This window comes from Oncorhynchus keta, chromosome 37 (assembly GCF_023373465.1).
Source record: "Oncorhynchus keta strain PuntledgeMale-10-30-2019 chromosome 37, Oket_V2, whole genome shotgun sequence".
NCBI classification, from domain to species: Eukaryota; Metazoa; Chordata; class Actinopteri; order Salmoniformes; family Salmonidae; genus Oncorhynchus; species Oncorhynchus keta.
In genome coordinates, this window is record NC_068457.1 from 17,081,302 (window position 1) to 17,142,249 (window position 60,948).

The 60,948-nt window shown below is 42.2% G+C and overlaps 5 protein-coding genes and 1 long non-coding RNA gene across 14 annotated transcripts in view; 2 read left to right on the plus strand and 4 right to left on the minus strand.

The window, feature by feature from the left end:
- The window catches only part of LOC118375675 (uncharacterized), a 5,806-nt gene extending 5,049 nt beyond the window's left edge, over positions 1–757 (plus strand). For both annotated transcript variants that reach the window (XM_052499347.1, XM_035762264.1), the window contains one exon: positions 1–757. This exon is cut by the window's left edge and continues 1,951 nt beyond it. In XM_052499347.1, the coding sequence (XP_052355307.1) occupies positions 1–105 (105 nt within the window). In that variant the 3' untranslated portion in view covers positions 106–757.
- Positions 758–5,778: 5,021 nt separating this feature from the next.
- Positions 5,779–13,988, minus strand: LOC118375682 (transformer-2 protein homolog alpha-like). 2 transcript variants are annotated; one of them, XM_052499349.1, is made up of 9 exons: positions 13,765–13,988; positions 8,625–8,935; positions 7,843–7,988; positions 6,956–7,115; positions 6,676–6,864; positions 6,420–6,535; positions 6,138–6,335; positions 5,971–6,044; positions 5,779–5,860 (listed from the first exon to the last, which is right to left on the minus strand). In XM_052499349.1, the coding sequence occupies exons 4-9, from the start codon at positions 6,986–6,988 to the stop codon at positions 5,850–5,852; spliced, it is 621 nt and encodes a 206-aa protein (XP_052355309.1). In that variant the 5' UTR covers positions 6,989–7,115; positions 7,843–7,988; positions 8,625–8,935; positions 13,765–13,988; the 3' UTR covers positions 5,779–5,849. The 2 variants fall into 2 exon arrangements, with proteins under 2 accessions (XP_052355309.1, XP_052355308.1); XM_052499348.1 differs by lacking the exon at positions 8,625–8,935 and having other exon boundaries at positions 13,765–13,983.
- Positions 13,989–14,765: 777 nt separating this feature from the next.
- Positions 14,766–22,121, minus strand: LOC118375683 (uncharacterized). Its single transcript, XR_004823874.1, has 2 exons — positions 21,668–22,121; positions 14,766–15,351 (listed from the first exon to the last, which is right to left on the minus strand). It is a non-coding gene; the product is annotated as an uncharacterized LOC118375683 (long non-coding RNA).
- Positions 22,122–23,178: 1,057 nt separating this feature from the next.
- LOC118375686 (transcription factor Sp3-like) lies at positions 23,179–30,982 on the minus strand. 2 transcript variants are annotated; one of them, XM_052499359.1, is made up of 9 exons: positions 30,835–30,982; positions 30,477–30,574; positions 28,698–28,931; positions 26,907–27,473; positions 26,477–26,638; positions 26,177–26,378; positions 25,873–26,062; positions 25,462–25,658; positions 23,179–25,349 (listed from the first exon to the last, which is right to left on the minus strand). In XM_052499359.1, the coding sequence occupies exons 2-9, from the start codon at positions 30,543–30,545 to the stop codon at positions 25,093–25,095; spliced, it is 1,878 nt and encodes a 625-aa protein (XP_052355319.1). In that variant the 5' UTR covers positions 30,546–30,574; positions 30,835–30,982; the 3' UTR covers positions 23,179–25,092. The 2 variants fall into 2 exon arrangements, with proteins under 2 accessions (XP_052355319.1, XP_052355318.1); XM_052499358.1 differs by having other exon boundaries at positions 26,477–26,671.
- Positions 30,983–31,664: 682 nt separating this feature from the next.
- On the minus strand, positions 31,665–41,334 carry LOC118375687 (obg-like ATPase 1). The gene is made up of 11 exons (XM_035762281.2): positions 41,058–41,334; positions 40,210–40,307; positions 37,452–37,595; positions 37,174–37,301; positions 36,733–36,908; positions 36,393–36,473; positions 36,187–36,284; positions 35,725–35,865; positions 35,534–35,630; positions 35,319–35,441; positions 31,665–32,787 (listed from the first exon to the last, which is right to left on the minus strand). Exons 2-11 carry the CDS (start codon positions 40,305–40,307, stop codon positions 32,680–32,682), a joined length of 1,194 nt encoding a protein of 397 aa, XP_035618174.1. The 5' UTR covers positions 41,058–41,334; the 3' UTR covers positions 31,665–32,679.
- LOC118375685 (oocyte zinc finger protein XlCOF6-like) lies at positions 40,340–59,965 on the plus strand. 6 transcript variants are annotated; one of them, XM_052499355.1, is made up of 4 exons: positions 52,724–52,819; positions 52,986–53,071; positions 55,463–55,651; positions 56,666–59,965. In XM_052499355.1, exon 4 carries the CDS (start codon positions 56,675–56,677, stop codon positions 59,126–59,128), a length of 2,454 nt encoding a protein of 817 aa, XP_052355315.1. In that variant the 5' UTR covers positions 52,724–52,819; positions 52,986–53,071; positions 55,463–55,651; positions 56,666–56,674; the 3' UTR covers positions 59,129–59,965. The 6 variants fall into 6 exon arrangements, with proteins under 6 accessions (XP_035618170.1, XP_052355315.1, XP_035618168.1 ...); XM_035762275.2 differs by lacking the exon at positions 55,463–55,651; XM_035762274.2 differs by lacking the exon at positions 55,463–55,651 and having other exon boundaries at positions 52,726–52,819; positions 52,938–53,071.
- Positions 59,966–60,948: the final 983 nt, after the last annotated feature.

Consider the following 60,948-nt stretch of genomic DNA (forward strand, 5'->3'; position numbering starts at 1 on the left):
CCGGCAGACATATGTAGTCACACCCGGAAAAGCCTGGAGTGCCTGGCTGAGGTAGCAGCCAAATGTGCTCCATTAGATGTTAAATCTGCCGAAGAAGATGGATAGGTTGGTAAGACGCATGTTACTTATCATTATAACAAACTTCACAACATGACGTCTCAGGAAAGAAAATACAAATTGTGGAAGGGTATAACCCTAACCTGAGGGGTGGGGAATAGTCTGCCTCGTCTTCTTCTGTATTCGTTTTACTGTAATTGTACATACCAGGCCTTTGTTTTAGCAATTGTCTTCTCCACCTTGTTCATTTAATATGTACATAATCCCAGAAACCTTCGTGTTTTTGTCAGTGTCCACTGTGGATTTAGTGTTAATCTTATCCCATTTTGTATTTAGTTGCTCGGATTGTACTTCTGTGGTTGTTGACAATGTAATAAAAATATGTATTTTGTACAAAGGGAATTACTGTAGTCTTAGTATCCATGCTCATTTCAGGGTATTTGTTTTCATTACAAATGTCATTTGACTAAAAGCAGAGACTGTAAACCGAAACAGATTTGCCCACCAATCTTTAAGATAGAAAATAAATTGTTATAAAACAACCACAGCGTTTATCTTGACTCAAGGCTTTTCCTTTCATACAGTTTTTGATGTATACATTCATGCAATAATATCCTGTGGTAATACTTGTGATCATTTTGTGTATATTACTGTTGTCTCGTGTAAAAATGAAGCTCACAGAATAAACAGTACAATTGTATACATGGATACCAATGCTTCATAATAAAACATATTTGAAACTAGAAAAACAACCACAGTGAGATTCAAGCCTCAGGCATAAACGACATTAAAACCAGTGGCCTGGTCCGTATCCCTGGAGCTAGTCCACGGCACCATCAAGGGTAGGGGCAACTTTGTTTTTTTTCACATATTTAAAGCTGTTCAATCAGTTATTAATTTCAAATTTTGTTAGGTTAGAAAGTGATAAGTGAAGTGTATATTGGGTAAGGTTGGAAAACAACAGTTGAAATCCAGAAGATAAATGTTGACCTTTTGGTTGCACACATCCAGATGATGCTTCGTACCATTTTGGGCAATGACGCTGTAGGTGTGATCTAGGTGTAAAAGCCTTTCCTAATATTTGACTCAGACCCTCGATCACACCTACAGCAGCATCAATCAATCCAATGTATTTATAAAGCCCTTTTTACGTCGGCCAATGTCACAAAACCCAGACTAAAACACCAAACAGCAAGCACCGTGGCTAGCAAAAACTCACTAGAAAGGCAGGAACTTAGGAAAAAACCTAGAGAGGAACCAGGCTCTGAGTGGTGGCCAGTCCTCTTCTGGCTGTGCCGGGTAGAGATTATAACAGTACGTGGCCAAGGTGTTCAAACGTTCATATATGACCAGTAGGGTCAAATAATAATAATTACAGTGGTTGTAGAGGGTACAACTGGTCAGCACCTCGGGAGTAAATGTCAGTTGGCTTTTCATAGCCGATAATTCAGAGTTTGAGACAGCAGGTGAGGTAGAGAGAGAGAGTGTCAAAAACAGCAGGTCCGGAACAAGGTAGCACATCCGGTGAACAGGTCAGGGTTTCATAGCCACAGGCAGAACAGTTGAAACTGGAGCAGCAGCACGACTAGGTGGACTGGGGACAGCAAGGAGTCATCAGGCCAGGTAGTCCAAGGGCTCAGATCCTCAGAGAGAATTAGAGGGACCATACTTAAATTCACACAGGACACCGGATAAGACAGTAGAAATACTCCAGATATAACAGACTGACCTTAGCCCCCCGACATATAAACTAATGCAGCATAAATACTGGAGGCTGAGACAGGAGGGGTTGGGAGACACTGTGGCCTGTCAAACGATACCCCCGGACAGGGCCAACGAGGCAGGATATAACCCCACCCACTTTGCCAAGGCACAGCCCCCACACCACTGAAGGGATATCAACAAACCACCAATTTACTATTCTGAGACAAGGCCGAGTACAGCTCACGAAGATCTCCCTCACAGCACGAACCTGAGGGTGGCGCCAACCCAGACAGGAAGATCACGTCAGATCTCACACCTCGTATGGACAGCATGGAAGAGCACCAGTAAACCAGTGACTCAGCCCCCATAATAGGGTTAGAGGCAGAGAATTCCAGTGGAGAGAGGGGAACCGGCCAGGCAGAGAGACTCACATGGGTAGGCAGACCATTCCATTCAAATGTAGCTCTATAGGAGAAAGCCCTGCCTCCAGCTGATGGTTTAGACATTCTAGGGACATTAAGGAGGCCTGCGTCTTGTGACCGTAGCGTACGTGTAGGTATGTACGGCATGACCAAATCGGAAAGATAGGTCAAGGAGCAAGCCCACGTAATGCTTTGTAGGTTAGTAGTAAAACCTTGAAATCTCTTGTTCAGATATCGGTAAGTGGGCTGGAGGTAGTGCATGAAAGGGATAACGAATCCAGTTGTTTGTGTCATCCGTTTCGGGAAAGTACCTACGTAATTGCGCACCCAACTCACTCATGTGCTTCACTATATGACATTTGACATTGTCCGTAAGCTTGAGTTAATTTACACACAAAAAAAGTCATACAATGATGGAAAGACCTGTGTGTTGTCCTTGTTAATGCAGACAGAGAAGAGCTCCAACTTCTTAATCAAAGCCTGAATTTTGTCCCGCACATTGAATATAGTTGCGAAAAGTCGCTGTAATTCAGATCATTCAAGGGAGGAAAAGCATCACCCAGAACCCAGACAGGAGAGTCGTGTGAGAAACTCGTCATCACGCAAGCGGCCAGACAAGTGAAAACTTTAAACTAGTCTCTCAATTTAAAAAAAAAAAACTGTCAATACTTCTCCCCTTGATAACCTGCACACTTCTGTAAGATGTAAAAGCGTTACATGGTTGCTGCACATATCATTGCATATAGTGCAGAAAATACAAAAGAGTTCAGGGGCCTTGCAAAGTTAACCCTTTACACTATAGTGTCCAAAACGTCTTTCAAGCTGTCAGGCAGCAAGAGCCTCTCCGTGGATGCTGCAGTGTGCCCAAAGTGGCGTCGGGAGCAACTGCTTGCACGTGCGCTTACCACTCCACTATGTCTCCCTGTCGTGGCTTTTGCGCCATCAGTACAGATACCAACATGAGCAGCAGCTACGTTTAGCTACATACGGACTGTTAGTGGAATTCCCGTGAGAGTAACGGTTAATGTGATTGGATGTTAATTATTTGACTAGGCTACCTGTATTTGACATTGTGTTATTTCGCTGAAGACTAGATGGTTTAATTTTATTTTTGGCAGTGAAACAAGGCTACTCAGGCGGGAGAAAAAAAAACTCACCCAAATGTATAGCCCCGTTAGAAAATATTAAATGGACTGTTTGAAAATGTGAATCACATTTTTACTTGGCGTACCCTCGACAGCATTGGGGGTACGTGTACCCCAGTTGGGAATACCTCATCTATGTTAAATTGAGTTCCTCAGCTAGGTGGTTAGGTGGAGGGTGTCTGGAAGGGCATCTAGGAATCTTTGGGTTGTCCGAGAATTTCTAGCACGGCGTTTGATGATCCTTGGTTGGAGTCTGAGCAGATTATTTGTTTCGATTGCAAACGTAATAAAATGGTGGTCCGATAGTCCAGGATTATGAGGAAAAACATTTAAGATCCACAATATTTATTCCACGGGACAAAATGTCCAGAGTATGACTGTGGCAGTGAGTAGGTCCGGAGACATGTTGGACAAAACCCAGAGTTGATGATGGCTCTGAAAGCCCTTTGGAGTGGGTCTGTGGACTTTTCCATGTGAATATTAAAGTCACCAAAAACTATAATATTATCTGCCATGATTACAAGGTCCGATAGGAATTCAGGGAACTCAGTGAGGAACGCGGTATACGGTCCAGGACGCCTGTAAACAGTAGCTATGACTAGAAGCTCAAAAGATGAAAACGCAGTCATTTTTTTGGTATTGTAAATGTCAGCAACACCTCCACCTTTGCGGGATGCACAGGGGAAATGGTCACTAGTGTAACAAGGAGGGCCTCATTTAACACAGTAAATGAATCAGGCTTAAATCATGTTTCAGTCAGGCCAATCACATCAAGATTATGATTAGTTCATTAACTATAACTGCCTTGGAAGTGAGGGATCTAACATTAAGTAGCCCTATTTTGAGATGTGATATCACAAGCTCTTTCTATAATGACAGGAATGGAGGTCTTTATTCCAGTGAGATTTTGCCCAACCTAAATCGAGGCACAGACAGTCTCAATAGGGATAGCTGAACGGACCACACTGACTGTGCTTGTGGCAGACTCCACTAAGCTGGCAGGCTGGCTAACAGCCTGCTGCCTGGCCTGCACTCTATCTCATTGTGGAGCAAGAGGAGTTCGAGCCCTCTCTATGTTCATAGATAAGATGAGAGCACCCCTCCAGGTAGGATGGAGTTTGTCACTCCTCAACAGGCCAGGCTTGATCCTGGCTTGGGCCAATTATCTACAAATTATATATTTTGGGAGGGGTAGAAAACAGTTTTCAACCAGCGATTGAGTGTGTGATCTGTTGGTATGATCGAGGCATAAGCTCCACTCCACTGATAATTGTGCTAGAAAACAGATAGGCCGGTATTCAAGGCGTTACACAGAAAAGCAGTAAGGTTTACCAATTCCTATAGCCTTACACATTCTTCACAGAATGTTCACCAGTTTGCAACACACTAAAGTACAGGAGACATGAAGAAAGTATTGACGGACAAAAAAATTGAAAAGATGCAGTTTTATTGCTTGGAATACTGCAGACTTAAAATCATGGTACACCCATACACACAGCACTGAACTAGGGTAGAGTTTCTAGCTCTTGGCTCTTCTCCCGAACATACAGCAGGAAGAAGTTACCCCCTAACCACTGATAAAGGGTGAGATATTTTTTAATCAACCTAAAGGTTAAGGTTAGAATTGGGGGTAAGGTAATCAGATCCTAGAGCTGCATTTACCTTGGGCCCTCTCCCCTAGAACCTATCGTGCACTAAATATCACTGTACTTCAACACATCTACCCATTAAAAAGGAGCCTGGTGATACAAAATACAGATCCGATGGATTAAACAGGGTTCTCCCTAAAGAATGTAAGAGGGAGCGCTGCGCCACCTTGTGGTCTGGCACCGCCACTATATAAAAAAAACAACCCCACCAAAATTTGCTAAAGATGGCAGGAAATGGGAATTACAGGTGTTTGCTGTACTCAGCAGCAGCACCGTCTTTAAAAATCCTGGGGAGAACCCTGGATTAACGAATCGACAGCTTCTCTCAACACAACTGCAAGATTGACAGAAAGAACAGAAATCCACCAACTGAACATATTTAACTAAAATAAACAAAAAAATGACTGTTTATCAACTTCACAATTACATCCTTTACCATTTCCCTAACTTCTTCAAATATGCACCCCACATCCACCCCCCTGGCCCTAAACCCCACATCCACCCCCCTGGCCCTAAACCCCACATCCACCCCCCCTGGCCCTAAACCCCACATCCACCCCCTGGCCCTAAACCCCACATCCACCCCCTGGCCCTAAACCCCACATCCACCCCCTGGCCCTAACTCCACATCCACCCCCTGGCCCTAAACCCCACATCCAACCCCCTGGCCCTAACTCCACATCCACCCCCTGGCCCTAAACCCCACATCCACCCCCTGGCCCTAAACCCCACATCCACCCCCTGGCCCTAAACCCCACATCCACCCCCTGGCCCTAAACCCCACATCCACCCCCCCTGGCCCTAAACCCCACATCCACCCCCTGGCCCTAAACCCCACAAAAAGTATAATCTTGCTCCTCTTCTCCCTCTGCTCAGTAGTGGCCTGTGGAGACAGGAGGGAGACATTTAGACATTGAGGCCCAACCACTGAGTCACTAGAATATTAGCCGTCAAGTTAACCATGTTAAGCGGTGCTAAGTCTGGTTGACTTACGTGGGGAGTAAGACCGCGAGCGGGAGCGAGACCGGTAGGCCCCTCGGCTGTAGTACGGGGACGGAGACCTGCGTCTGGAGAGACAACACACAATAAGCATCCACCAACGAACTGCCCCAGTCCTGCTTAGCAACCACTAACTATAAGATCCAGGCCAGGTGTCTCACCTGTAGGACCTGTAGCACTCTCGGTCGTCATAGCGATCGTAGCCACGGTCGTAGCCTCTGTCATAACCACGGTCACCGCCGCGGTCGTAATCCTTAGAGCTACGGCGAGATGAGCTTGAGCTTGGGCCGCCACTTCCTCCTCCTCCTCCACCACCACCACCGCCGCCTCCGCTGCTGCTGCTGCCACCGCCGCCACCACTGGAAAACACACACGGTTAGAGGATTCACTGAATATACGTGGGCCATCCCAGATGCGTGAGTCTAAGAGAGCCGGTTACTCACTATGTGGGCCGTCCCATGTATATCCCAGGAGTGGGAGTGTGTGGTCGTTTAGTGATGGAGAAATCGACCCTGATCCTCCGTCCATCCAACTCCATTCCGTTAGCTCTCTCCTTAGCCTGAAACAGAGAGGGAGGGTGGAGGAGTGGGACAAAGATGTTTAGAGAAGAGTATTCCCCTTCAACACCATGCTCACTCAAACGTTCTGATTCTTCTCTGTTCTTCCCCTGCAATAACCCCTCCCTCCCTGACTTCCTACCTCATTGGCGTCCTCTCGGACTTCGAAGTAGACGAAGGCGAAGCCGCGGGAGCGTCGTGATTGCTGGTCGTAGACGATGCTGACGTCAGCCAGGGGGCCGTACTTGGAGAACACGTCTCTCAGGTCTCTCTCTGTGGTGTACAGGCTCAGACCAAACACACCCAGGCAGCAGTTCGGGTCCGGGTTGGCCTATAGAGGAGGATTGTGAGAAGGATAGAGATTGTGTGTGGGGTTTGCCGAAGAGAGTCTCGTCTCCAGAGGTGTGTGTGTATATACGTACCCGGTTGCCAATGTGCCTGCGGCGGTTGGACATGGGGGAGTGGCTGTGGCTCCGACGACGGCGGTATTCCCCGCTTCGGGAACGGCTACGGGAACGGCGGCGGTGGGAACGGGAGCGAGAGCGGGAATAATGCCTGCGGGAGCTCCTATGGGAACGAGACCTGAGGAAAATAAAATAAAGGACACGTTAAGAACATTTAAAGCAGGGTTTCCAACTGGTGGCTAATTTTTTTTGATTTTCCCATGAAATACATGCAGTTACACCTCCAGTTGACTCAAATGATGCCAATTAGCCTATCAGAAGCTTCTAAAGCCATGCCACCATTTTCTGGAATTTTCCACGCTGTTTAAAGGCACAGTCAACTTAGTGTATGTGAACTTCTGACCCACTGGAATTGTGATACAGTGAATTATAAGTTAAATAATCTGTCTAAACAATTGTTGGAAAAACTACTTGTGTCGTGCACAAAGTAGATGTCCTAACCGACTTGCCAAAACTATAGTTTGTTAACATGAAATTTGTGGAGTGGTTGAAAAATGAGTTTTAATGACTCAAACCTAAGTGTATGTAAACTTCTGACTTCAACTGTATACTTGATCTTATAGAAATGTATCATCTGTTTGGACTGCTTGCGGTCAATTTGCAGTCTACAAATGACTTGTAATTATGTTCCGGCCCCCTGACCATCCGCTAAAAGAAAGAAATCAGCCCACAGCAGAATCTAGTTGATGGTCCCTGACTTAAAGAGTTTAGATACAAAAACAACATGAATAAAGCCATAACACAAAACAAGCTCTTTATGTGGACCTGAACAAAAATACACGCTACACTAGCCAGCAGCTCCCAAAAGAGTCACCACAAAACCTCCTTGGAGCTGGGGTTCTTACCTGGACTTGGAGCGGGATCGGGAGTGGGACTTAGACCTGGAGTGTCTGGAGCCACCTTTGGAGCGGGCTGGGGAATGGGCCGGGGAACGGCTGGCAGACTTCCCAGAACCCCTTGGGCTCACACTCCTGGAAGCGGACCGCGAATCCTGATCGGGCCAGATACACATAAATACAGGTCAGAATCAAAAACAGAAACAGTCAGGATAGAGAGAGAGAGGAGGTACAGAAGGAACCTCGCTCAAACCTGCTACAGGCCCCTCTTATATTTCAGCTCCAGTAGTTTGAGAAAAAAAATCATAGCATTTCATTAACGACAGGTATTTGTTGTAACTAGATCTGCCTGTTACAGGCGACCAAAGGAAATCATATAGGCTTAAAGTAGGTGTTAATCTAGTTAATCTTAACACAGTTCTATGATGAGCGGATTGTTCTCTTACACTCTAGGCAGCGTAGCAGAGTTTAACCTTGCGTGTTGAGGACTAGGTAATGTGTCTGAGATGGAGGAACAGTTGGCATGCATGCTTAAGAAGTGTTTCTCACGCCATCCCTCAGGGGGATCCCACTGTTGCACATTTCCATTTTAGTACACCTGATTCAATTTGAGAAAGAGCTTGAGATTTAGTTGAATCAGGTGTACCAGTGGTGGAATAGAACAAACAGGTGTAAGGACTGGGGGTCCTTGAGAGATGGCTTGGGAAACACTGCTTTAGAAAACAGAAGGAGAGGGAGAGAGAAATAGGATTGTAGTAATAACATAGCAGGCTATAGGGAATTAACCATACCCCCGAACACTTCTCATAACTTCATCACTTCTTTAACTTCATAACTTCAAAACAACCATCTCTTTTCTTCTTTCTTCCGTTTCACACCATTTCTGACTTCATTTTTCTCTCCTCTTCCCCCACTTCCTTCCTCCCATTTGATTTCTGCCATTACATCACTCTACCAGTGGACAGAGTGGCCGCTCGCTTCTGCCAGCTTCATTTTACATTAGCATGCATCAACACCATCAGCTTCATCAAATATGCCCTTTAACAACTTCAAACTTCATATCTGAAACTTCTTCCGCCATTTTGCTTCTTCCCAACTCAACCTTAACGAAAAACAGACAAGGATGATAAAAAGGGTTGATTTTTTTTATAAGAGCTACAGAGGTCAAAATGTGCAAAAACCAGACTCGTAAACACTCAAATCAGACTAAATAAGTTGTCTCACCTGAAAAGCATTAAATCAAAGCAATGTTAAGGAAATATGTATATTGATTTTTACTGAAATGCACAACATCAGAATATGATGAATGAAGACAAGAAATGTTATAAAATCACGGTGTTCTTTAATCCTAGTCCGAGGGTCACACAAGGTGTGCAGGCTTTTGTTCCAGCCCAGTACTAGCACATCTGGTTCGTCAAGCCCTTGGACCAAGATTGAAGAACTGCTATGGTACATCTGAGCAAGGGTTTAAAGTAAATTAGCTACTCCTTTCAATGCCCCACTCAGTATAACATTTGTTCATGTGCGACTTTAAAGAAAAATGGCTTTTGCAGAAGGACCATTACAGTGCAACTAAATATAGAACTAACAACTTTAGAAAAGAGACAGTACTCTCACATGGGTGGTGCCATGTTGAAGAACTTGATACATTATAACTGGCAAATGAATGGCTACATAGTTTACGCCGGATAATGTGATATAACCAAAGATTGTTGGTGTCCATTACTGGGCCTATTGAAGAGGCCCTATACAAACCGCCGCCATAGATTTTTCAACTAACCTGTCCTCTGTGATTCTTTTCCCCTGAATCGAGAACAAAGAAGTATCTTTAGAAAGCCTGTTTTGAATTGCCGGCAGCTCTACAAAAACCATCAAAAACTCAAAAGATAATAAATCCATGTTCTATACTGTGCAAGATGGTTCCTCGCCAGCTTAGCTGGCGCACATCTAGGATTTCCCAGCATCTTTGCAGAAACTAGTAGTTTCTATGCAACGCGGCCATGTGTAGAAGTAGATGACAGCGCATTATATAGCACGACCAAAACAAAGAACTACACACATGCTAAAAGCATATGTCATTCCATACAAAACATGGATTTATAATTTTTCTGAATGTGTGTTTTTTGTATAACCACCTGCAACTGACATTTCTAAGATACTTTCTTTGTTCTCAATACGGTGGGAAAAGTATTGCCAAGAACAGGTCAGTTGAAAAATCTACGGTGGCGGTTTGTATGCACAGGGGCGGCAGGTAACCTAGTGGTTAAAACGCTGGACTTGTAACCCGAAAGGTTGCAAGATCGAATCCCCGAGCTGACAAGGTAAAAATCTGTCTTTCTGTCCCTGAACAAGGCAGTTAACCCTACTGTTCCTATGCCGTCATTGTAAATAAGAATTTGTTCTTAACTGACTTGCCTAGTTAAATAAAGGTCAAAATAAATAAATCACGCTCCAATAGGGCAGACGTCCATGTGTTGTTGAAATTCTGGATGGCCATTGGTCAGATTGCTAGCAACAATAAAAAGATGCTGCCATGTGGGGAATCGTAGGTTGTTATTGCTACCATGTCTTGTTTTGACTCATGTCACATCTATGCTAATATGGATAAAATTCCCTAGCTAACCAACAACTGTAATGATGCATGAGAGACAAGTGCTCATTGTGCAAATATATTTATGTTTTCAATAAACAGTGGAGATGAAATATAGTTTAGATGTCAACAATCTATAGCCTGATTTATATTTTGTCTATCAACAATCTATAGGCTGGTTTATACTTTGTCTATCAACAATCTATAGGCTGGTTTATATTTTGTCTATCAACAATCTATAGGCTGGTTTATATTTTGTCTATCAACAATCTATAGGCTGGTTTATATTTTGTCTATCAACAATCTATAGGCTGGTTTATATTTTGTCTATCAACAATCTATAGGCTGGTTTATATTTTGACTATCAACAATCTATAGGCTGGTTTATATTTTGACTATCAACAATCTATAGGCTGATTTATATTTTGTCTATCAACAATCTATAGGCTGATTTATATTTTGTCTATCAACAATCTATAGGCTGATTTATATTTTGTCTATCAACAATCTATAGGCTGATTTATATTTTGTCTATCAACAATCTATAAGCTGGTTTATACTTTGTCTATCAACATGTCTTTAGACAATTTGAATACGAGTGTCGCTAGTCAAAACACTTAATTTATACTCTGTGGACATAGCAGCGGGAAGATGTGTGTGTGTGTGTGTGTATATATATATATATATATATTTTAAAATATATACAATTTGCCCTCCCTACAGCGGTCCGCTAATACAGTACTAGTAAAGGCCAGTGTACTACTTTTGTGGAAAAAAATCTCTACATATAAAAAGTCAAAACGTTTCCATGGTGATGTAATGGGAAATACTTAGAAATAACTATGAAAACTGCCACAGATTGTCTCCGGGGAAGGTAGATATTAGAATGAAGTCTTAGCTTTGTATATTAATAAATATATAGAACCAATTTAGTCTTGTATTCCACAGATTTCCTTTCAGAAAACCCCATGTTATCACACAGGAACCTGCAGCGACTAGCTAGCTTGTCCGTTGACGTTTGAGAGAGTTCTATTGAGCAGTGACCACTTTTTGACCATGGCCATAATAACATTCTATTCTCTCTAATCATTCAGATTTCTCAGAGTAAATAGTCTACCTTGTGAATGATATGGTAAAAACAGAGTTTGGACTATTGATGCAATTCTCTATTGAATGCATATCTATTTTATAAACATTGAATAAAACAATTATGGATGTACACCCTAAATAATGAATAAAAATGTGCTTTATTTAAGACATTGACAGCTATGATGTGGTCATTATTTGAACTGGCTAGCCAGCTAGCTAGCTAACAAGCTAGAAACTAACAAAAACATTGTTTAGAAAGTTACTTTTAGTTGCTTGGTTTGCTAGATTGAAATATACTGCATTCCATTTTTAAAGAGATGGGTTTATGATTGAGTGTAGTCTGGCCCAGGAGTGTGAAGGTGAACGGAAAGGCTCTGGAGCAACGAACTGCCCTTGGTCTCTGCCTGGCCGGTTCCCCTCTTTCCACTGGGATTCTCTGCCTCTAACCCTATTACAGGGGCTGAGTCACTGACTTACTAGGGTTCTTTCATACCGTCCCTAGGAGGGGTGCGTCACTGATGTGATCTTCCTGTCTGGGTTGGCGCCCCCCCCTTGGGTTGTGCCGTGGCAGAGATCTTTGTGGGCTATACTCAGCCTTGTCTCAGGATGGTAAGTTGGTGGTTGAAGATATCCCTCTAGTGGTGTGGGGGCTGTGCTTTGACAAAGTGGGTGGGGTTATATCCTTCCTGTTTGGCCCTGTCCGGGGGTGTCATCGGCTGGGGCCACAGTGTCTCCTGACCCCTCCTGTCTCAGCCTCCAGTATTTATGCTGCAGTAGTTTGTGTCAGGGGGCTAGTGTCAGTTTGTTATATCTGGAGTACTTCTCCTGTCCTATCCGGTGTCCTGTGCGAATTTAAGTATGCTCTCTCTAATTCTCTCTTTTTTTCTCTCTCTCGGAGGACCTGAGCCCTAGGACCATGCCTCAGGACTACCTGACATGATGACTCCTTGCTGTCTCCAGTCCACCTGGCCGTGAATATTATTATTTGACCATGCTGGTCATTTATGAACATTTGAACATCTTGGCCATGTTCTTTTATAATCTCCACCCGGCACAGCCAGTAGAGGACTGGCCACCCACATAGCCTGGTTTCTCTCTAGGTTTCTTCCTAGGGTTTGGCCTTTCTAGGGAGTTTTTCCGAGCCACCGTGCTTCTACACCTGCATTGCTTGCTGTTTGGGGTTTTAGGCTGGGTTTCTGTACAGCACTTTGAGATATCAGCTGATGTACAAAGAGCTATATAAATACATTTGCTTTGTTTATTGGTGTTAAAATACAGCAGTTATGCTATTTTGGACCACCAGGCAGCTATTGTCTTGCAGCTGGTCATTATTGTGATTGCTGTCAAAGCAGCCTGTTATTTTGCATTTATACTTTTTCATAATGACAAGTTTGATGTCAGACAACAATCGGATGTTAATGATGTCACTGCAACAACTGTCTCCATACATGTCGATAGACATTGTTGGTTGTTTTTGCGACAAAACTGACGCGTGCGCAGCTATGTCGAGAGACCAACTGTGAACCAGCCTGAAAATTAAGCCAACCCCTTCTATTTCGCTCCACAGCTGCGCACGCGTCAGTTTTGTCGCAAAAACAACCAACCCGTCTATTGGTGTCTTATGGGAGACACCCAGTCAAATCGACCAGCACTGACTTTTTCCCCCTCTTATGGTAAACGGCCTGGGTGAACCATCTTCATTTATCCACCATTTTTTGTTATGTCACATTATCTGGCGTACAATCTGTAATTAGCTAAGTGACTGCAGCAGTAAGTGAGGACGAAGTTAAACATTCTAGCCGTAAACCACTTCGCTAGTTAGCTACTAATCTATAGTTAGTTATATATTCCATTCACCTGCAATGATGAGTAAATGTACATTGGTAACTGTTTCTCGACAGCAGTCTCAGTAGACTCGTTATTTCAAAATGTAACGTTACTTGATGTGAATTAGCTAACGTTAAAACAGCTGCAAACCACTTGGCCTGATTGGGCTAACATATGCTAGCTTTAAATTACAAAATGCACTGAAAATACATTAAAATGTTAACATAAATGAGTAGCTACTGGACATTAAATTAGAAAATATAAACGGTACAAAATCCATACAGTCGATGCAAATCAATGCTATTAACTACATCATGGTTGTGCTAACTAACGTTAGCCGCCTAGCTAGGCAAAATGGCGTCGTTGGGACTGCTCATTTTAGGGCAAGAATAGATCTTCAGTAGTTCGTGGTTGATAATACGCACCCGCTCGCCAAAATCCTTTTCGTTGTCGCTCATTTCTCGTCGATAGAAACTTAAATGATAGATAATTAACTGGTTTATTTAGTTAGCTAATAATGTTATCAAGTGAAGCGAAACACTGCTACTCGCCTCCGTTTCGTTAGAACCGTATTCAATGAGTCAAAAGCGGATGTGACGCTTGTACAACCACAATGAGTAGACGGGAAAGTCTAAACCAGATAGGAAGAGTGGCCCAATTTGGCGGAAAAACAGTCTCCCTCCAATAGGTGGAGTTTTTTCCTTGTTTCGCCCACCAAACAATGAGTTTTTGTATGGAGGGCAATGAATGGCTCATTTAAGTTGCTACGAGTGTACGGATATAAGCAGGCCACGTGACAGCCCAGCAACTTTGAGAAAAAAACACTTTATATCGGATATGGCTATGCATATTCATGTTATAAGGCTAGTAGCATAGAGTGTCCCGACATTGAATACCCGAGATTTACATCAACAACCCTCATCAAATACTCAAAAACGGATTACAATAATGAGATGTCTCCTCTCCACCAATCCAAAGAAAGGCGGGAGCAAGACAGCCCACGTTGCCGCTTTGTGGACAACGACATTGTTAGGGTAGAGAGACGTAATATCAGTATATTCATAATCTTTGGTAGGGACGTCCCAAGGATCCCAGATAGCACTAAATGTGTTGATCCAGAGATAAACTACACAAAAATATGTACAATGTTTTTATACAAAATGTTAGTTTTTCCAGCTGGATTAACATTATTGACCCTTCATTAAACGACAAGTGCAATGTTCAGGATGCAATAATGTAAAGTGAACTGATAATCACATTCTTCGGGTTTTCTGAATGTTCAACTTTAGTGCAGGCACTTTGAACAGTCCCAAGTCGTTGCATTTACCAGGGAGTCAAACTAAGAAAATACGTTTGAATACATTTTAAACTGATACCAAGGTACCACAACTGACCATGGTCTTAACCAGTAGAGAACAACCTCTGCTTGAGATACTTTTTTAATAGAAATCAACTGTAGACATACAGTATCTATGTACAACTCTTGGTTCTGAAATCTAACATTGTTTTATGAAATATTATTTACCAACATAATTTTACAAAAGAAACACAACAAATAAAGAGAAACCATTTCTTCAGCAAAACGTCTGGTAAAAAAAATATTGAAACAGGAGTCTTTGTGTACTGTGCACTGATGTGTGTGTGTAAGTATCCATAGGATGTCCGAATCTGGTAGGTCAGAATGTCCGCTGCGTCCCATGTTTCAGTAGCCTCCATGTCCACTTCCCTTATTGGGGGCATTTGAGAGACTTATTTGTTTCTGTCTGGGGTTTGAGGAAAATCTTTGTTTGTGGCTGCTATTTGAGCAAATTCTTTGGTTGTGTCTGTATTCTGGCAGCTTTGTTTATCCTCCTCTTCTTGGGCTTGCAACTACAGTGTGATTTCTTTGCCTGTTGTGTTTTGTGCTTCTGAGGTTTGTTATTTTTTGGGATATTTGAGCAAGTTTCTTTATTGTCTTTCCTTTTGGAGGCTTTGGTTCTTCAGTGGGTGTTTTCCAATGGGCCAGCAAAGTCCTGAGGAGACATGGGGGAACAGTGAGTCATGGGCAGATGTTTTTCCTGGTCAAGTCATGTGGTCAAGGAAAGACTTTGGCCACTACTCATGAGCAGGAACAACTCTGGGCCCTGCGCATGAGGAGGAGAGCAAGATGTATTTTTTAGTTTATGAGCAGATGTCCAAAGACATCTGGAGGACTACAGGATTATTAAACACTAATGTCTGTCCTCTGGAGTAGACTCTGTCTTTGCACGTTGTGGTTGGTCAGATGCAGAACGTCATACAATACCATGCAAAAGTATGGACACCTACTCATTCAAGTTTTTATTTATTTATTGTACTATTTTCTACATTGTATAATAACAGTAAAGACATCAAAACTATGAAATAACACATGGAATCATGTAGTAACCTTGCTTCCACAGCATTCTGCAGCGATACGCCATCCCATCTGGTTTGCGCTTAGTGGGACTCTCATTTGTTTTTCAACAGGACAATGACCCAAAACAAACCTCCAGGCTGTGTAAGTGCTATTTGACCAAGGAGGAGAGTGATGGTGCTGCATCAGATGACCTGGCCTCCACAATCACCCGACCTCAACCCAATTCAGATGGCTTAGGATGAGTTGGACCGCAGAGTGAAGGAAAATCAGCCAACAAGTGCTCAGAATATTTGGGAACTCCTTCAAGATGGTTGGAAAAGCATTCCTCATGAAGCTGGTTGAGAGAATGCCAAGAGTGTGCAAAGCTGTCATCAAGGCAAAGGGTGGCTACTTTGAATAACATAAAATTGAAAATATATTTTGATTTGTTTAACAGTTGTTTGATTACAACATGATTCTATTTGTGTTATTTCATAGTTTAAAAAAATATATATTCTACAATGTAGAAAATAGTTAAAATAAAGAAAAACCCTTGAATGGGTAGGTGTGTCCAAACTTTTGATTGGTACTGTATGTCTTAGGGCCTTTTCTGCTAAACGGACACATGAGGGATTAGGGAAGGGATATCAATGGAACTAAATTTTTAAAAGCATATTCATTGTTAAAAGCAGAACCAACGCATGAGGCTTTTATACATTTCATGAGAGATTAGGAACATTTCGGGTAATTCTGATCTCATATACACTTAAATTGGAGTCATTAAAACTCGTTTTTCAACCACTCCACAAATTTCTTGTTAACAAACTATAGTTTTGGCTAGTCAGTTCGGACATTCACTTTGTGTATGACACAAGTAATTTTTCCAACAATTGTTTACAGACAGATTATTTCACTTATAATTCACTGGGTCAGAAGTTTACATACACTAAGTTGACTGTGCCTTTATACAGCTTGGAAAATTCCAGAAAATGATGTCATGGCTTTAGAAGCTTCTGATAGGCTAATTGACATAATTTGAGTCAGTTGGAGGTGTAACTGTGGATGTATTTCAAGGAATACCTTCAAACGCAGTGCCTCTTTGCTTGACATCATGGGAAAATCAAAATAAATCAGCCAAGACCCCAGAAAAAAAATTGTAGACCTCCACAAGTCTGGTTCATCCTTGGGAGCAACTTACAAATGCCTGAAGGTACCATGTTCATCTGTACAAACAATAGTACTTAAGTATAAATACCATGGGACCACGCAGCCATCATACCACTCAGGAAGGAGACGCGTTCTGTCTTCTAGAGATGAACGTACTTTGGTGTGAAAAGTGCAAATCAATCCCAGAACAACAGCCAAGGACCTTGTGAAGATACTGGAGGAAGCGGGTACAAAAGTATCTATATTCACAGTAAAACAAGTCCTAAATCGACATAACCTGAAAGGCCGCTCAGCAAGGAAGAAGCCACTGCTCCAAAACCGCCATAAAAAAGCCAGACTAAGGTTTGCAACTGCACATGGGGACAAAGATTGTACTTTTTGGAGAAAAGTCCTCTGGTCTGATGAAACAAAAAAAGAACTGTTTGGCCATAATGACCATTGTTATGTTTGGAGAAAAAAGGGGGAGGCTTGCAAGCAAAAGAACAACATCCCAACCGTGAACACAGGGATGGCAGCATCATGTTGTGGGGGTGCTTTGCTGCAGGAGGGACTGGTGCACTTCACAAAATAGATGGCATCATGAGGGAGGACAAGTATGTGGATATATTGAAGCAACATCTTAAGACATCAGTCAGGAAGTTAAAGCTTGGTCGCAAATGTGTCTTCCAAATGGACAATGACCCCAAGCCTACTTCCAAAGTTGTGGCAAAATGGCTTAAGGACAACAAAGTCAAGGTATTGGAGTGGCCATTACAAAGCCCTGACCTCAATCCTATAGAAAACGTGGGCAGAACTGAAAAAGCGTGTACGAGCAAGGAGGCCTACAAACCTGACTCAGTTACACCAGCTCTGTCAGGAGGAATGGGCCATAATTCACCCAACTTATTGTGGGAAGCTTGTGGAAGGCTACCTGACATGTTTGACCCAAGTTAAACAATTTAAAGGCAATGCTACCAAATACTAATTGACTGTATGTGAACTTCTGACCCACTGGGAATGTGATGAAAGAAATAAAAGCTGAAATAAATCTTTCTCTCTAGTATTATTCTAACATTTCACATTCTTAAAATAAAGTCGTGATCCTAACTGACCTAAGAAAGGGATTTTTTTTAATGATTAAATGTCAGGAATTCTGAAACTTGAGTTTAAATGTATTTGGTTAGGGTGTATGTAAACTTCCGACTTCAACTGTAGCACATTTTTGCATTATAAAGGCAAGCTTTAACGTTGTTTAAAAGACACTAACGGCTTCAGTTGGTCAAAGGAGGTCCCAGGGGTGGGGTCTGTGTCTGGCTGAGGGGGTTGTGGACTGGAGGTGTCAGAGCCAGGAGCTGGTGTCTGGTCTGTGTCTGGCTGAGGGGGTCTTCGAAAGCCAAGTTAACAAACAGATTACCGACCATTTCGAATCCCACAGTACCTTCTCCGCTATGCAATATGGTTTCAGAGCTGGTCATGGGTGCACTTCAGCCACACTCAAGGTCCTAAACGGTATCATAACCCCCATCGATAAGAGACTGTGCAGCCGTATTCATCGACCTGGCAAAGGCTTTCGACTCTGTCAATCACCACATTCTTATTGGCAGACTCGACAGCCTTGGTTTCTCAAATGATTGCCTCGCCTGGTTTACCAACTACTTCTCTGATAGAGTTCAGTGTGTCAAATCGGAGGGCCTGTTGTCCAGACCTCTGGCAGTCTCTATGGGGGTGCCACAGGGTTCAATCCTCAGGCCGACTTTGTTCTCTGTATATCAATGATGTCGCTCTTGCTGCTGGTGATTCTCTGATCCACCTTTACGCAGGCGACACCATTCTGTATACTTCTAGCCCTTCTTTGGACACTGTGTTAACTAACCTCCAGACGAGCTTCAATGCCATGCAACTTTCCTTCCGTGGCCTCCAACTGCTCTTAAATGCAAGTAAAACTAAATGCATGCTCTTCAACCGATTGCTGCCCACATCTGCCCGCCCGTCCAGCATCACTACTCTGGACAGTTCTGACTTAGAATATGTGGACAACTACAAATAACTAGGTGTCTGGTTAGACTGTAAACTCTCCTCCCAGACTCACATTAAGATGCTCCAATTCAAAATTAAATCTAGAATCGGCTTCCTATTTCGCAACAAAGCATCCTTCAATCATGCTGCCAAACATAACTTTGTAAAACTGACCATCCTACCGATCCTTGACTTCGGCGATGTAATTTACAAAATAGCCTCCAACACTACTCAGCAAATTGGATGCAGTCTATCACAGTGCCATCCGTTTTGTCACCAAAGCCCCATATACTACCCACCACTGCGACCTGTATGCTCTCGTTGGCTGTCCATTGCTTTATATTTGTCGCCAAACCCAATGGCTCCAGGTCATCTATAAGTCTTTGCTAGGTAAAGCCCCGCCTTATCTCAGCTCACTGGTCACCATAGCAGCACCCACCCGTAGCACACGCTCCAGCAGGTATATTTCACTGGTCACCCCCAAAGCCAATTCCTCCTTCGGCCGGCTTTCCTTCCAGTTCCTTCCTGCCAATGACTGGAACGAACTGCAAAAATCTCTGAAGCTGGAAACTCATATCTCCCTCACGAGCTGTCAGCGCAGCTCACAGATCACTGCACCTGTACATAGCCCATCTGTAAATAGCCCATCCAACTACCTCATCCCCATACTGTTATTTATTTTGCTCTTTTGCACACCAGTATGTCTACTTGCACACTCATCTTCTGCACATCTATCACTCCAGTGTTAAATTGCTATATTTTAATTATTTCGCCACTATGGCTTATTTATTGCCTTACCTACCTGATTTGCCCACACTGTATATAGACTTTTTATATTTTAATATTGACTGTATGTTTGTTTATTCCATGTGTAACTCTGTGTTGTTGTTTGTGTTGCACTGCTTTGCTTTATCTTGACCAGGTCGCAGTTGTAAATGAGAACTTGTTCTCAACTAGCCTACCTGGTTAAATAAAGGTTAAATAAAAAATTGGTTTAGTTATAAAAAAAACTTAACGAAAGGTGGTACGCCTCGCAACACCTAGCTCACTCTCAGGGAGAACTGCAAGCCCACGGTAGTGAAACACTCCAGATCTTGCGTGGTAGTCGCGGTCCCTGGACCCGAAGGCTAAAACCGTGAGGGTTCCGGTGGACAGACAAGTAACACAAACAACGAAGACAAACCCTCAACGCCGCAATACTGGTAGACCAGAGTATCGCCCAGGTTGGTACACGGTCACAAGTAATAAAAACAAGGACGAACTTCAAACAATATGACACAAACCAAACCGAATGGGGTGACAGCAGAGCACCCTGATGGAGAGGCTAGTTAGCTGCTTCAAACCATTGGAAAGATACCATTATTGGAGCGATCCTGTATAGTGCTGCATAACACACTATAGGGACACCTATAGGCCTGCATTTGGCAGCAGAGCATGAGTTGTAGTAGCCTATTATCGTCTAGACATGACGTTGAAATATATCCACGCCCACAATAAAAACATTCAGGCTTCCATCATAAATCAATTCAATTAAAAATATATAAATAAATTAGAATTACAGGGAGCAGATTGTGTGAATCGACCACTGGAACAAGGCACATGTTTGGAATATAATGACGAAACCAACGTTTCTAGTAATACCCGTCCGAATAGGGCAAAAGCATGCCAAATAATAGGCTCAAGGCTCCCGAGTGGCGCAGCGGTCTAAGGCACGGCATCTCAGTGTTACAGACATCGGATCCAGGCTGTATCACAACCGGCCGTGATTGGGAGTCCCATAGAGCTGCACAATTGGCCCAGCGTCATCCGGGTTTGGCCGTCATTTTAAATAAGAATTTGTTCTTAAAACCGACTTGCCTAGTTAAATCAAAGTTCAAATAAAAATATATACAAAATACTTCATATAAAATATAATCCCATGGGATCCGTCAAGTCTGAACACATCACGTGTGACACATCACTATATTCAAACAAAATAGGCCTTTTATAGGTTAAATTGATCAGCAAATGGGCAGCATCATGCTCATGTCAGTCCTCTAGAACGCAAATGTCGTCTTCCTAGTAGTGTGAGGTTCTGTGTTATACACTATAGCCCTTACCATATCATATGTGATGGAATATTATTTGCTGTTGGCTTGTGTGGGTATATGTGTTTTGCAACATAGCTGATTTGAGACATTGTCAACAGTTTCAGGGCCATGGGCCTTTCTCGTGATGGAAAAATACAGAATAACATGAAGACAGGACCTGTGCAATGAGTTGTGAGGGCACATTCAGAACGTAGTGTTGCGGGAACAAACTGTATTTTGTTAGATAACAGGAGCCAGGTGTGAGATAACTGTATTGAGTGTGTGAGCACATAGATATTCTACACAACTACAACGACTGACCGATAGCGCTTAGGGGGCTGGGACCAGCCTGTGCGCCAACAATCAACGATAGGCTGAGTGAGTTTAAACCACGCCCAGTCTCTATTCTGACAGGCCGGCTCAGAAGCAGGAACTACTTCTGTCAAGAGTATATTATTATATCTTTGTCAGGAACAAGTCAGTTCTCTGTTTTGCCCTGCGAGGTGTAACAGAGAGCCCGTATATACGAAAATTGCATTTACCACTTATTGCTGAGCTAATAAAAAATACATAGCATACAATCGGTGACTCAATGTCATATTTATCCTGATACCAGATTTGAATTGACGCAACCCTAACAGTAGGACTGTAATAATGAAGTGGTATGTACGTATCTGACGGTAGGCTGTCATTGTAATAAGAATTTGTTCTTAACTAAATAAAGGTTCAATAAAATACTACCTGTTTCAGTGTTTTGAGAGTAGAGCAAGAGTCGACTCCAAACACAAGAGTACACAAGAGTCAGAGTTGAGTCCGGAGTCCGATATTGCGCCAGATCTGCATTATCGGCTGCCTCAGCTATTGAAATGAGAACTGAGCGATTTTCAGCCCAGTCTTGAAATCAATCATTTGATTTTCGCCAACTCTGGTAAAAAATAAGACTACACTACTACTAGCTAGCAACTTTTTTTTTACTTTAGTAAAAGATTAAGATAACTAAACCCCTTTCATCTGTTGTTGAGTCACAGATAGAACAATGAGACAGACATTTCACCGGATGTATAAATGTGAAACCCAGAGGCCAACAGCAGGAGAAGGTGGAGCAAGACGGATTTTGGTCGACATTCTGCTAATTATGTCATTGGTCTCCATACAGTTTTCTGTTTCCGAAACTATCATCTCTAACAGAGTGGAGTTTTTGTCAACTTTGCCCTTTGCCTACTTTTTTTTATGGCATTGTTTAGAACGAGTGTAAAGGCAAATTGAGTTATTGCACACGAGCACTTCAGAGTAGGTGTTCTCTAACAGAAATATGCAAATAAATGTGACATGAGCACACTAGCTTGTGCTTGGCTCTGCCCTCCATCTTGCCTGTTCTGCCCACTATGATTAATTTGCTACCATTGGAAACGACAGGCTCTGGTCTATTTTGGGTTAGTTATAAAATGATTTGTTTTAGTCATAAACATGGCTAGAATACTTACGAGCTCTTACTATTGCAATGAAGTGAGTCAGATAACGTTTCAGTTCTCTAAATGTACTGTCTTTGCCTCTTATTTAAATTACCTATCAAAATCAAATCAAACGTATTTACAAAACCCTTCTTACATCAGCTGATATCTCAATGTGCTGTACAAAAACCCAGCCTGAAACCACAAACAGCAAGCAATGCAGGTGTAGAAGCACAGTGTACAAATAAAACTCCCTAGAAAGGCCAGAACCTAGGAAGAAACCTAGAGAGGAACCAGGCTGAGGGGTGGCCAGTCCTCTTCTAGCTGTGCCTGGTGGAGATAACAGAACATGGCCAAGATGTTCAAATGTTCATAGATGACCAGCAGGGTCAAATAATAATAATCACAGTGGTTGTCAAGAGTGCCACAGGTCAGAACCTCAGGAGTACATGTCAGTTGGTTTATCATAGCTGATCATTCAGAGTATCTCTACCGCTCCTGCTGTCTCTAGAGTTGAAAACAGCAGGTCAGACAGGTAGCACGTCCGGTGAACAGGTCAGGGTTCTATCAAGAACATAATGCAACCAACAGCTAAAGATACCAGAACATAATTATTACAACAAATCTGCAGTTTCTTCTTCATAAAAGCCATTGTTGAAGGCAAACTGTTCTTCATGGATGTCAATTGACGTAATCCTGCCACAAATGGCTTTGCTGCCACCTACTGTTTTCAGGAGAACTACAACCTGTAACCAGAGAGGAATAATCTTATAGAATAACTAGTGACACACACATGCAGTCTGTCATTGGAAGGAATCAGACTTTAATTATGATCCATTTGAAAAAAGGTTTTACAAAAAGTAACATTCAAATTTGACACTTTCTTTAAAAAAAAACAATTAAAATAAGCTTTTGATACAACAAAAGTATTTATCTAAAGAAAATGGCTTCTATTAACAATGTGAATAGAAGATAATATACAGGTAAGTGGACGCTAAGACATGCACATACTGACAGGAAAGATTACAATAACATTTAGAAATAATAATGGCATGATTGTTTCCTTTACAATGAGAAGCAACTAGCCTGAGAGCAGTGGAAACATAATAGAATTAGAATGAGTAGAACAGAATATTGCGATTCAGATTCTACCCCTCAACCAAATGTGTGCATTGGATTGGTAGAAAAATGTCTGGAGGAAGTTTCCACCATAATCCACTCCATTTAAATCCATGCAGGTGAGTGAACGAGTACACACTTCAGAAGGGTAGAAAATTGGACTGCACTAAATGTCTTGCAGTCGGTGCATACTCTGGCGGCCATATTTGATGTACCATTTGAAATGTTAAATATACTGGTCAGTGAACCTCAACTGTTCCAGAAATGCAAAAATGGCAAGTTCAAAATGTTTTCACCATTTTGGGTGGGCAATTGAGAAATCAAGTCGATTTTCAGACCTGTGTCCTTTAACTCATTTTAATTTAATTAATCTGACAAGTCCCAAACTAAGCTAGTCATAGAAACAGAATATAAATTGTAACTATACAACAAAAAGTAAAAAAACAAAGAAAAAAAATAGTTAACTGAAGACACATTTGACTTGAGTAAGCACTGCAAGTGTGCTCATGTTGGCTAGAGTGATGACCCAAACATTCTGCTGTGGGGCAATGTTTCCTTCAGGCAGATCTCGGATCAGCTTACCCCCCCCAAATCCTAACCTCAAACATTAAGGGGGGACAAATCCCAAACTGACCCTAGAGCAGCATGTATGGCCAACTTTTATCACCAAATCAATCCAACCGCTAATAACGCTTCACCTGAAACCACAGGGCATGTCACATGACACAAGCTTTAATAGCATGAGGTCACATCACTTTCATGGGGTACAGGGCTGGGAAAAAAAATCTACATGGAAATAAAAGTGTCCACACAGACATACCTTTATTGGTTAGCAAAGTTTCAATCAATCCAAACATGAATTGATCAGAACATTGTTAACAAATCAAAGGTATGTGTTGGAGAATCAGTGTGCAAGCCCAACTCTACCACTACATTACAAAGGTCTGACATTATGCAGATATTGGTTGTTATAAACGCTGTCATAGTGTTCTATAATAAAAATGTTTAAAAAAAATAAAAAAAAGTGTTATATCATGGCTATGACAGTGTTCACAAGGTCTTAAAAGGGTGTTATGCTTGTCGCTTCAGGTGAAGAGTTAATGAAGCCACCTGTAGTCTCTCTCAATACACAGACACCCACACTCTCTAGAGAAAGCGACCGATGATTCAATATAATCAATTATTCAATCAATCGCTCTAGAGAGAGCTACTACACTTTTCCTATTCCCTGCATCCTAACACAATTACATGATCTGCAAAAGCTTAAAAAACACATGCATCTCCAGCATTTTATACAACAGTATGATACAAAATAAGGCATTTCGTAGTGAGTATTCATGTTTGCGAGAGTGTGTGTGTCTGTGTGTGTACATACTGACAACATTGAATGTAATTTGTTTGCCTGCCTATAAAAAGACTGCAAATAACAAACATAAAGTCATGATAACTCTTACTTAAAATATATATATATATATTTGTCATATATATTTACGTATATATATATTCATATATAAAAAAACAATAAAAAACAAAAAACAAAGGGGGGAGAAAAAAGCCCACGGTCCCTGTTTATTGGCCAGTCTATAAGCCACGTCCTCATTCCATGACCTCACCGGGCGCCACGGTGACCAGCTGCAGAGGGATCTCCTGATTGCCCAGGAGGTCGTGGCCGCCAGCAGCTGATTGAAGGATAAGGGTGGTTCCGTCTGCGGTGATGATGGTGTCGCTGGGGGGCGGAGACAATGAGGAGGAAGCCACACCTTTTTTATTCTGGTGAGTCTTTATATGTTTGGCCAGATGGTCGCTACGCATGAACCTCTTTGAACACTGTGCGCACACAAACTTCTTCTCTCCTGGACAGAGAAATGAAAGGGATAAAAAGAGGTAGAGAGTGATGAAGGAATAATTGTGGTGAGCGTTAAGCTGGTGTTATGAAGTGAAGATGGTGTTTGTGTGTATTCCTACCCGTGTGTGTCCGTCTGTGTCTCTGTAGCTCGTCACTCCTGGTAAACCGCTTGCCACAGAACATCCAGTTGCAGACGAAGGGCCGTTCTCCGCTGTGCCATCTGAGGTGAGCCCTGAGGTGAGAAGTCTTACCGTACACCTTCCCACAGCCCACGATGTGACAGATATGCTGCTTCTTCTTACCAAGACTCGACCCTCTGGGAGGAAGGGTTGACAAGAGAGAGGGTTGGGGTCAACACACAAAGTCAACTTCATGCAGTCACTGGAGTTTCAATTGTCGTGGTTGAAAGTGACCCTACTGAGTATAGACCCCGGCTCAACCACATTAACCCACTGAGCTAAAGCCTAGGATCCAACATTTTTATATACATTTGTGTTAATATATTGTTTATGTGTGTCTTTCCAACCCACCTCCCTCCAGCCTCTTTACAGTTGGGACAGGTGCAGGCGACTCTCCTCAACCTCTTGCCCTCCCCGGTGGACATGTCCATGTCTTCGTCATCCATCTGGACACGCAGGTTGTTGATGTCACTGGGGTTGAGGGTGGAGTCACCACTCAGCTGCCACTCTTCAGAGTCTGGCTCCTCCTTTATCTGGATGCCTGTGGGGAGAGATAGTTGTGTGTGTGTGTGTGTGAGAGAGAGACAAAGTAAGAAATAGAAAGATGGGGTTTGTGTGTATGCATGTGTGTGTGTATACGTATGCATGTTCCTACATGCAGGACTGCCGGCCTCCTCTCCCTGTGTGTATTGAATCCCTGGCTGTCCTATAGAGTTGACTGTAACAGTCTGGAGGTTAGGCAGGGTGATGGATCCTCCCTGACCCATAGAGAGGCCCTGGACTGGGGCCAGAGTCAGCTGCTGGCCCCCCTGGGCCTGGGGGAGCTGGAGGCCCTGCAGAGACTGGACCCCTTGGACCTGAGAGGGAGTGCGTTTAGAAAGAGTTACACACATGCATGATCCCACACACCTACGTACGGTAGTGAAACAGATAAACACACACCCACACAACCTACCTGGAAGGTCTGCCACTGTATCTGTCCCGAAGCAGTGACTGTCTGGGCCTGGATGAGGAAGGTTCCAGGGTTGACGAGCTGGACACTCTGGAGTGTCTGCCCAGACTGGGATAGATCCTGTCCCTGGGCCACCTGGTTGTCCCCCGACAGCTGTAGGATGGGCTGGGAGAAGGACGAGGCATTAGAGGTGGACACCTGGATGAAACAGACTTAATTCAGTCATGGTATTTTTTTTCAGCCATGCTCTTAGAACAGTGTCCTGAGGAGGACCTACAGCAACGTACATAGTAATATGATATGACCTGCTGAAGACAAGTTAAACAAGACTAATAACTTTTTTCCTGTATGATGGCTCACTGTAGTATGACTGTTATATGTGGTGTAGGGCACTGGGAATAAAGCCTAGGGAATTCTATGTCATATGACTGACCTGTATTTGCTGCAGGTGGTTGTGTGAGTTGTAGTTCTCTGAGGATGGGTCTGAAACCCCGGCGGACACGGCAGTAGCTTGGGTCAGAACCCCCGTCCCGTCGATGGTCTCAGGCAGCTGGGATGATGAGGTTGTTGGCACGTAGAGGTCTGGGTTACCGTTAGCTTCACTAACTAGGGTCGCTAGCTGTTTGGCTCCACCTTCCTGCCCCTCCAGCGCCTGGCTGCCCATGATCAACTGACCGTCGGTCGTCGTTGCTATGGGAACCGTCTGAGCACCGGCAAGCCCTAGTGATTCGAGGTCTATGCTGTTAATAGGGAGGAAAGTTATGTTACCCCCCGACAGCCCCATGGGAACCGCGCCGCTATAGGTTGTGCCCCCGGCCAATGACACGCCCTGAATCTGCTGCATATGCCCAGCCTGCGTTAGGAGGTCAGAGGTTGTCGTTGTGGCGACGCTGATTCCGATATTGCCGTGGCTACCGTCCTGGATGAGCTGGATTTGGCCCGAGCCATCGTCCAATCCCTGCGCAGAGAAGCCTGCCAGAGTTCCATCTGAGTTGTGGATCTGAGGGATGACATGGAAGAGAGAGTTCGACATTTGTGTGTAGAGAATATTGTGTGTAAGGGCTAACATGATAATCGACCTGGTAATGAACATCTGCTAACAGAGGTGTTCATGTGTGAGTGTACCTGCAGATATGTGCATGTATATATGCACACACACACTACATGGCCAAAGGTATGTGGACACCTACTCGTCAAACATCTCATTCTAAAATCATGGGCATTAATATGGAGTGGGTCCCCCCCTTTGCTGCTACAACAGCCTCCACTCTTCTGGGAAGGTTTTATACTAGATGTTGGAACTTTGTTGCAGTTTTAGCGTTCCAATTCATCCCAAAGGTGTTCGATGGGTTTGAGGTCAGGGCTCTGTGCAGGCGAGTCAAGTTCTTCCACACCAATCTCAACAAATTATTTCTGCATGGACCTCAATTTGTGCACGGGGGCATTGTCATGCTGAAACAGGAAAGGGCCTTCCACAAACTGTTGCCACAAAGATGGAAGCACAGAATCGTCTAGAATGTCATCATATGCTGCAGCACTGATTTCCCTTCACTGGAACTAAGAGGCCTAGCTCGAACCATGAAAAACAGCCTCAGACCATTATTCCTCCTCCTCCAAACTTTACAGTTGGAACTATGCCTTTGGGCAGGTAGCGCTTCCCTGGCATCAGTCAAACCCAGATTTGTCCGTCGGACTGCCAAATCTTGAAGCGTGATTCACGACTACAGAGAACATGTTTCTACTGCTCCAAGGTCCAATGGCGACGAACTTTACACCACTCCAGCTGACGCTTGGCATTGCGCATGGTGATTTTAGGCTTGTATGCAGCTGCTTGGCCAAGGAAACCCATTTCATGAAGCTCCCGACGAACAGATCTTGTGCTGACGTTGCTTCCAAAGTTAGTTTGTAACGCGGCAGTGAGTGTTGCAACCGAGGACAGACGATTTTTACAGCTGACTGGGGCAACTATAGCAGGCCAGAAATTTGAAGAACTGACTTTTTTGAAAGATGGCATCCTATGATGGTGCCACGTTGAAAGTCACTGAGCTCTTCACTACAGGCCATTCTACTGACAATGTTTGTCTATGGAAATTGCAAGGCCGTGTGCTCGATTTTATACACCTGTCAGCAACGGGTGTGGCTGAAATAGCCAAATTCACTAATTTGAAGGGATGTCCACATACACTACATGGCCAAAAGTACCTGCGTGTGAACAGTACACTACCTGGTATTGTATGCTGGACACTCCATTGGCTGAGCCGTCGTTGCCAGATGCTGTGACGTAGATGGGCTGACTGTCCATGTTCCCGATAGGGAGAACATACTGGCCGTTAGAGGTCATCATACCAGAGTTAGGAATGTGGACGACTCCCTGCTGCGCATCCTTCCCGGTCGAGACCGGGGTTAACAACTCCCAACGGTCTGAACCTGTTAGCTGGATGGCGGTCATGTCTGTGGTCTGACAGAGAGAAGACACACACATTCATAAAGTATTATTCAGATCCACTGTTGCGGAATGAAAAAAGCTGACCTAGTTACAGGTATGTAGAAGGCACTGGTCATAAGTCTTACGCTGTTGCATTGTGGTTCACAAAGAATATGAAGCAAAATATTAATTTGGAAATGACATTTCTGTACTATCTGAGACGAGAGCTAGAGGTACATAGACGGATATCAGGGTGTAGGCTCCACACTGTGAATAGGGCAAAATGACATGCAGTATAGTTTGTTATCACAATACAGTGTCAGTAGACAAGACAATTATTGTGGATCTTGTTAATATAGATATCAAATCCTATATTATAGGTTTCTGCAACAGTGGACTAGTAATAATAAAGTAGTATCAAGATATCTCTTAATAAGGCAGAAATGTCACAACATGAGAAATCAACCATGAACCTAAATATTTCTGAATCCGCTATACAGACTTTGGCTTAGCTCCGTGGTTTGATAAGAAAGGATCCAAACTTCCTCAAGCATGTGACGCACCTACCCTATTCTGCGCCTATTGACAAGGTACAGTATATTCTGACAGGAGAGTTTTGTTTAAGAGCCCTAAACATTAACATGCATGGCCTGCGGTACGTTTTTGGAAACAGAAAATGTACAGTATCTTTCATATCAGGAATACTTTTCTATTTATGGTTTTAAACAAAAAGGTTAAATTACTACACACATTTTTATAGGATTAGTGTTCCAACACGGCCATTTCTCCATGTTACATCGCTTGTTTACAAAGACAGAAGAGATTGGCGGCCACCTGCGCTAATTAGCGAGCTCCGAACACTCGTGTGTGCACAACTGGGGATGAAGTGTAGTTCATCAACTGGAGGCACACAGCTTGTCGATCTGTGCAAAACGGCTACAGTTAGTATATGTTTTATTATTTGAAAGATATATTTCATATCAGCGGGAAAGTAAGGCAGATATCAGCGTATGTTTTGAAAACCACTTTGAAAGCAATGATCGGCGTTTCTAAATGTTAAAAACACAGCTTCGGAATTGTGGAGCCAAATGTGGGCGAAAGTAATAGCTGAACAGCATACATCGGGAGAAGGGTTTTTCGAGAGCTAGTCACCATAACTCGACAAATCATCGAAGACTCCCTTCTATCATCCAACGAATACAGCTAGTATGGCTAGACAAAACACGTAATCGCTACAGCATGGGCGTGGGGGAGATCTTTTGTAGTCGGGTGCAGATTCCCACATTCTCTGTTCGGTTTCCCCACTCACCCCTCCTTTCCCCACTGTACCCCTTTAGCCCCAGGTAGACGAGCTAAATATCGGCGACCTGACCAAGTGACGGGCTGTGTCCTACCCACTATGGGCGGGTTCTAGAGGGGTAAAGTGGGTGGCCGTTATAGCGGGGAACACAGCGGCGGAAGTATACTAGCTTTACACCCCCTGCAACATTTAAAACGTGTGAACTTCTAGCTAGCTAAAAACACCACACAGTAGTAGCTCGGAGGAGTCGAAATACGAGATAGAAAATGTTGGGGTACCTGGTTTTCCGAGGCTCCGCCGTGCTGTAGGAATTCGCTTTGACTGCCTTCCACGTCCGCGGTAGCCATTTCCTCTTGTTTCAAATGTTGCTCTGGCGCTAGCATGGAGAGAAAGGAAAATTTAGCAAAACACTAAATTTCTCACAGGTTTCTGCTCCCAAAAGGCTGCAAAGAGACAACAAACTTCAGTCGATGAAGAATAAACGGCAAACCTTAACTTTGCGACAAGGTTTCAATGCGGATTTCGACACAGATTGAATGTTTACTTTTGTTAACTAGCTAACTACCTAGCATAGGTCTCCTGCAAAAGATTAAAAGACGTAGTTAGCCTGCTATCGGTTGTAACGTACAAACTCACCGGTTGGTTGATGGGTTAAATGTTATGTACCAGTCATATCGTGAATGGTAATAATCGAAAGATTATCTGATCAACTAAACTCCGAACATGATTATCTTTTATCAAAGGCGGGCTTGTGTTGATCGGTGAATTCGGGTCGATTTTTTTCTATTTTGATTGACAGTGAGGGAAACACAAAAAGGGGGGGCGCTAGCAACGTAACAGGAAGTCCCGCCGTTCTTCTCAAAATTGATTGGTTAACTCTGTGGTTTGGTGAGACTTCTATGGCCAAGCGATATGTCCGTAATTTTATGGGATATCTGTTTCCTGTTTGTTTTTAGACAAGAACCTCATATCTGGGAATCTATGGTTGAAATTGAAGAGCAGGAAGTGTTGGGAAAATGGCAAATGTAATTGCAGCAATATTTATTTTCGTATTAATGTATCCGCATATTCACCTTGTTACACTACTTGGTTAGCTGGCTAACATTGCAACTAAGCTCTGTTATATTTAAGTGCAGTGATCGTGAACATGTTGGCTACATTGTTGTGTGAGGCTGCCAGCCAGATGTTGCTCATTGCCTCTGCTTTTTGTAAGGAACTGCTTCAGTTATGCTGAAAATGTTCGTGTATGTGCTGGGAAATAGTCATTGCAACATGGAATCTTTTTTTTTGCATGAACCACGACGCAGACTAGTATGCACAGAACCTGTCACTATGCATGTAATTTATTTTGCAGTATCAGCATGTTCCCCCAGCCTGTTACAAGCATCCCATCCACTTCAAAATACATGCTCTGGTTCAACGCGCACATGAACACCCATCAATTAAAACACATTTGAACACAAACGGAAGCTGTTGTCTTGTTTTATTGAGTGTAATTGTTGACCCATATTGTGGTTGCAGTACATGCGTTTCCATGAAAATGCTTGTAAGGCCCGGGCCCAGTTGCACAAAACTTATCATTTCCCCAAGGGAATTGGAGTGTCACATAGTCCCTCGAACGTTTTCCTTAGGTTAGGGCATACTTAAATTGGTTTTATGGTAGTTTGAAGGCATGTACTGTATGGCAGAAATTGTCTGGGTACCATGGAGACAACCTAATTCACTGACAGTCTGAGATTGCGTTTTTTTTGGAAAGGAGATTAAACTAAAACTCCATTCAATACATGATAAAGTAATTGATTCAGAAGATCATTTATTTTAGTAACTTTTTACTCAACTTCTATTAATTTCTAGCACGTCAAGCTAATTTATAGAGTAGGTAGCTTGTTTGCCAGCTAGCTGTGTAGCTAAGTAGCAAGCTTGCTAGTTGATGTTTTCCTTTTGTAACCAGAGCAAATTAAAGCAATATTCTCATCCACAAATATGAACGTGGCTAGGGGTGTCAGAAGACTGATTTATATCTTCCTCTTATTCACAATGTGGCTGCAATGTCTTGTGTGAGGAGGGCAAATATATAGATTTAATATAATAGTGTATGGGTAGGTGCGATAATCAGGGTCCCAAGCTCAAAGTCACGTCGGTGGTTTCTGGTCAGGCACGTCAGAGATGCCTACTTTACTTAAAATAATAATAATGGTCCCTCCATGTTCCGATCAGTCCTGACTAGGGCGCAGAGTTTTTCCTGATAAAATAACCTGACCAGAAAACACGTTAGGACCTGGTCAGGACCTCAATGGTTACAGTGTCCTGTTACCATTGGTTACAGTCCTACCATACATAGAATTAGAATGATTAATTCTTATCTTCTCATTCATAATACCAGGGAGAGGGGAGAAAAATCAACAGACACTGCGGCCCTCGACGACAAATTGAGACTGGACACAAGAACCCTGTGTTAATGTACTGGTCGCATTGGTCCCATCACTTCTTCGCAGCCTTGGGTGCATTGGGTGTGTTGAATTTGAAAAATATAATGTCTCCGTCCTCCACGATGTAGTTCCTGCCCAGCTGCCTGTACTTCCCAGCAGCCTATGGGACAAATCAAACCAGAAAAACTTACATTATACAAAGTAATTTAGCAAGATAAGTTAATGTCACGTGCACAAGTACAGTGAAATGCCTTTCTTGCAAACTAAACCCAACAATGCAGTGATCAATATCAATGTAGCACTAACAAATACAAATAAGAACACAAGAAAGTAAGAAGCTATATACAGGGTCAGTTCCAATACCATACTTACAATGTGCAGGGAAACTGGAGCGATAGAGGTAGATAAGTACAGTGCCTTTGGAAAGTATTCGGCCCCCTTGAACTTTGCAACCTTTCAGGCTTCAAACATAAAGATATAAAACTGTGTTTTTTTGTGAAGAATCAACAACAAGTGGGACACAATCATTAAGTGGAATGACATTTATTGGATATTTCAAACTTTAACAAATCAAAAACTGAAAAATTGGGTGTGCAAAATTATTCAGCCCCTTTACTTTCAGTGCAGCAAACTCTCTCCAGAAGTTCAGTGAGGATCTCTGAATGATCCAAAGTTGACCTAAATGACTAATGATGATAAATACAATCCACCTGTGTGTAATCAAGTCTCCGTATAAATGCACCTGCACTGTGATAGTCTCAGAGGTCCGTTAAAAGCGCAGAGAGCATCATGAAGAACAAGGAATACACCAGGCACGTCCGAGATACTGTTGTGAAGAAGTTTAAAGCCGGATTTGGATACAACAAGAATTCACAAGCTTTAAACATCCCAAGGAGCACTGTGCAAGCGATAATATTGAAATGGAAGGAGTATCAGACCACTGCAAATCTACCAAGACCTGGCCGTCCCTCTAAACTTTCAGCTCATACAAGGAGAAGACTGATCAGAGATGCAGCCAAGAGGCCCATGATCACTCTGGATGAACCGCAGAGATCTACAGCTGAGGTGGGAGACTCTGTCCATAGGACAACAATCAGTCGAATATTGCACAAATCTGGCCTTTATAGAAGAGTGGCAAGAAGAAAGCCATTTCTTAAAGATATTCATAAAAAGTGTTGTTTAAAGTTTGCCACAAGCCACCTGGGAGACACGCCAAACATGTGGAAGAAGGTGCTCTGGTCAGATGAAACCTAAATGGAACTTTTTGGAAACAATGCAAAATGTCATGTTTGGCGTAAAAGCAACACAGCTCATCACCCTGAACACACCATCCCCACTGTCAAACATGGTGGTGGCAGCATCATGGTTTGGGCCTGCTTTTCTTCAGCAGGGACAGGGAAGATGGTTAAAATTGATGGGAAGATGGATGGAGCCAAATACAGGACCATTTTGGAAGAAAACCTGATGGAGTCTGCAAAAGACCTGAGACTGGGACAGAGATTTGTCTTCCAACAAGACAATGATCCAAAACATAAAGCAACATCTACAATGGAATGGTTAAAAAATAAACATATCCAGGTGTTAGAATGGCCAAGTCAAAGTCCAGACCTGAATCCAATCGAGAAAAAGTTTGAAATATCCAATAAATGTCGTTCCACTTCATGATTCATAACCCACTTGTTGTTGATTCTTCACAAAAAAAACACAGTTTTACATCTTTATGTTTGAAGCCTGAAATGTGGCAAAAGGTCGCAAAGTTCAAGGGGGCTGAATACTTTCGCAAGGCACTGTATATGGGTAAGGTGACTAGGCATCAGGATGTATGATAGAGTAGCAGCAGCGTAAATTAATATTATATTTGAGTGTGTATAGAGTCAGTATAAAAATGTGTGTGAATGTTGTATGTTGGAGTGTCAGTGTGCGTGAGTATGTAGAGTCCTGAGAGTGTGCATAGGAATAAATACATAGTGTGGACCATTAAGTCCTTAGTGACTTGGACCCTGAGGAACTTGAAGCTCTTGACCCGCTCCACTGCAGCCCTGTCGATGGGGGCATACTTGCGCTCGAGTCAGAATAACATTTGTCGTTGAAGAAGAGGCACACCTCTCCCCCTATCAATCTACTGTCCTGTCCTCTCTGCGAATGGAGAATTCATTGAGTTGGATAGCCATGGGGGGTATCTTGTCCAAAAAGCAGTGTTTCAGAAAAGTAGAGAATATTGCAGTTACAAGAGACTCGTTGGTAGCAAATACGCAATCAAAATGTCATTAATTTTATTATCAAGTGACTGTACAATGGCCAACAGAATAGAGGGAAGAGGTGGCCGCATTTCCTTTCGCCTTAATCCCACCAGGATTCCCCCTCTGTAAAGCCGACATTTCCCCTTGGATACCCGGACAATTGGGGCGGAATTACATTTAGAGCCCACAAAGTTGAAGCCGGAATTGGACTAAGTAACTGCTGATATGATGTTCAAAAGTTATTGTCGGTTATAAGAAATGACAACGGATACATTTTGTGAAAATAAAGGAAAAATAAACAGCAATAGTCCCAAAATAACAAAGTTGGGTCAGAGCTCGCAAAACGGAGGCCATCCAGTACAGCGCCATCTTTATCAGATGGTCTTATCCAAATAAGATTAGACAACAAAATAAATTTTGACAAGTACTTATGGAATGCCATCACACACACCTTGACAGCATTCTCAGTGCCCTCTTCTTTGAAGTCCTGGAACTTCATGACCTCTGCCATGATGAAACCTTTTTCAAAGTCAGTGTGGATCTTCCCTGCCGCCTGGGGCGCCTTGCTGCCTTTCTGTAGGACAGAGAGGAGTAATACATAACGCTTTGATAGTCACACCCGCACCTCATTGTGGGAGAGAGATAACCAAACTGTGTGCCTCTTACCCTGACAGTCCACGCTCTAACCTCGTCTGGTCCCGCTGTGAAGAAATATTCCAACTGCAGAGCTGCATAGCCCGTCTTAATGATCTTAGTCAGTACACTGCAATACACACACACACACACAGTTAATAAGTTAACCGCTTGCAATATCATAAAATGTGTTCATTGTGTGTTTGATCTGTCCGTGTGTGTACCTCTGAGTCTTCGCCTCCTCACAGTATTTGTCCTTCTCCTCGTCGGTCATGTCCTGTAGTTTGGCCTCAAGACCTCCACTCACTGGTATGACCATAGCCCCTGGGTCATGGGCATCGACCCACTCCTTAATCTTAATCAGCCTGGGAGAGAATGCATATTTAAGAGAAAACAATCCTATGTATATACATAGAGAAAATATCCTCTACATTAGAAAAAGAAAGTAGATTTTTGATTGAAGTTGCTCTTTAATAAACCAAACGGTCAGGGTTTTTTGCACATACAAAACTGACAGTGTTTCTTTTGCACAAAATGCCACAATCACAAAATAAACCCCTACTGCAAGTAAAGTTCAGACCCTCAACAAGTAGCATTTCAGCTCCTCAGATAATGGTTGCCAGGCATCACAACCCTAATAACGTAAGATTTAGAAAGAAGGAATAAAGAATTAAGAACCCACTGACCACTTGTTCTTTTTCCTGATGTAGTCCTTCTCTGAGAGGTTGACCAGGTAGATCATGGGCTTGGACGTGAGGAACAGGTATTTGTTCAGCACATCTATCTGCATAAACACACACTGGGTTAGATGTGTGTGTGCTGGTATACAGGCCCCTGCAACTAATGGTACTCTGCTCTCTGTCTTTTGTGAGCACACACACATAGTCCTTACCTCCTTCTCGTTCCAGTCATTGTAGAAGCGGACATGTTTCTTCTCCTCTGAAATCCAGTTCTTTACCTTCAACATGATGTCCTGAGTGAGGTATGAGGGAAGAAGGGAACAAGAGAAGGGAATGAAAGGAGAGAACATGAGTAAACAAATGCTGAATTCTGATTTTATCTGTGGCCCCTTCTCCCTAGGCACGCCTGTGGGTCTCAAAAGATCTATGAGAGGGCATGGAAAAGTGTTTCAAGTGCTTGAATCAAGCCCACTCACACAGCTTTAGACCTCAGTCTCAGACCCAATAGGGCACTCATCAACCACCCCACACACACACACACACTCTACTCACGTATTCAGGTTTGAGTTTCTTGTCTCCTCCTCTGACAGCGGTCTTCTCCAACTTATCTATGATTGGTCCAAGAGACTCCTCATCCTTCAGCCGTAGCTCCTCATGGATTATCTCAATGTCCCTCACTGGGTCCACATTACCCTCCACATGGATGATGTCCTCATCCTCAAACGCACCTACACACACAGAAACACTCAATTATGTCCAGGTTACACCATGGTGCTAGACTTCACAAAGCTGATAAAATAGGAATTTAGTATATTGTTGTTGTTGTGCATGCACATCTGAACTGTGCTAGCATCGAGTAGGTGTGAGTGCCCTATTGATTAGAATGGAAGCTTCCCATGCTTGCGGTTTTAATGCGAAATGTATACCAGGATTACAGTGTGTGATTGAGTGCATGTGTGTGAGTGCGTTTCTGCGAGTGTGTGTTAAACTCACGTGTCATGTGGAAGATGCCGTCGCAGGCACTAATGTGAGACAGGAAGGCGTTGCCCAGTCCTTGTCCAGCGTGAGCACCTTTCACCAGCCCAGCTATGTCCACCACATTCAGAAACGCTGGGACTTTACTGTCCAATGAGAAAGAGACGGAGAAGTTACACACAAACTTGATGTACAGAGTGTTTACTCATACACACATTTCCAAGGCTTGTGGAAGGTGCAGAAGTAGTTGTAACGTTCTACATGAATGGGCACTCTGCTCACACACACAACCCTACCTGAGGGGCTTGTGGAATGTGCAGAGGTAGTCATAGCGTTCGTCAGGGATGGGTACTCTGCTCTCGTTGGGGTCGATGGTGCAGAAGGGGAAATTCTCTGCTGCGGCCTGGCTCTTGGTCAGCACATTGAAGAATGTTGACTTCCTGTAGACAAAAATTACGAGACAAAGTCTGTCACTATTCTACAGCCCAAGACATCTGCATGGTAGGGTCTACTGAACAACAAAAGCAGATACATTTGTCTGAATTGCACTGTAGTGACATGCAGCCACCACAGTTGCTGGAAAGCCAGAACAGTACAGGTTGGGTTGGCCCTAGGGTTGCAAAGGGTCGGAAACTTTCCTGTAAATGTCCGTAATTTTTCCAGAAATTGTCCATGGGAAGTTAAGCCTGGGAATTTTGGGAATTTGAACTACATCATCATTTAACTACATGACCTGGAGCCAAACCCAACGACTCCAGATTATCTCTAAGTCTTTGCTAGGTAAAGCCCCGCCTTATCTCAGCTCACTGGCCACCATAGCAACACCCACCCATAGCACACACTCCAGCAGGTATATTTCACTGGTCACCCTCAAAACCAATTCCTCTTTGGCCGCCTTTCCTTCCAGTTCTCTGCTGCCAATGACTGGAACGAACTGCAAAAATCACTGAAGCTGGAGACTCACATCTCCCTCACTAGCTTTAAGCACCAGCTGTCAGAGCAACTCACAGATCACTGCACCTGTACATAGCCCATCTGTAAATAGCCCATCCAACTACGTCATCCCCATACTGTTATTTATTTTGCTCCTTTGCACCCCAGTACCTCTACTTGGACATTCAACTTCTGCACATCTATCTCTCCAGTGTTTAATTGCTAAATTGTAATTATTTCGCCACTATGGCCTATTTATTGCCTTACCTCCTTACTTAATTTGCACACACTGTATATAGACTTTTCTATTGTGTTATTGACTGTATGTTTGTTAATTCCATGTGTAACTCTGTTGTTGTTTGTGTTGCACTGCTTTGCTTTATCTTGGCCAGGTCGCAGTTGCAAATGAGAACTTGTTCTCAACTACCCTACCTGGTTAAATAAAGGTGAAATAAAATTAAAAAATGTAAAAGCACACAACAGGCCAACAGGCCAATACAAGGATTGAAAAACTGGTGGCCATCAGGGCAATTTTGAGGATTTTTGAGCCTGACACGAGCCAACCTCAACAAGGTTGGAAAGTGACAGTGAAGAGGCCTCAGAGTCTGATGTTCAAGAGGTGGACATTGAGGAGGTCCAGGGAGAAGACATGGAAACCTGAGAGGAAGACAACCAAAGCTTTAGTTTCTAGACTATCATTTTACAGATGTATGTTGAAAATGTTTTTGGGAAATGCGATGGGTCATTGGGGATAATTCAATATTCCCTTTTGTTTTTCAGTGAAATCATCCCATGTGAAGAGTCAACTCATTTAATTAAAGTTCAATTCATAACTAAATAGTTGTTTTTATTTCTATTGGAAGGATTTCATCATTTGAAATTATGTCTACTTATGATAAGGTAAAAGGTGTATGTTTCTGTCTCCATATGATATGGTAAATATATCCAATGCAGAAAAACATCTACATTTAAATGGTATTAATATTAATTTGCATACATTTCCGTTAATTCCCCTACTTAGTACCCTCATGTATTCCCTGTTCACCCACAACTGCATGGCCAAACACGACTCCAACACCATCATTAAGTTTGCGGACGACACAACAGTGGTAGGCCAGATCACCGACAACAGCCTATAGGGAGGTGGTCAGAGAACTGGCAGTGTGGTGCCAGGACAACAAACTCTCCCTAAATGTGAGCAAGACAAAGGAGCTGATCGTGGACTACAGGAAAAGGTGGGTGGGTTGAGAGTTAAGTTCCTTGGTGGCCACATCACCAACAAACTATCATGGACCAAACACACCAAGACAGTCGTGAAGAAGGCACCACATAACCTTTTCCCCTTCAGGAGACTGAAAAGATTTGGCATGGGTCCCCAGATCCTCACAAGGTTCCACAGCTGCACCATCGAGAGCATCTTGACCGGTTGCATCACCGCCTGGTATGGCAACTGCTCGGCATCTGACAGTAAGGTGCTACATAGGGTAGTGTGAACAGCCCAGTACATCACGGGAGCCAAGCTGCCTGCCATCCAGGACCTATATAATAGGCGTTGTCAGAGGAAGGACAGAAAATTGGCAGAGACTCCAGTCACCCAAGTTATAGACTTTTCTCTGCTACCGCACTGCAAGCGGTACCGGAACGCCAAGTCACAGACCAAAAGGCTCCTCAACAGCTACTCGCTGTTTGTTTGTTACCTATGCATAGTCACTTTACCACAACCTAAACCTACATGTACAGATTACCTCAACTAGCCTGTACCCCCTGCACTCTGTATATAGCCGGTGCCCCCTGTATATAGCCTCGTTATTGTAATTCTTAGTGTGTTACTTTTATTATAACTTTTTTTTTGTTGCCTACTTGGTAAATATTTTCTTCTTGAACAACACTGTTGGTTAAGGGCTTGTAAGTAAGTATTTCACGGTAAAGTCTACACTTGTTGTATTCGGCACATGTAGCAAATAAAGTTTGATTTGATTTTCCCACAGAAAGTCTCCATCTCTGAATATTCCCCAAAATGTGCAATCCTAGTTGGCCCTATAGTGTGAATTGTGCTAATGATTCTCCAACGCCCTACCTTTACAACTATGGGAAACTACTAAATTGTAGTCATGACTATACCCAACATTCGGCAATCCCACAATCCCAATCTTCAAAGAAGTCCCGAAGCGTCCAATCAGCGGTGGTTGTTTTGGTCCTTCTCCCTTCTTTGGAGGCATCTGCAACAGCAACAAAACATTTAGAAACAGAAATTAAACACTTCATGTTCTTGAACCAAACAACTAAATTATGGGACATGCTTAATATTAACGTTACATTTTTTCATGGCTGACAACTCTATCAGACTCAGCTCTCACACCCCAGGGGTCAATTTCAGAAACCGTGTGCATATTGTTCCCTTTTACTCTGACAACGACATGTCACTAGTTTTTGTACTGATTACAGTGGTTTACTACACTACCAAGGCTGGGTTCGCATAACATGCAAGGCTGGGTTTGCAATGCCACACAGTTGCAGACCACATCGTGTGTAGTTGCGTCTGGAATACTGCTGGTAAAGAATACAGACAGCAATCTATACCCTGCGATGACTTGTCACATAGTTACCTAGCTGACAGTTATTTATCTCGGATAACTTCCCGGTTTCATATCGCTGACTTAACGCCTACTAGCTACTCATGTTGACACAAACGACAACCTAATTTGAAAAGACAGACTTGCCAGTTGGCACAGCTAACCAACTGCATAGCTAGAAGACAGCTAACCAGCAAACAAGCTAAAACACATGTGGAGAAGCTAGCGAGCTGGTAAGGAACGGTCCCATTCATTCTGCTTGTCAGCATGCTAGCTAGCCAACTAGCTAGCTATGTCAAGTAACGTGATTGTTTATTAAAATAAAACGACACATATCGCAAGGACGAATATATAACCAAACAAGCATGTCTTTAACGAGCTATATGTTCACATCACCTTGATTCGGTTTATTTTTGTTCGGCTATCTACGAAAATAGATTTGGTTGGAATATGTTCACACTGCTCCACATCAAGCGAAACTAGAAAAGGGTCGTCACTAGTTCCCACAGCCACGAAGTCATAACCCCTCTTAATTGTTAAATTAATTTCCTTAAAATGTGATTTTCAACCTAACCTTAGCAGTGTGGTTAACCTTATGCCTAAACTTAAATTAAGACCAAAAATACATTTTTTGTTTTCATTCTTTTTTTTTTACAATATGGCGAATTTATTTTGTGGCTGTGCTATATAATGAAACCCTAGTAAAGAAACAGCATATCGGAAGTGTTTTGTGTCTCAGCATTCTCATTGGACGAAACCTTATAACACGTAAAGCGCTGCACGTTTGCAGTGTGACGTAATTGATTCAATATCGATCCTTTTGAGGAGATGGGGAAAAGCTCTATCTTTATATGTTGACCGTAAAATAAGCAAGGAGATAGACCAGATGCTTTTCAACTTTCTTTGGAGAAACCGTACCCATTACATTAGGAAAACTGTTGTAATGAACACTTATGAGAATGGTGGACTGAATTTTCTGGATTTGACTACTTTAAAAAATACTTTCAAGATCAATTGGATAAAATAATTCCTAAGAAGACCCACTTCTATCTGGAATTTTATTCCTCATCATGTCTTCTCTACTTTTGGTGGCCTTAACTTCATGTTGTTTTGCAATTATAATATTGACAAAAGTTCCAGTGAAACTTTCTGCTTTTCATCGGCAGGTTTTCTTATCATGGTCCTTAATTTATAAACAATTTTTCTCCACACAGATATTATATATGGAATAATCGGGGTATATATTGTATAAAAATACCTCTCTGTTTTTAGAATATTGGTTCAGAAATAATATCCTATTGGTGAGCCAACTGGTAAATGCAGAGGGTCTTTTACTCAGTTATAAAGAATTCTTATCACTTTACAAGGTCCCTGTAACACCTAAAGATTTTGCAATTGTTTTAGATGCCATTCCCTCAGGTGTTGCTATGTTGTTCAGGAACATGTCAAGACCTGACCCTCAGAGCCTACCTTCTATTGACCCTGTTGACTCATCAGTAGGAAAGATTTGTTTCTCTTTTGGTCCATTCAACAACAGAGCAATACGATCCTTGTTTCAGCAGGATGTTGTATCTATGCCTTATTGGAATTGATTTATTGATAGTATCTGTTGGAAAAAAGTTTGGATGTTGCCACAAACATACCTACTTGTTAACAAAATTAAGGAAGTTTCCTTTAAAATTATTCATAAATATTATCCTGCCAACCACTATATGAAGAAGTTTAAGGAAAACATCAACTCAAATTGCTCCTTTTGTAATGACCACCCAGAAACAGTTGTGCATCTTTTTTGGCATTGTATGCATGTAAGAAAACTGTGGCAAGACATCAGTAGGTTTATAATTGAAAACATTTATGAAGATTTTACACTATTGTGGAGAGATGTACTGTTTGGATTCTTTACATACAATAGAAATAAGCGGAATAATTTTTATGTAATTAATTTCATTATTCTTTTGGCCAAATTTCATATACACAAATGTAAATTTACAAACAGAAAACCACATTTTCGTATCCTACAAAAATAAATTGAACTGTATTTTAAGACGGTTAAATGCTCTACTAACAAAAAAGCTGTTAGAATTGTAAGTATATGCATGTCCCTTAAGGTCCTTGTGTAATTGTAATGTGATATTGTACCCCCTAGCTCGATTGTCCATTGTTTGTAATCTATGTATGCTTGTGTTCCCTCATGTGCTTTATGTATTGATTTGTTTTTAATAAAAATAAATAAATAAAAAATAAAAAATGTAAAAAAGGAGATGGGGAAATGGGAGTGAATGGCGCTAGCTCAGAAACGCAACATTAGCTAAGCAACCGCTTGACGTAGCATGACAACGTGAACGCGATTGGTCAACAGTCTGCTGGGTGGGGGCGTTAAACGTTCCCCCATTAATTGGCCAATGGCATTCCTACCTCTTCCTTTCTCTAATATTAAATTACATTCTAAAGGCTTTATTGGCATAGGAAACAAATGTTTACATTGCCAAAGCAAGTGAAATAGACAAACAGAAGTGAAAAAAACAAAACTTGAACAGTAAACAGTCACACAATTTTAAAAGGAATAGAGACATTTAAAATGTCATATTATGGCTATGTACACTGTTGTAACGATGTGCAAATAGTTACATCACAAAAGGGCAAATAAATAAACATATATCTGACAAGGCTTTCTGAAGGTTTCGGCGCCTAAAAACGGTTCATTCATCTGAGCGTCATTATCTGTTCACAATGAACATTAGGGACATCTGCTGGTCAACGATAAATAGCACCGTGTGATTATCATATTGACATGTTCTATCTCCACTGTTCATCAGAACTCCGTTGCGCAGCGGTAAATTATTGGCTTTAGTAGCCTAAAATCAGTTGGAATACCAGGTTCGCATTTTACATCATGCTTCCCTTTTTGTCTTCAAGTTTACTATACTGAACAAAAATATAAACGCAACATGCAACAATTTCAAATATTTTACTGAGTTACAGGTCATATGAGGAAATCAGTCAAATGAAATAAAATAATTGTGCCCTTATCTATGGATTTCATGACTGGGATACCAAAATGCATCTGTTGGTCACAGATATTTTTTTATTTTGGAAAAGTTTTATTAAGACATTTCCTTTAAAAACATCTCATACATTTTTTACATTATTTCATACACATAAAAACGGCAACAAAGCATAAAACACAGCATTTGAAAGTTACATTTCAATTTGTTAAAAAGTACATGTTGTTAAAATCAATGAAAACAACCATGAATAAAAAGTACTTTCCTTGTAAACATCAAATCTGTAAATGCCATTTAAAATGTGTACTAATGATCCAACAAAGGTAAAACATTTTTAAGACATGAAAAACATGTTAAAAAGTCACTTTGTTAAAAAGCTGTCTTCGGTCCCTTGTACAGGAGCGGGGTGAGTCCTTATCAAACTCGCCTCATCCTGCTCCTCTGAAAAATAACCTTCCCGTCCTTCAGGGCCCAGAGGAGATCCATCCCCTAGGCGCATCGCCCTAGGCGCCGCAGCGCTGTCAGGCCGTGGCCGCCGGGACCTAGGGTGTTGTGGGGGACCCTTCGCCTGGGGTCGAGGCCCCCTTCCTTCCGTACCACCCCAGGGCTTCCGTGGCTACCATGGCCACTGCCTGGGGGTGGTCTCTACGCTTTTCCCTACCAGCAGGTTACGGGAGGACCACAGTGCTTCCTGTTGGTCACAGATACCTTTAAAAAAGGCTGAGGTGGGGATCAGAAAAACATTCCGTATCTGGTGTGACCTCATGTGTTCAGATGACACGGATGCTACACTACAGGACGGTTTTGCTAGCACAGACTGGAATATGTTCCCGGGATTCATCCAATGTCATTAAGGAATACACCACCTCAGTCATCGGCTTCATCAATAAGTGATGAAGATGTCCCCACAGTGACTGTACGTACATATCCCAACCAGAAGCCATGGATTACAGGCAACATCTGCATCGAGCCAAAGGCTAGTACTGCCGCTTTCAAGGAGCAGGAGACTACTCTGGACGCTTATAAGAAATGCTGCTATGCCCTCAGACAAACCATCAAACAAGCAAAGCGTCAATACAGGATTAAGATTGAATCCTACTACTCCAGCTCTGACGCTCGTCGGACGTGGCAGGGCTTGAAAACTATTACGGACTACAAAGGGAAACCCAGACATGAGCTGCCCAGTGACGCTAACCTACCAGACAAGCTAAATTCCTTTTGTGCTTGCTTCGAGGCAAGCAACACTGAAGCATGCACGAGAGCACCAGCTGTTATGGATGACTGTGTGATAATGCTGTTGAGAACAAAACCTTTAAACAGGTCAACATTCACAAAGCTGCTGGGCCAGATGGATTACCAGGACGTGTACTGCGAGCATGCGCTGACCAACTAGCAAGTGTCTTCACTGACATTTTCAACCTATCACTGACTGAGTCTGTAATACCTACCTGTTTCAAGCAGACCACCATAACTTGCCTAAATGATTACCGCCCCGTGGCACTCACGTCGGTAGCCATGAAGGGCTTTGAAAGTCTGTTCACTGCTCACATCAACAGCATCCTCCCGGACACCTTAGACCCACTCCAATTTGCATACCATCCCAACAGATCCACAGATGATGCAATCGCACTCCACACTGCCCTTTCTTACCTGGACAAAAGGAACACCTATGTGAGAATTCTGTTCATTGACTACAGCTCAGTGTTCAACACCATAGTGCCCACAAAGCTCATCACTAAGCTAAGGACTCTGGGACTAAACACCTCCCTCTGCAACTGGATCCTGGACTTCCTGATGGGCCGCCCCCAGGTAGTAGGGGAAGGCAACAACATGTCTGCCACGCTGATCCTTAACACTGGGGCCCCACAGGGCTGTGTACTTAGTCCCCTCCTGTATTCCCTGTTCACCCACAACTGCGTGGCCAAACACGACTCCAACACCATCATTAAGTTTGCTGACGACACAACAGTGGTAGGCCTGATCAACGACAACAGCCTATAGGGAGGAGGTCAGAGAACTGTCAGTGTGGTGCCAGGACAACAAACTCTCCCTAAATGTGAGCAAGACAAAGGAGCTGATCGTGGACTACAGGAAAAGGTGGGCCGCATAGGCCCCCATTAACATCGGCGGGGCTCTAGTGGAGCGGGTTGATTGTTAATTTCCTTGGTGGCCACAACACCAACGAACTATCATGGTCCAAACATACCAAGACAGTTGTGAAGAGGGCACTACAAAACCTTTTCCCCCTCAGGAGGCTGAAAAGATTTGTCATGGGTTTCCAGATCCTCAAAAAGTTCTACAACTGCACCATCGAGAGCAGCCTGACCGGTTGCATCACTGCCTGGTATGGCAACTGCTCGGCATCTGACCGTAAGGTGCTACAGAGGGTAGTGCGAACGGCCCAGTACATTATTGGGGCCAAGCTTCCTGCCATCCAGGACCTATACAATAGGCGGTGTCAGAGGAAAGCTCATAAAATTGTCAGAGACTCCAGTCACCCGAGTTATAGACTGTTTTCTCTGCTACCGCACGGCACGCAGTACCGGAGCGCCAAGTCTAGTACCAAAAGGCTCCTCAACAGCTTCTACCCACATGCCATAAGACTGCTGAACAGTTCATAAAATTGCCACCGGACAATTTACATTGACCCCCCCCCACACACACACATTTTGTACACTGCTGCGATTCGCTGTTTGTTTATTATCTATGCATTGCCACTTCGCCCCCACCTACATGTACAGATTACCTCAACTAGCCTGTACCCCGCACACTGACTCGGTACCAGTGCCCCCTGTACAGTGGGGCAAAAAAGTATTTAGTCAGCCACCAATTGTGCAAGTTCTCCCACTTAAAAAGATGAGAGAGGCCTGTAATTTTCATCATAGGTACACTTCAACTACGACAGACAAACTGAGAAAAAAATCTAGAAAATCATATTGTAGGATTTTTAATGAATTTATTTGCAAATTATGGTGGAAAATAAGTATTTGGTCACCTACAAACAAGCAAGATTTCTGGCTCTCACAGACCTGTAGCTTCTTCTTTAAGAGGCTCCTCTGTCCTCGTTACCTGTATTAATGGCACCTGTTTGAACTTGTTATCAGTATAAAAGACACCTGTCCACAACCTCAAATAGTCACACTCCAAACTCCACTATGGCCAAGACCAAAGAGCTGTCAAAGGACACCAGAAACAAAACTGTAGACCTGCAACAGGCTGGGAAGACTGAATCTGCAATAGGTAAGCAGCTTGGTTTGAAGAAATCAACTGTGGGAGCAATTATTAGGAAATGGAAGACATACAAGACCACTGATAATCTCCCTCGATCTGGGGCTCCACCCAAGATCTCACCCCGTGGGGTCAAAATTATCACAAGAACGGTGAGAAAAAATCTCAGAACCACACGGGGGGAACTAGTGAATGACCTGCAGAGAGCTGGGACCAAAGTAACAAAGCCTACCATCAGCAAGGGCATTGAAGATGAAACGTGGCTGGGTCTTTCAGCATGACAATGATCCCAAACACACCGCCCGGGCAACAAAGGAGTGGCTTCGTAAGAAGCATTTCAAGGTCCTGGAGTGGCCTAGCCAGTCTCCAGATCTCAACCCCATAGAAAATCTTTGGAGGGAGTTGAAAGTCCGTGTTGCCCAGCAACAGCCCCAAAACATCACTGCTCTAGAGGAGATCTGCATGGAGGAATGGGCCAAAATACCAGCAACAGTGTGATAAAACCTTGTGAAGACTTACAGAAAAAAATTGACCTCTGTCATTGCCAACAAAGGGTATATGACAAAGTATTGAGATAAACTTTTGTTATTGACCAAATGCTTATTTTCCACCATAATTTGCAAATAAAATCATAAAAAATCCTACAATGTGATTTTTTTGTCTGTCATTTTGTCTGTCATAGTTGAAGTGTAACTTTGATGAAAATTACAGGCCTCTCTCATCTTTTTAATTGGGAGAACTTGCACAATTGGTCGGCTGACTAAATACTTTTTTGCCCTACTGTATATAGCCTTGTTATTGTAATTCTTATTGTGTTACTTTTCATTTTGTCTACTTGGTAAATGTTTTCTTCCTCTTGAACTACACTGTTGCTTAAGGGCTTGTAGGTAAGCATTTCACGGTAAAGTCTACACTTGTTGTATTCGGCGCATGTGACAAATAAAGTTTGATTTGATGCAGTGCAATACATTTCCTTTACATAGATTTGATCAGGCTGTTGATTGTGGCCTGTGGAATGTTGTCCCACTCCTCTTCAATTTCTGTGCAAAGTTGCTGGATATTGGCAGGAACTTGAACACACTGTTGTACACGTAGATCCAGAGCATCCCAAACGTGCACAATGGGTGACATGTTTGCTGAGTATGCAGGCCATGGAAGAAATGGGACATGGGGCCTGGCATCATCATGCTGAAGCATGAGGTGATGGTGATGAATGGCACGACAATGGGCCTCAGAATCCCGTCAAGACATCTCCGTGCATTCAAATTGTCATCGATAAAATGCAATTGTGTTTGTTGTCCATAGTTTATGCCTGCTCATACCATAAACCCACCGCCACCATGTGTCACTCTATTCACAATGTTGAACGTTGGAACGTTGACGTCAGCAAACCGCTTGCCCACATAACACCATACACATGGTCTACGGTTGCGAGGCCTGTTGGAGGTTCTGACAAATTCTCTAAAATGACGTTGGAGGCGGCTTATGGTAGAGAAATTAACATTAAATTATCTTTCAACAGCTCTGGTGGACATTCCTTTAGTCAGCATGCCAATTGCAGGCTCTCTCAAAACTTGAGACATCTGTGGCATTGTGTTGTGTGACAAAACTGCACATTTTATAGTGGCCTTTTATTGTCCCCAGCACAAGGTGCACATGTGTAATGATCGTGCTGTTTAATCAACTTCTTGATGTGCTACACATGTCAGGTGGATGGATTATCTTGGCAAAGGATAAATGTTCACTAACAGGGATGTAAACAAATTTGTGAACAAAAGGAGATAAAAACTTTTTTTCCCCCATATGGAACATTTCTGGGATCTTTTATTTCAGCTCATGAAGCATGAGACCAACAATTTACATGTTGTGTTTATATTTTTGTTCAGTATAATTAAAATGAGTAAAACAGACATTCCCATTCGAAACAGTGTTGGTTTGGGTGAACAGCAAGTATTCTCTTTTCACAACGCCTGTTATCCTTGTATGTGCATTCTGAGATGAAGACCCCACAAAAATGACCCAATGATTTTCTTCGAACTTGGAGACACAATTATATTGAGCCTGAGAAATCTCCCCCCTCACCCCCAAAGCTGTGCACCTTTTATAGCCATGGTTAAGGGCCTATGCCTCTTATAGTAATTGTAATTCAATGGTCTATTCAATATCTGTACATACTTTTCAGGGTGCTTTTCAGTCATGTGTCAACATCAAAAGCACCCAACCTCAGCGCTCTTGCTATCGTAGTGAAACTGTTGGCCTGGTTGCATGGCCGCCTTCCAGACGTTCTTTGGGACCATAACATTCAAGCCTCTTTAAAACATGAAAAATACAATCAGATGCTGTAAAATAGTAGAAAGTACTGTAAATACATCCTCTGTATTAAAATATTCATACTAGTTAATACAATGCCTTGTCCGCGGTGGTGGCTCTGGCGCGGGACGTGTACCCCACATCACCACAATTTTTGTCCGCCTCCTCAACGCCCCTGTGGCAGAAAGCTTAAATTATTGTTAATCTAACTGCACTCTCCAATTAACAGTAGTTATTACAGTGAAATAATACCATGATATTGTTTGAGGAGAGTGCACAGTTATGAACTTGTATTAATGTATTAAAATGTATTAATAAACCAATTAGACACATTTTGAACAGAAATGCAATGGTTCATTCGATCAGTCTAAAACTTTGCACATACACTGCTGCCATCTACTGGCCAAAATCTAAATTACACCTGGGCTGGAATAATACATTATGGCCTTTCTCTTGCATCTCAAAGATGATGGTACAAAAAAATCACGTTTTTTTTCTTCATTGTATTGTCTTTTACCAGATCTAATGTGTTATATTATCGTGCATTTTTTTCACATTTCCACAAACTTCTAAGTGTTTCCTTTCAAATGGTATCAAGAATATGCATTTCCTTGCTTCAGGTCCTGAGCTACAGGAAATCTTTTTAGGCGAAAATTGAAAAAAAGGGGAGGTCCTTAACAGTTTTCATTTTAATTAAACTTGACTAATAACAAGAGGGTTTTGTGTTGAAGCTTATTTCTTCCTATTTAAGAAATAAGAGGTAGGTTTACCTTTTTAACCGACTGCTGCTATATCCGTAGATTTGTAGGTCAATTGCTCCACCCACCATGCTTCCTTTAAATAACAGCCCACTGACACAGAGGTAGGCTAAATTAAAACAAAGACTCGAATTGAGGGGATATGAGAGGGTATGCCATAGGCCTACCTTTTATTAATGAAAACATCAAAGCACAGGCCTACCCCTTGTTAGCTTAAGATTGAAGAAAATACAATGGATCCGATTATATACAGCAATCTGTGACAGCGATTTGGTCCTCAATGCTTTATGTAAAATACACAGGAAAGACATGACTCCGATGCATATGGAAATATAATTGTTGTGTACCAGAGACATTCAGAGGCTAAGTTACAGCCTTCTATAGTCGCAAAAAATACTTTGATTGGGAAGTGATCAATTGATTAAGCTATTTACTTTCAGTACAATAGCAGATGTTTAAACCCAGACAGCTTTAAGGAAGCACTTGTGACCTTCTCTCGTTGGGTTAAGCCACGGAAGAAGAGTAGCTAGCAGTTAAAGTTGACATCTTTCTGAGTAGATAGGATTACCTTTCCACCCCGGACAGAGCAGACCTAACTTTTGAAAGTACCATGCTCAGATGCCTAATGACGTCTCAGATTGCAAATAATTCAAATAGGGACAGTTTTGTTGCAAATACTGATTTGGAATTGGAAAAATACGATACGATGAATACATATGCCCATCTCTCTGTCCATTCTTACCTTGTTATTTATGTCATTTATGTGGTATTAAAAAAGAATTAAGTACAATTGCATGAAATGTTTATAAACTCAGCAAAAAAAGAAACGTCCTCTCACTGTCAACTGCGTTTATTTTCAGAAAACTTAACATTCGATAAATGAGAATCCGACCATCACCCCTGGTGAGACAAAATTGTCAGAGAATAGCACTTTTTGCCAGTCCCGTCTGGTCCAGCGATGGTGGGTTTGTGCCCATAGGCGGCGTTGTTGTCGGTGATGTCTGGTGAGGACCTGCCCTACAACAGACCTACAAGCACTCAGTCCAGCCTCTCTCAGCCTATTGCGGACAGTCTGAGCACTGATGGAGGGATTGTATGTTCCTAGTGTAACTCAGGCAGTTGTTGTTGCCATCCTGTACATGTCCCACATGTGTGATGTTCGGATGTACCGATCCTGAGCAGGTGTTCTACACGTGGTCTGCCAATGTGAGGATGATCAGCTGTCTGTCCTCACTCTGTAGCTCTGTCTTAGGCGTCTCAGTAGGGACATTGCAATTTATTGCCCTGGCCACTTCTGCAGTCCTCATGCCTCCTTGCAGCATGCCTAAGGCATGTTCACGCAGATGAGCAGGGACCCTGGGCATCTTTCTTTTGGTGTTTTTCAGAGTCAGTAGAACGGCCTCTTTAGTGTCCTAAGTTTTCATAACTGTGACCTTAATTGCCTACTGTCTGTAAGCTGTTAGTGTCTTAACGACCATTCTACGGTTGCATAATCATTAATTGTTTATGGTTCACTGAACGAGCATGGGAAACAGTGTTTAAACCCTTCACAATGAAGATCTGTGAAGTTATTTAGATTTTTACGAATTCTCTTTGAAAGACAGAGTCCCGAAAAAGGGATGTTTCTTTTTTAGCTGAGTTTAATAAGCTATTTTTTCCTCGGCCAGCAAATACAATGATAGATTAATTCCACCCCTACTCTTGTCCACGGTAGTCTGCGAACTCACAACCTTCTGGCCTGCAGCCCTTTGCACTATCAATATTCCTTGCCATATAATGCTTACAAGATAAAGAGCAGTTTCTAAAACTGCATATTCAAGGCTCTGGTCTGTCCAAGAAGTGAGGGTAAACGGCAGACAGGGTCTCTGCTATCCACTTTGTTTGAATTATTATTTGGGGTATAGGGGAGGGTCAGGGAGGGTATAAAATATATTTTGCTGAAGGGAGGGCCAGCCATTTTCCATGTAATTCTTATTAAAATAATGTTCACTCCCGTAGACAGCTCTAAAAGCGTTATCAAAATACATTTGTTACTGACCAAAGTTGCTCAGAGAAACTCTTAAAATGTACTCCCGTTACAGCCATAACTATGAGTTTACCCAAATATTAGCATCTTAGCTTTTACTTCAGGACAGGGAAATCACCTTTCCAGTCAGTCTATTGTGTATATTGAAGTGGGATGGTGCCCCCAATGCAATTCTGAATTCAACAGATTTTTTAGTTGTTTTTGTCAAAATTACCTAATAAATGTATTTTGTTTCATTTATATAACATTTAAACCTTGTTTTATGGGTATCATTGAGTCGGCTGATACCCAATTTCATGGGTACACAATTCGTAGCTCAGGCTGTACAGTGCGATATGAATGCACAATACACAATAGACTGACTGGGGTGGTGATATTTCCCACAGTCAGAGTCCTGTAATAAGAGCTAGGACGCTAATATGTGTCAAATCTACATAGTTGTGTTCTGTGGGTGTCACTGAGTAGGCTGATACCCCATTTCATAGGTGCACATTACATACCTTAGGCTGTACAGTGCATATATGTATGCCCCCAAAGTTATTCTGAATTCAAATACATTGAATACAGCAATTTCACCTCATTCAAATTAATCAATTAAATGTGTTTTGGGAATTTATATAACATCTCAACCTTGCTTAGCATTATGTTGTCCAATTGTGGCATGTTTTCAAAATGTTGATCAGTTTGCATCGGTTTTAATGAGGGACTGATATTTTGAAAACGAACCGCGGATGACACTATTGTTGCTCACGCTAATGTTGCTCACGACACACACGTGGAGAGAGGAATAGCTAACCAGACAGCGGATAGACGTGCAGCAGCAAGGATCTTGTGAGATAAGCTTTTTATTTTTATTTTCCTTTGAATATAAATCTAACCAAAAGCTGAAATTACTACCATCAAAAACTATTTTGTATAGATTAACATAGCAGACTTCGGTGGTTTGCAGCCTCTGGTTTTACCCGAACCCCTTCTGTTGTCATTCAAAACACGTCAGAGAAAATGGCGGAACTTGAAAAAGACGCAGGACTACCCCAACCAATGCAGGAGAACCGAGATGAAGAGGAGCCGGGCAATTCCATGGTAACAGAATGACGCGGAGACTACTATTTTTCACTTTAAAAGTATGACAAACAATAACCATTGATTGCAAAGTTAAACAAACCATACAGCTCTATGCACAAGGCCTACTTTTAATAATACCCAGAAAATTGTACAAAAACACATTTACTCGAACAGTGCAGATGTTAAGGTTAGTAACTGAATGATGGTAAAATCTCCCTGCGTTTTTTTGTGACAGCATTTTCCAAAAACGTAAATATCTTCTCCAAAGTAAGATTCAAAGATGACTGCAGAAAGACTGCGTGTTTTTGAACTACCGTAAGTGAAGTGGATTAACACCCAGGAACATAATGATATCATGGCTACTGAATAGACAGAAAGGTAGACAAATGTAATATCCTCCTTTGCATGTTTGGGTATTATTTTCCAGACTGGCTGTTCTCCTAATGAGCTCGCAAACAAAAGGACGTTTGGATGGTCTGGACCAGGTCAATCAATTGTATTTTATAAAGTGCTTTAAAAAAAGCTGTACTAATCAAAGACATCTAAGTTTCATAAGTCTGGACATCAAAGTATAGCACAGAAGAGTATAATACACTACATTTTAAAATGTACTCTAATCTAGTGTACACTACTGTAATGAATTATTGTAGAGTACCATACTGTACTGTCCTATACTCTATTTTTCTTTACTGTACTGTGCTGTCCAAACTTGTGAAACAGAAGTCTATGATTGGTTCAGATTTGGACTGACCAAATGTAACTACTTTTCAAATGTCCATGGACATCCGGTGTTGGTTGGGGCTCAGTGGGTGAGAGGGCTGGTTACAGTCATTTGAAAGAAAGGCGGCTCATGGGTAGGTGTCATTAAGAGCCGGGAGCAGTGACATTAACTGGAGAGAGAAGAGAGAGGGAGGGGTTGTCCAGATTCTCTCACACTTGCTTTGACCACCAGGTGACAGAGAGAGAAAGTAAACAGTTATGAGCTGAACATAAGAGTATGCCAGCGGAAGTGAGGACAGTTTGTGACTACTATGAATTCCCATTGTAACTAATTCAGTTGCAGTCATGCTGTTACTGATTTTTTTTGGTCATTCTTTTACTTATTTGGCAACATAATGATGCACTTTAACACTTAATAAATTGTGAAAAAAAAATATATATTTTAAAGATGTGGGTGTTTGGTAACAGAATGCCAAGACACTAAGCAAGATTTCGTAAACTTACAGAAGTTAAATAGTTTCTGCAAGTCTAAATGTTAATATTAGTTGGCAGGGGTCTTTACTTCAACGTTATTGTTTGGATGTACAGTATCAGTCAAAGGTTTGAACACATCTACTCATTCAAGGGTTTTTCTTTATTTTTACAATTTTCTACACTGTAGAATAATAGCAAAGACATCAAACTATGAAATAACTCATATGGAATTATGTAGTAACCAAAAAAAGTGTTAAATAAAAATATATTGTATATTTTAGATTCTTCAAAGTAGCCACCCTTTGCCTTGATGACAGCTTAGCACAACCTTGGCATTCTCTCAACCAGCTTAATGCGGTAGTCACCTGGAATGCATTTCAATTAACAGGTGTGCCTTGTTCAAAGTTAATTTGTGGAATTTCTTTCCTTCTTAATGCATTTGAGCCAATCAGTTGTGTTGTGACAAGGTAGGGGTGGTATACAGAAGATAGCCCTGTTTGTTAAATGACCATGTCCATATTATGGCAAGAACACCTCAAATAAGCAAAGATTAACGACAGTCCATAATTACTTTAAGACATGGTCAGTCAATCCGGAAAATGTTAAGAACTTTGAAAGTTTATTTTAGTGCAGTCGCAAAAACCATCAAGCGCTATGATGAAACTGGCTCTCATGAGGACCGCCACAGGAAAGGAAGACCCAGAGTTACCTCTGCTGCAGAGGATAAGTTCATTAGAGTTACCAGCCTCAGAAATTGCAGCCCAAATAAATGCTTCAGAGTTCAAGTAACAGACATCTCAACTGTTCAGAGGAGACTGAGTGAAATCAGGCTTTCATGGTCGAATTGCTGCAAAGAAACCACTACTAAAGGACACCAATAAGAAGATACTTGCTTGGGCCAAGAAACATGCGCAATGGACATTAGACCGGTGGAAATCTGTCCTTTGGTCTGAGTCTAAATTTGAGATTTTTGTTTCCAATTGTCGTGTCTTCGTGAGACGCAGAGTAGGTGAACGGATGATATCTGCATGTGTGGTTCCAACCGTGAAGCATTGAGGAGGTGGTGTGATGGTACTTTGCTAACTTTGCTAACGACACTATCCGTGATTTCGAATTCAAGGCACACTTAACCAGCAAGGCTACAACAGCATTCTGCAGTGATACGCCATCCCATCTGGTTTGCACTTAGTGGGACTATCATTTGTTTTTCAACAGGACAAAAGACCCCAGGCTGTGTAAGGGATATTTGACGAAGGAGAGTGATGGAGGGCTGCATCAGATGACCCAACCTCAATCCAATTGAGATGGTTTGGGAAGAGTTGGACCGCAGAGTGAAGGAAAAGCAGCCAACAAGCGCTCAGCATATGTGGGAACTCCTTCAAGACTGTTGAAAAAGCATTCCAGGTGAAGCTGGTTGAGAGAATACTAAGAGTGTGCAAAGCTGTCAAGGCAAATGGTGGCTACTTTGAAGAATCTAGAATATATTTTGATTTGTTTAACATTATTTTGTTTCAACATGATTCCATATGTGTTATTTCAAGGTTTTGATGTCTTCACTATTATTCTACAATGTAGAAAATAGTAAAAATCAATAAAAACCCTTGAATGAGTAGGTGTGTCCAGACTTTTGACTGGTGCTGTATTTCTAATACCTTTTAAGACTTGTTCGGCTAGATGTTTTCTTTGTGTGCAGTATGTCATCACGCACTGATTTGTATCTGCAACAAGTCCATTTGGTGGAAACATACCATTGATGAGGAAATGCGCATAGTTTCTTTATGCGGATTCTAGAATATTCACATTACAATCTGTCGCCAATTGTCATGGAAACCTAGCTAATGTCACATTTCCTAGAAATAGCATTAATTGTTCAATTTAATTGGTGTCGGTGCATATTTACCTCCCCAACTTTTTTGGGATCAGAAATCAAAGCCTCGGCTTATTCCAAATGTTAGGATGGAAAAAATGGTTGAATAAAATAAAAAACTGTTTGAAAAAAAACAGCTTTCATTGGCACCAAATTTGATGTGCTCCCATGAACTTCACATGCTAGTGATCATGTTTTTGTTTTACATAGAAATGTACACTACTAACACTACTGTCAATGAACCTTCTCTAGCCCAGATCATTAGCCTATGCTATCAATATGTTATGTCATGGGGATCTCTAGACCTAATGACAAATCATCATTATCATGTTGATACTGCTAGGTATTTCAAATGATTAGACCGAGCTACTACTGTAAAGATGTGAAGACCCTAAGTTATTTGTTTAGCTATTTATTGTATATGCTATCTATTCTAATTTGGACTTTAACCATAATGAAAAGTAGGCTATATTATAACAAAATGAATGTTGTTTTAGAGAACAGAGACGATAGGCCTATTAGTAATTATGCCATTTTAAATGTATTTCCAGGCAGAGGAGATGGACACCTCAGAAGACCTGCAAGATGACAACCTGATCAAGCGGGACCACTTCCACAGTTCTAATAATGAGCAGCAAGATGGACTTTTGGCAGTTAGGAGGAATGTAATATTAGAACGAACTAAATTCAACCAAAGACAACAAGAAGCAGGAGAGACAGCTGATGATTTTATCACTGCTCTCAATTGTTTGTCAGAAAATTGTGGTTATGGAGCTCTGCTCAGTGAGATGATAAGAGACAGACTAGTTGCAGGCTTACATGACAGAAGATTGTCCAAGCAATTGCAATTTGACCCAGAACTAACACTGGATAAAGCTGTCACACGCATTCGTCAAACTGAACTTGTGAAAAAGCCACAGGACCTGCCAGAGTATACCTTCAAAGCTACCAGCAGTGCAGCAAATGTAGAGAGTGTGCTTTCACATAGCAAACAGCAATTCCCAGCGAATACCCAGTGCCAATCAGAGAAGAATCAAAACTCAGAAAGACCACAACAACCTCAAACAACGCAGGAGAATGCAGAAGATCCCCTAGATACTAATGACACTGATAGCTTCAGTCCTGGAGGAGAAAAGCCTCACTACTGCGCCTACTGTGGTAGGAGCTTTCAAAAAGTAAGGGATCTTATAAGACACCAGCGAACACATACTGGAGAGAAGCCTCACAACTGCTCTGATTGTAACAGAAGTTTTGCTCGATTAGATAATCTCAAGTCACACCAAAAAATACACGTGAAAGACAAACATCATTTTCACTCCACTAAATGTGTGGAAAGCTTTGTCCTATTGGAGAAGCTTGAAAAACACCTGCTGGAGAATACCTTCAAAGCTACCAGCAATGCAACAAATGTAGACAGTGTGCCTGAACTTGGTAAAAATCAGCACCCAGAAAGACTACTGCCCCAAACAACTCAGGAGAACAGAGAGAAGCCTCATCATGATACTTCCGATGACCCTATTGTGAGTTCTAATGGAGGTGAGAGGCGTCATCCCTGCTCCGACTGTGGGAAGAACTTTACACGAGTTTATCATCTTAAAAGACACCAACGAACACATACAGGAGAGAAGCCTCATCGCTGCTCTGATTGTGGCAAAAGTTATTCTCAGTCGTATGATCTGAAAATACACCACCAGCGAAAGCATATGAAAGGGAAATACTTCCACTGCAATCATTGTGAAGAACGTTTCTCCAAACCAGAGGATCTGAACACACACATGCATGTACATGCTGGAGAAAAGCCATACCTTTGTCCAGACTGTGGGAAGAGATTCCAGTTGTTAAATGCATTTGAAATGCACCAACAAAAACATACTTTGGGGCTTCTTGAGTGCTCTTATTGTGGTAAAAGTTTTTCTAAGATGGATAAACTTAAACTACACCAGCGAACGCATACGGGAGAGAAACATTTTCGCTGCCCTGACTGTGGGAAAAGTTTTACCCGCTCGGATCTTCTGAAAAGTCACCAGAGGACACATAAGAAAGAGGGAGATTGTCTGTACTGTGATAAAAGCTTTTCTGAACCTGGAGAACTAAAAATACACATGGATGTACATAGTCAAGAAAGGCCTCACCTTTGCCCCGACTGTGGGAAGAGATTCAAACTGTTATGGTCGTTGAAAAAGCACCAGCGAAAACACACAGAGAAGATCTCACCAAGGGAAAAGCGTCACCACTGTTCCGACTGCAATAAGAGTTTTACTCGCGGATATCATCTTAAAAGACATCGGGAAACACACACAGGAGAAAAGCCTTTCCACTGCTCTAATTGTGACAAAAGCTTTGCAGGAAAGGAGAGGCTTAAACAACATCAACTAACACACAAGGAAAAGAAACGTCACCGCTGTTCAAGGTGTGATAAAAGATTTCCTGACATGGCAAAACTACGATCACACCTTCCAGTACATTCCGTAGAACTGGCACTCCACTGTTCTGACTGTGGAAAGTATTTCTTAAACAAGGCAAAGTTTGAAAGACACCAAAAAATACACACTGGAAGTGGAAAAATACCATTCCTCTGCACTGACTGTGGGGAGGGTTTTACAAATTTGCGTCAGTTGGAAGACCACCAGCGAACACACACTGGGGAGAAACCGTACTGCTGCATTGATTGCGGAAAGAGTTTTGCACATGAAAAAACATTTAAGTGTCACAAGCAAGCACACAAGTTCAAACTTTCTGGAGAAAGAGCAGCCTATCCTTGCTCGGAATGTGGAAATACTTTTTCTCGTTCATGTGATGTGATGAGTCATGTGAGAAGGGTGCATAATAAAGAGAGACCTTTCCAGTGCTCCTGCTGTGGAAAAAGATTTTTCCAAAAGAACTCACTCACAATACACATGAGAATGCACACTGGAGAGAAACCGTACCACTGCTCAGAATGTGGACAAAGCTTCTCCCAAATGAACGACAGAAAACGCCACCAGAAGAGGCAACACTCTGGAGAGGAGACTTGATCTCTCTACTAGTGTGGAAGGCACAGTCAGAAACACTCAATAAGAAAGGACTACAACAGAAACACACACATACAATATTGTATCAGTCTTTATTCCAGGTTTATTTTTGTCATATCCTTGAAATGATCTTGTATCAACAGTAAAGTTTATTTCACAAATGACTGTGCTGTTTTTTTGTTTGGTTACCTCGTCACTCTCCTAGTTTCTACCCTGCATAAATGGTATTTGTTAATCCTCCCCTGCACCTAAAGAATCCCATAAGGCCATCGATAATAGTTAAGGCTATCTCAAAGAACAAAAAGTGTAGTTAATATATGGACTTGTCTAATATAACTGGACAATGAATATTAGGGATGTGATCATCACAGTATAGAAATCATTTACATGCCAAGATTATGGAATAATTTTGGAAATCCACACAAAAAAAACTGTCTATCAGCATTCAGACTCATACACACCTGACTCAAGTTATTAGATATCCAAGTTATTGAGATTGCAACATCATGGCATGTAATCCTCATTTCTTACTTCTGAAAGTGCGATCATAAGATTTGTGTTAGCTACTGACACAGTTGTGCTTTTTAAAGTGTCTTGAGTCAGAAAAGTATTTTCCACATCTCTTGCAGGAGTATGGCCTGACTCCTGTGTGCACTTGAATGTGGGTTTTGACATGATTGGCTTGTCTGAATCGTGTCCCACAGATATCACAGCTGAAAGGCTTCTCTCCCGTGTGGACTCGCTCATGTCTTTTGAGATTACCGATAAATCCAAAAGTCTGTATGGATCAGCTCATGTATCTTAAGAGATTGTTTTGTAATAAATATCTTTCTACAACAACCACAAGCATTGGGCTTCTCTCAGGTGTGTAATTTCTGGTGATAGTCAAAAGTAACTTTATGGAGAAAAGTCTTTCCGCATGTGGAACAAGTGTATATGTTTTCTCCTGTGTGAATTCTTCCATGTGTTTTCAGAGAACCGATGGAGCTGAAGCCCTTCAAACATATCTTGCAGCTGAGGGGTTTTGGTTGGTCGGTTTGTTTTTGTTGGTTGGCCTTGTTCTTTCTGGTTCTTGAGTGCCCCTCTCCATCAGCCACATGTGATAGCTTGTGAATTCTCAGTTGATAATTGTAAAGGTAAGTCTTCCACAAACGTCACACATAAATGGTTTTAATGCCCCATGAACTAGCATGTAAGCTTTTAAGTTGGTGGACTGAATGAATGTCTTTCCACACGCCTCGTGTGGGGCCTCTTCTTCGTGTGAATTCGATGGTGTCTCGTAAGGTTCTCCTTAAAGCTGAAAGTAGCTTGACATATTTCACATCTAAATTGTTTTGAGATATACTGAAATTCTTTCCACACGTAGTACAGCTGTATGGTTTCTCACCTGTGTGAACTCGCTGGTGTACTTCAAGCATGTACTTTGAGGCGAAACCTCGTCCACAAGTGAGGCAAGTGAACGGTTTCACCTCTGCATGAACAAACTCATGTGATTTCAGATTTGTCTTACTACTGAATTTCTTTCCACAAACTTTGCAACTGAAAGGTTTCTCTTTTGAGTGAGTTTGCATGTGTTGAGTCAGCATACAGTTCAGGCGGAAGGTTTACGCACAAATGTCACACTTCGGTTTATTGTGAACTGCTATATGGCGTTTCAACAGACAGTTTACGTGGAAGGTCTTCTCACATATGTCACACTTGAAGGGTTTCCTCGGCTTGGAAATGCTCTGCTGTATTCCGTGGCTGTATTCTGTGGAAATGCTCTGCTGTATTCCGTGGCTGTATTCTGTGGAAATGCTCTGCTGTATTCCGTGGCTGTATTC

Excerpts from the sequence above, each read along its gene's own strand:
- LOC118375682 (XM_052499348.1), bottom strand. The coding sequence starts at position 13,797 with ATGAGCGACAACGAAAAGGATTTTGGCGAGCGG. Across the intron at positions 7,989-13,764 it reads AAAAGGATTTTGGCGAGCGG|GATTCGCGGTCCGCTTCCAG; the intron begins GTGCGTATTATC and ends TGGCCCGATCAG. Across the intron at positions 7,116-7,842 it reads CGATCCCGCTCCAAGTCCAG|GTCTCGTTCCCATAGGAGCT; the intron begins GTAAGAACCCCA and ends TATTTTCCTCAG.
- LOC118375686 (XM_052499358.1), bottom strand. The coding sequence starts at position 30,545 with ATGGCTACCGCGGACGTGGAAGGCAGTCAAAGCGAATTCCTACAGCAC. Across the intron at positions 25,659-25,872 it reads TGTAAAGAGGCTGGAGGGAG|AGGGTCGAGTCTTGGTAAGA; the intron begins GTGGGTTGGAAA and ends CCTTCCTCCCAG. Across the intron at positions 25,350-25,461 it reads ACACAGACGGACACACACGG|GAGAGAAGAAGTTTGTGTGC; the intron begins GTAGGAATACAC and ends TTCTCTGTCCAG.
- LOC118375687 (XM_035762281.2), bottom strand. The coding sequence starts at position 40,307 with ATGCCTCCAAAGAAGGGAGAAGGACCAAAACAACCACCGCTGATTGGA. Across the intron at positions 36,909-37,173 it reads CGGCATCTTCCACATGACAC|GTGCGTTTGAGGATGAGGAC; the intron begins GTGAGTTTAACA and ends CTGTGTGTGTAG. Across the intron at positions 36,285-36,392 it reads ATGACTGGAACGAGAAGGAG|ATAGATGTGCTGAACAAATA; the intron begins GTAAGGACTATG and ends GTGTTTATGCAG.
- LOC118375685 (XM_035762275.2), top strand. The coding sequence starts at position 52,991 with ATGGCGGAACTTGAAAAAGACGCAGGACTACCCCAACCAATGCAGGAG. Across the intron at positions 53,072-56,665 it reads AGGAGCCGGGCAATTCCATG|GCAGAGGAGATGGACACCTC; the intron begins GTAACAGAATGA and ends ATGTATTTCCAG.